General features: G+C 38.6%; 1 protein-coding gene across 1 annotated transcript; it reads right to left on the bottom strand.

The window, feature by feature from the left end:
* Positions 1-21,807: 21,807 nt before the first annotated feature.
* TBX22 (T-box 22) lies at positions 21,808-32,143 on the bottom strand. Its single transcript, XM_027534722.1, has 8 exons — positions 31,905-32,143; positions 31,110-31,269; positions 30,194-30,295; positions 28,114-28,288; positions 27,076-27,240; positions 26,622-26,686; positions 26,192-26,277; positions 21,808-23,010 (listed from the first exon to the last, which is right to left on the bottom strand). Exons 1-8 carry the CDS (start codon positions 32,080-32,082, stop codon positions 22,400-22,402), a joined length of 1,542 nt encoding a protein of 513 aa, XP_027390523.1. The 5' UTR covers positions 32,083-32,143; the 3' UTR covers positions 21,808-22,399.
* Positions 32,144-72,089: the final 39,946 nt, after the last annotated feature.

Here is a 72,089-nt window from a genome sequence, read left to right as displayed (position 1 = left end):
TGCCTGCAGTAATAGATATAATGGTCTTCTGAGTTAAATTTACCCGTTCCAGTCCATTTTAGTTCCCTGATTCCCAGAATGTCGACATTCACTCTTGCCATCTCTTGTTTGACCACTTCCAATTTGCCTTGATTTATGGACCTGATATTACAGGTTCCTATGCAATATTGCTCTTTACAGCATCAAACTTTGCTTCTCTCACGAGTTACATCCACAACTGGGTATAGTTTTGCTCTGGCTCCATCCCTTCATTCTTTCTGGAGTTATTTCTCCACTGATCTCCAGTAGCATATTTGGCACCTACTGACCTGGAGAGTTCCTCTTTCAGTATCCTATCATTTTGCCTTTCATACTGTTTATTGGGTTCTCAAGGCAAGAATACTGAAGTAGTTTACCATTCCTTTCTCCAGTGGACCACATTCTTTCAGACCTCTCCACCATTACCAGCCCGTCTTAGGTGACCCCACTGGCATGGCTTAGTTTTACTGAGTTAGACAAGGCTGTGGTCCTAGTGTGATTAGATTGACTAGTTTTCTGTGAGTATGGTTTCAGTGTGTCTGCCTTCTGATGCCACTTGAAACACCTACTGTCTTACTTGGGTTTCTCTTACCTTGGGCATGGGGTATCTCTTCACAGCTGCTCCAGCAAAGCGCAGCCACTGCTCCTTACCTTGGACGAGGGGTATCTCCTCACCGCTGCCCCTTCTGACCTTGAATGTGGAATAGCTCCTCTAGGCCCTCCTGTGCCCACGCAGCCACTGTTCCTTGGAGGTAGGGTTGTGCCTCCCGGCTGCCGCCCCTGGCCTTGGACGCAGGGTAGCTCCTCTCAGCTGCTGCCCTTGACCTCAGACGTGGGGTAACTCCTCTTGCCCGCCTCCCTTCGGGCATGGGGTCCTCCCGGCTTCTGCCCCTGACCTCGGACATGGGGCCACTCCTCTCGGCTGCAGTCACAGCCGCCCACACTAAATGTGCGGGTCACAGCTGCCTGGGCTATAAAACACTGATGAAAGAAATCAAAGATACACTCTCCAATTAGTTTTTACAATTAATCAAAAGAAAGTCTGGAGGTTGTAAAGACCTCACCAGATCTACTCCCATAATTTACATTTTAAGATAACAGGATTAGCTGGAAGATTTTTTCCAGAGACTGTCTTCAAGCAGGATACATTATTGTTATATAATCCTAAGGAATGTAGGGGGGGGGAGTTTGCCTTTTCTTCCTCCTTGAGAATTCCACACCCCTCTCTCCTTGGGGACCCCTGGACTGCTTATCAATCTGCCTAGGAATTGACTATCTCATTTGGATGAGGCATCATGAACTGGATGCTGCCAGTAGTTGTGTCTTAATAGAGGTGGATGCCTTTGTGGGAGTTCTCACCAATTGATACTCCTTAAAGTCAGGGATTTTCTAGCAGCCTAGGACCTTGGAGTCAACATTACCACTCCAAAGGCTCGGCCTGATCCCTGACCAGCAACCAAAGATTCCATAGGTGTTTTTTTATGGTGTTAAATGGGGTTAAAAAAAAAAAAAAAAGAAACAAAAGATGTACCCAAGACAAATTGCAAATACAAAATCAGACAAATAATAGCAAAAATAATGAAATATGCACACATACATATACACCCATAAACAAAACCAAAACAGTCAAAAATAAAATAAAATAAAATAGGTTGACGCAGCTGCAAAGGAAATCAAATTGATATCAACTGGTTAAAAACATAACTAAATAAAGCACAAACTGGAACATAAATCCAAAGCAAGGTGCCAATGGAGAATAAAGCAACAAATACAAAACAAGCTAATAAACAAGGTGAGAAAAAGAAAGAAAGGTAAGAAAAGAAAGAATTGAAAGGCAAAGTTAAATAGAGGGAGAAAAAGAAGATTTACATATACTAAACAATAACTACAATAGGAAAAGTACATTAGGAAAAGCAAATGAAAGGATAAGTGTAGAAAGATAACAATAAATTTTAAAAAATTTAAGAAAGGAAAACCCCCACAGAGCTGCAAAAGGCCAGTGTAGAGTCAGAAATATATAAAATAAATTAAAAGTGTGATTAAAAAAGATTCTTTAATGTTTAAATAGATTTAATAGTGCTAATAAAATCAACAACTACAACAACAAAGGGAAATAAATGAAAAAATTCAGAAACAACTACAGAACAAGTCAAAATATAAGAATAATGAATGTTTTTCTTGAATGTCAGCTGTCAGCATTGTTTCCCTTGCTGTGAGTCACAGTCTACTTCATCTCCCTAGGTTGCTCTCCAATACAGGTCTGGTCTCTGGACTTGCTGTGGGGGCAGCTCAGATGCTAATCTCATCCTACTCTTATGTGTTCTTGTCTCCAATGTCCACAGCTGTCAGAACTAGTGCATTTTCTTTTGTGGGAAGTCTTATTGTCCTTTTATGTATTCCACAGACACAGAAACTGCCTAGTTTATCATGTGGATTTAATCTGCAGCTTGTACAGTTTGTGGGGAAGTTTTGGGTCCTCTTCTTTAGCTGTACCACCTCTGGGTTTCAGTTGTGGTTTTATCTCCATCTCTGCATGTGACTCATCCACAGGGTTTTGCTCCTGGGGCTGCCCTGGAGGAATGTGGGTCTGACTCAGTGAGGACCAGTTGTGAAGGTGATGTAACTGACTGGGTCACGGGAACCCTGGCAGCACCAGGTACTCAGGGGAGCCACACACTAAGGCAGCAGGTAATGTGATGCTCTTAAGTTTTTTCTAGACTTTGGCAGTTCTGTCCCAGTGGGGGATGTGTCAAGGTGGTGTAGTTGTTTGGATTTTGGAGACCCGGGAAGTGCTGGCTACCCAGGGATGTTGGCAACTATTGTCGCAGGAGATACAGTGCTATTTAGGCCTTTTTCTAGCCTATGGCCGCTCTGCACCATTGAGGACTGAGCATGAAGGTGATGCAACTGCCTGGGTCATGGGGACCCTGGTAGCACCAAGTGTGCAGGGACACCGACTCTCTCAGCCACAGGAGCTATGGCCCTATCAGAGTATTTCTAGATTGTGGCAGCTGGCAATCAGAGGGCCTCTTTGGCTGGTCCTTTTTTGTTGCTCAGCCTATTCAAGCACTTAAATGGCCACCCTGTCTGGGGTCCTTCTCCATTGTCTGTGCAACAGGTGCTGAAAAGGCCAGCCTTTCTGGAATCTTTATTGTTCAGCTGCTGGTACTGGTGTGTGGGGAGAGAGAGGCTACAGTTATGTCACTATCCCCTATGCATGACTTAGCAGTATCACTTTGCTTTCATTAATCCAGGTTCCTCCAAAGGCATTTCCCACCACCATCTCTTCCCTCACAAGACCTTGCCCTGGGATTGTTCTCCAGTTCATATGCTCTAGCTCCCAGCAAGTGTGCTTTCCAGGAGACTTGCACCCCTGCCAGGGGTACGAATGGCAGCAGCAAGGATTGTCTGTGTGATTCTTATTCCATTTAGAGTATCACAGATCAGCTTCTTCACTCACAGACTCAAATGTTTCTCCTCTGTCCCAAACAACTGCTCCAATGTGGGGATCAGAGGCCTGCTTCAGTTCCGTCACCCACCAAAGGCAGGTGCAGTACTGCTGACTCTCCTCTTTTTCCCCTTACTCCCTCCATCCTACTGAATTTTGTGTGATTCTATATATATTTTTCCAGTTGTCAGGTACTCCTGCCTGGTCTCAGCTGGTGTTCTGCAAGATCCTCTGTGTCTGGAAGTACATTCCTCATGTATCTGTGGAGAGAGATGTACTCCACATCCACCTACTCCTCCACCATCATTTTCTCCTAAATCATAACAAGATTTTTTTTTTACCTACCTCCTAGAGTAATGAAAATAAAACAAAAGTATACATATGGGATCTAACTAAACTTAAAAGCTTTTGCAGAGCAAAGGAAACCATAAACAAAATGAAAAGACAACCCTTAGACTCAGAGAAAATATTTGCAAATGAAACAACCAACAAGCAATTAATCTTCAAAATATATAAAAACTCATCCTGCTCAATATCAAAATAATAAACAACCAAATAAAAAAATAAGCAAAATATTTAAATTGATATTTCTTTAAACAAGACATACACATGACTAAAAAGGACATGAAAAGATTCTCAACATCACTAATAATTAGAGAAATGCAAATCAAAACAGCAAATGAGGCACTACCTCACACAACTCAGAATGGCCATTGTAAAAAACAAAACAAAACAAAACAAAACAAAACAAAAAAAACAACTACAATAAATGCTGGAGGGTGTGTAGAAAAGGTAACCCTCCTACATGGTTGGGAATTTAGAATGGTACAGCCCCTGTGGAGAACAGTATGGAAATTTCTTCAAAAACTAAAAATAGAGATACTATTTGATCCAGCAATCCCACTCCTGGGCATATGTCTGGAGAAACCATAATTCAAAAAGATACACATTCCTGAATGTTCATTGTAATGTTGTTTACAATAGCCAGGACAAGGAGGCAATGTTAATGCTCATCAACAGAGGAACAGCTAAAAGAAGATGTGGAACATGCATACAAAATTTTACTCAGTCATAAAAAATGAATGAAACTATTCCATTTGAAGCAACATAGGTGGACCTAGTGATTGCCCTACTGAGTGAAGTAAGTCAGAGAAAGACAAATTTCATATGATTTGGCCTATATGTGGCATCTAAAAGAACAAAGAGTACAAATGAACATCTAGAAAACAAATAGAGTTACAGATCTGGAAAATAAACTTATGGTTACCACAGGGTAAGGAAGAGAGAGAGATAAATTGAAAGATTGTGATTGACATATATACACTACCGTATATAAAACAGATAACTAGTTAGGACCTACTGTATAGCAAACAGAGCTCTACTCAATACTATTTAATGGTCTATATGGGAAAAGAATCTAAAAAAGTGGATATATGAATTGGTGTGTGTATATATATATATATATATATATATATATATATATATATTATTCACTTTGCTATACAGCTCAAACTGACACAGAATTGTAAATCTAATATACTTCAATATTAAAAAAATCAAAATGGACTAAAGACTTTAATATAAGTCTGGATACTATGAAACTCTTGAGGTATTGGTTTTGCCATACATCAGGTGGATTCATATTGATGTATGGCAAAACCAATATAATATTGAAAAGTAATTAGCCTCCAATTAAAATAAATACATTTATATTAAAAAAAAAAAAACTCGAAGTAAACATTGGCAGGACGCTCTTTGACATAAAGTACAACATTTCTTCAATCTGTCCCCTAGAGTAAGGGAAATAAAAACAAAAATTAAAAAATGACATCTAATTAAAACCAAAGCTTCTGCATAAGCAAAGGAAATTATAATGCAAAACAAAAAAATAACCCGTAGAATGGAAGAATATATTTGTGAAAAAGGAGACCAACAAGATTTTAATCTCCAAAATTTACATACAGATCATGCCCATCAACATAAAAAATATATATAAATAAACAACTCAATGAAAACACAGGCCAAAAAAAAAAAAGGCAGAAGACCTAAATAGATATTATTCTAAAGAAGACATACAGATGGCTGAGGCAGATGAGAAAAGTGTTCAACATTGCTAATTATTAGAGAAATGCATAATAGCTTAATCTTTTAATAGCCAAAAAATGAATTCTTCTAATTTATCCATCCATAGGTCAATAGTTAAATGAACTGTGGTATGTCCACCTCATGGAATACAATTCAATGAAAGCATACCCTCCCACCAATGTTTTAGTTGTCTTAATCTGATAATGACTTATCTTAGAATCATTATGATTATTGTACTTTATTATACTACATCTCACTTTAATTTAATGTTAAGGAAATGCAGTCTTTAAATTGTAACTCCCCCAACATCTTTATCCAGATGCCTATAACACTTCTGTCTTTTTGTAAAATTTTTATTTATTTAATCAGAGGCTAATTACTTTACAATATTGCAGTGGTTTTGCCATACATTGACATGAATCAGCCAAGGGTGTACATGTGTTCCCCATCCTAAACCCCCCTCCCACCTCCCTCCCCATACCATACTTCTGGGTCATCCGAGTGCACGAGCCCTGAGCACCCTGTCTCATGCATCAAACCTAGACTGGTGATCTGTTTCACATATGATAATATACATGTTTCAATGCTATTCTCTCAAATCATCCCACCCTAGCCTTCTCCCACAGAGTCCAAAAGTCTTTTCTATACATCTGTGTCTCCTTTGCTGTCTCACATACAGGGTTATCATTACCATCTTTCTAAATTCCATATATATGTGTTAGTATACTGTGTTGGTGTTTTGCTTTCTGGCTTACTTCACTCTGTATAATAGGCTCCAGTTTCATCCACCTCGTTAGAACTGATTCAAATGTATTCTTTTTAATGGCTGAGTAATATACAATTGTGTATATGTCCCACAGCTTTCTTATCTATTTATCTGTTGATGGACATCTAGGTTGCTTCCATGTCTTGGCTATTATAAACATTGGGGTACAGGTGTCTCTTTCAATTCTGGTTTCCTCCGTGTGTATGCCCAGCAGTGGGATTGCTGGGTCATATGGCAGTTCTATTTCCAGTTTTGTTTTTGTTTTTTTTTTTAAAGAATCTCCACACTGTTCTCCATAGTGGCTGTACTAGATTGCATTCCCACCAACAGTGTAAGAGGGTTCCGATTTTTTCCAACCTTCTCCAGCATTTATTGTTTGTAGACTTTTGGATAGCAGCCATTCTGATTGGCGTGAAATGGTACCTCATTGTGGTTTTGATTTGCATTTCTCTGATAATGAGTGATGTTGAACATATTTTCATGTGTTTGTTAGCCATCTGTATGTCTTCTTTGGACAAATGTCTGTTTAGTTCTTTGGCCCATTTTTTGATTGGGTCATTTATTTTTCTGGAATTGAGCTGCAGGAGTTGCTTATATATTTTTGAGATTAATTCTTTGTCAGTTGCTTCTTTTGCTATAATTTTCTTCCATTCTGAAGGCTGTCTTTTCACCTTGCTTATAGATTCCTTCGTGGTGCAAAAACTTTAAAGTTTAACTAGGTCCTTTTTGTTTATTTTTGCTCTTATTTCCATTACTCTGGGAGGTGGGTCATAGAGGATACTGCTGTGATTTATGTCGGAGAGTGTTTTGCCTATGTTTTCCATTAGGACTTTTATATTTTCTGGTCTTACATTTAGATCTTTAATGCATTTTCAGTTTATTTTTGTGTATGGTGTAAGAAAGTGTTCCAGTTTCATCCTTTTACAAGCGGTTGACAACTTTTCCCAGTACCACTTGTTAAAGAGATTGTCTTTTCTCCATTGTATACTTTTGCCTACTTTGTCAAAAATAAGGTGTCCATAGGTGTGTGTATTTATCTCTGGGCTTGCTATTTTGCTCCATTGATCGATATTTCTGTCTTTGGGCCAGTACCATACAGTCTTGATGACTGTAGCTTTGTGTTATAGCCTGAAGTCAGTCAGGTGGATTACTCCAGTTCCATTCTCCTTTCTCAAGACTGCTTTGGCTATTCTAGGATTTTTGTATTTCCATACAAATTGTGAAATTATTTTTTGTAGTTCTGTGAAAAATATCATTGGTAGCTTGATAGGGATTGCATTGAATCTATAGATTGCTTTGGGTAGTATACTCATTTTCACTATATTGCTTCTTCCAATCCATGAACATGGTATATTTCTCCATCTATTTGTATCCTCTTTGATTTCTTTCATCAGTGCTTCATAGTTTTTTATATAATGGTCTTTAGTTTCTTTAGGTAGATATATTTCTAAGTATTTTATTCTTTTCATTGCAATGGTGAATGGAATTGTTTCTTTAATTTGTCTTTCTGTTTTCTCATTATTAGTGTATAGGAATGCAAGGGGTTTCTGTGGGTTAATTTTAAATCCTGCAACTTTACTATATTCATTGTTTAGCTCTAAAATTTTCTAGTGGTGTTTTTAGGGTTTTCTTTGTAGAGGATCATGTCATCTGCAAACAGTGAGACTTTTACTTCTTTTCCAATCTGGATTCCTTTTATTTCTTTTTCTGCTCTGATTTCTGTGGCCAAAACTTACAAAACTATATTGAATAGTAGTGGCGAGCTTGGGCGCCCTTGTCTTGTTTCTGACTTTAGGGGAAATGCTTTCAATTTTTCACCATTGAAGATAATGTTTGCTGTGGGTTTGTCATATATAGCTTTTTATTATGTTGAGGTACGTTCCCTCTGTGGCAGCTTTCTGAAGTTTTTTTTTTTTTTTTATCATAAATGGATGTTGAATTTTGTCAAAGTCTTTCTCTGCATCAATTGAGATAATCATACGGTTTTTATCTTTCAATTTGTTAATGTGGTGTATCGCATTGACTGATTTGAAAATATTGAAGAATCCTTGCACCCCTGGGATAAAGCCGACTTGTTCATGATGTATGATCTTTTTAATGTGTTGTTGGATTCTGGTTGTTAGAATTTTGTTAAGGATTTTTGCATCTATGTTCATCAGTGATATTGGCCTGTAGTTTTCTTTTTGTGTGGCATCTTTGTCAGGTTTTGGTATTAGGGTGATGGTGGCCTCATAGAATGAGTTTGGAAGTTTATCTTCCTCTGCAATTTTCTGGAAGAGTTTGAGTAGAATAGATGTTAGCTCTTCTCTAAATTCTTGATAGAATTCAGCTGTGAAGCCGTCTTTTGTTGCTGGAAGATTTCTAATTACAGTTTCAATTTCCATGCTTGTGATGGGTCTGTTAAGATTTTCTATTTCTTCCTGGTTCAGTTTTGGAAAGTTATATTTTTCTAAGAATGTATCCATTTCTGCTAAGTTGTCCATTTTATTGACATATAGTTGCTGATAGTAGTCTCTTACGATCCTTTATATTTCTGTGTTGTCTGTTGTGATCTCTCCATTTTTATTTCTAATTTTGTTGATTTTATTTTTCTCCCTTGTTTCTTGATGAGTCTGACTAATGGTTTGTCAATATTATTTATCTTTGGAAAGAACCAGCTTTTAGCTTTGTTGATTTTTGCTATGGTCTCTTTTGTTTCTTTTGCATTTATTTCTTCCCTAATTTTTAAGATTTCTTTCCTTCTACTAACCCAGGGGTTCCTCATTTCTTCCTTTTCTAGTTGCTTTAGGTGTAGAGTTAGGTTACGTATTTGAGTTTTTTCTTCTTTCTTGAGATAAACCGGTATTGCTATGGACCTTCCCCTTAGCACTGCTTTTACAGTGTCCCATAGGTTTTTATTTTTTTTGTTGTGTTTTCATTTTCATTCGTTTCTATGCATATTTTGATTTCTTTTTTGATTTCTTCTGTGATTTGTTGGTTATTCAGCAGCGTGTTGTTCAGCCTCCATAGATTGGAAGTTTTAATAGTTTTTCTCCCGTAATTGACATCTAAACTTACTGCATTGTGGTCAGAAAAGATGCTTGGAATTATTTCAATTTTTTTTTTTTTTTTTGAATTTACCAAGGCTAGATTTATGGCCCAGGATGTGATCTATCCTGGAGAAGGTTCCGTGTGCACTTGAGAAAAAGGTGAAATTCCTTGTTTTGTGGTGACATGTCCTATAGATATCAATTAGGTCTAACTTGTCTATTGTATCATTTAAAGTTTGTGTTTCCTTGTTGATTTTCTGTTTAGTTGATCTATCCATAGATGTGAGTGGGGTATTAAAGTCTCCCACTATTATTGTGTTATTGTTAATGTCCTCTTTCATACTTGTTATCATTTGCCTTACATATTGCAGTGTTCCTATGTTGGGTGCATATATTTATAATTGTTATATCTTCTTCTTGGATTGATCTTTTGATCATTATGTAGTGTCCTTCTTTGTCTCTTTTCACAGCCTTTATTTCAAAGTCTATTTTATCTGATATGAGTATTGCTACTCCTGCTTTGTTTTGGTCTCCATTTGTATGAAATAACTTTTTCCAACCCTTCTCTTTCAGTCCATATGTGTCCCTTCTTTTGAGGTGGGTCTGTTGCAGACAGCATATATAGGGGTCTGGTTTTTGTATCCATTCAGCCAGTCTTTGTCTTTTGGTTGGGGCATTCAACTCATTTACGTTTAATGTAAGTATTGATAAGTATGATCCCATTGCCATTTACTTTGTTGTTTTGGGTTCAAGTTTATACACCGTTTTTGTGTTTCCTGTCTAGAGAAGATCCTTTAGCATTTGTTGGAGAGCTGGTTTGGTGGTGCTGAATTCTCTCAGCTTTTGCTTGTCTGTAAAGCTTTTGATTTCTCCTTCATATCTGAATGAGATCCTTTCTGGGTACAGTAATCTGAGTTGTAGGTTTTTCTCTTTCTTCCCTTTATGTATGTTCTGCAATTTCCTTCTGGCCTGAAGAGTTTCTATTAAAGGATCAGCTGTTATCCTTATGGGAATCCCCTTGTGTGTTATTTGTTGTTTTCCCCTTGCTGCTTTTAATATTTGTTCTTTGTGTTTGATCTTTGTTAATTTGATTAATATGTGTCTTGGGGTGTTTTGCCTTGGGCTTATCCTGTTTGGGAATCTCTGAGTTTCTTGGACTTGGGTGACTATTTCCTTCCCCATTTTAGGGAAGTTTTCAACTATTATCTCCTCAAGTATTTTCTCATGGTCTTTCTGTTTGCTTTCTTCTTCTGGGACTCCTATGATTCGAATGTTGGAACGTTTAACATTGTCCCCGAAGTCTCTGAGGTGTCCTCATTTCTTTTAATTCTTTTTTTCTTCTTTTTTTCCTCTCTGCTTCATTTATTTCTACCATTCTATCTTCTACCTCTCTTATCTTATCTTCTGCCTCTGTTATTCTACTCTTGGTTACCTCCAGAGTGTTTTTGATCTCATTTATTGCATTATTCATTATATATTGACTATTTTTTATTTCTTCTAGGTCCTTGTTAAACATTTATTGCATCTTCTCAATCCTTATCTCCAGGCTGTTTATCTGTAACTCTATTTTGTTTTCAAAATTTAGGAATATTTTTACAATCATTGTTCTGAATTCTTTTTCAGATAGATTCCCTATCTCCTCCTCTTTTGTTTGGTTTGGTGGGCATTTTCATTTTCCTTTACCTGCTGAGTACTTCTCTGCCTTTTCATCTTGTTTAGATTGCTGTGTTTGGGGTGGCCTTTCTTTATTCTGGCAGTTTGTGGTTCCTCTTTGTTTTGGAGCTTCCTCCCTGTGGACAGGGTTGAATGTGTGGCTTGTCAAGGTTTCCTAGTTAGCAAAGCTTGTGTCAGTGTCCTGGTGTGTGGAGCTGGATTTCTTCTATCTGGAGTGCAATGAAGTGTCCAGTAGTGAGTTTTGAGATGTCTGTGGGTTTGGGGTCACTTTGGGCAGCCTGTATATTGAAGCTCAGGGCTGTGTTCCTGTGTTGCTGGACATTTTGTGTGGTATGTCGTGCTCTGGAAATTGTTGGCTCTTGGATGGTGCTTGGTTTCAGTGTAGGCATGGAGACTTGGATGAGCTCTTATCAATTAATGTTTCCTGGATCAGGAGTTATCTGGTGTTCTCAGGTTTTGTACTTAAACCTCCTGCCTCTGGTTTTCAGTTTTATTCTTACAGTAGCCTCAAGACTTTTCCATCTATATAGCACCATTGATAAAACATCTAGGTTAAAGATGAAAAATTTATCCACAGTGAGGGACACCTAGAGATGTTCACAGAATTACATGGAGAAGAGAAGAGGGATAAGGGAGATAGAGGTTACCAGGAGGAGAAGAGGGAGAATCAAAAGGGGATAGAGCAAGCTAGCCAGTAAACAATCCTCTATGTGCTCTCCACTGTCTGGACCCATCAGAGATGTTCACAGAGTTACACAGAGAAGAGAAGAGGGAGGATGGAGACAGAGGTGACCAGGTGCAAAAAATGGCAGAATCAAAAGGAGAGAGATGGGTCTAGGCAGTAATCAGTTCCCTATGTGTTCTCCACAGCCTGGAACACACAAAGAGATTCACAGAGTTGGGTAGAGAAGAGAAGGGGGAGGGAGGAGATAGAGGCAACCTGGTGGAGGAAAAGGAGGGTCAAAAGTGGTAGAGAGCAATGAAGCCAGTAATCACACTCTCAAGTAAAAAGAGTACTGAAGATTGGATTCTTAAAGGTACAAAATTGATAACAAATACCAACAAGCAAAGATTAAAAGTCTAAAGTAGAGGTTAAACTCTCAAAATTAAAATATTAAAAAAAAAACAAAGAAAAATTATAAAATATGTATATGAAGTTTGGTTTAAAAATAGAGTCTTCTTTTTTTTTTTTTTTTTGCAAGGTTATAGTAGGTTACAAAAATGAAAATTAAAGGAATAATAAAGGACTTAATTTTTTTAAAGTTTTAAAAAATGATAATAGTAAAAATATATCTAGGAATTTCTCTGGAGCTGTTGTGGACAGTTTTGGGCCAGTTCAGTTTCAGATAGTTCCTTGATCCGGCTTATACTTCTCAATATCTATAGGCCCCTTCCAATGTAGTCAGTGCTAACTACAGGGTTTTAATCTGTTGCATCTACTTCCAAAGTGGTTCCCTCTGTTTATTTTAGATTCTGTTTGCTGGTCTCTTCAGTGTCTAATTTCTACCGTGACACAAAGGAGCAAAGGTAGTCACTTATTTAAAACCACTTGTTCAGTCGTGCTTTGGGGAGGGAGGAACACTGCAAACAAATATCACTGGCGTGTGTGGGGAGTGCTCACAAGTGTCTCGGCTGCACCGGGTTTGCCCCAGCTCACAACATGTGTGCTTTCATGGTCTACACTTCTTAGGCTCTAGGATGCTCTGCTGGGGAACTGTCTGAGGTGGGTCCTGGGTTGAGTGCACTTCCCCAGTCTAAGCTGCTCAGGTTCAGGTTCTCAGGTCCTCCATAAAGGCAGAGACTCGGTTGGGCCTGCATTTTGTGCCCTTCCCAGGTCCAAGTGAGAGAGTCATTTCCTAGGCAGGTTGATAGGAAATCTAGGGGTCTCCAAATGGAGGAAATAGCCTGCAAGTGTCAGACATTTTTTATCTCTCTTAAGCGGCAGGAGGAAACAAACTAACAATATTTTTTCCTTCACTATACAGATTTAAAGGGAGGTTTCTCTTAAAATACTGTGTTGCCATAATGACACCTGGTTTCGCCTGAAGTTAGCTATTCTTGAGCCTAGAGATAACCAATGCCTTTTTCTTATGGAAATGTTTGTCTTAAGCTATGCTAATGTACTATGCCTTTACCCCAAACTCTGTCTCCAAGTCGGTTCCGCCTCTTGGCCCAGAACCTACTTGACAAACCAGTAAGTTATACTCAGATATTGTTCCCCTAATCTATGTCAATGAAACTATTTGTATGGTGATCTGCCCTTCTTCAAGATTCAAGTTAATCATTTTATGGCCCAGGATAAGCCATTTGGTGCCAAGATTATCCCAAAATGCATCTTATGGGTGAGGGGCCTGGTGCCATTCTGAATTTTAAGACATTCCTTTCTTTCATTAACAGACTGCTAGTGACTCTATAACATCCAGCTGAAGACTAGCAGGGGGGTACTCTTTCTGCCCCCTTCTGATGCCTATGTCAGAAGCTTTCTCTATCTCCTTTATACTTTAATAAAACTTTATTACACAAAAGCTCTGAGCGATCAAGCCTCATCTCTGGCCCCGGATTGAATTCTTCTCCTCCGGGGGCCAAGAATCCCGGTGCATTCGCATGATTCAACAACAACCTTTCACAAGCAGCTCAGGCGACCAGGTGCTTGGCGAGCACAGCCTCCCCAGGTGGGGAGTGAGTCTTATCAACTCCCCAGTCCCAGCCCCTAAGTGTCCTGGGTGCGCAGCAGGTGCATCTTCTCAGGTGCTGTGTGTCTCTTCTGGGAAGCTGATCTCTGGCTGTGACCCTCCCAGCAGATGTCAACTGTTCAGAATAAGAAGTCTTGGTTAGCAACGGAGCCTGCTTGCAGTTTGGTAGACGATGCCTCTGGGTTGGGGGGCGGGGAGCGAGATTGCCCCTTTCTGGCTCTGGCTGCTCCCTGCCTGCCTGTCTCTGGTGGAGGATGGGCTGGTGTGCAGCCGGCTAGCTCTCCTCTGGTATTCCCTCAGTCCTTTGTTCTGTAGCAGGCCTGGCAGTGCATTAGGTTAGGGCTTTTCTTGGGATAGTTCTCTCTCTGTCTCTGTCTCTGTCTCTCTCTCTCTCTCTCTTTTTTTTTCTCCTCTCTCTCTCTCTGGCTATCTCACGTTAGTTCCCTCAGATTGTCCTCAGGGCATTCAGGCCTGGTCCTTACCCTAAGCAATGCAGCCCGAGCCTTCCTGTTCAGCCCTGCTTGCTGCTGGTGGATCTGAGCACTGGGAGTTGCTGTTAGACACATAATCTGTGGGGTTTATTTATTTATTTCTAATTTTTCCTCCCAGTTATGTTGTCCTCTGAGATTCCAAAACTCCCCACAGACCCGCCAATGAGAGTGTTTCTTGGTGTTTGGAAACTTCTTCTCTTTTAAGACTCCCTTTTTGGGATGGATCTCCATCCCTACCTCTTTTGTCTCTCTTTTTATCTTTTATATTTTGTCCTACCTCCTTTCAAAGACAATGGGCTGCCTTTCTGGGTACCTGATGTCTTCTGCCAGCATTCAGAAGTTGTTTTGTGGAATTTGTTCAGTGTTCAAATGTTCTTTTGATGAATTTGTGGGGGGAGAAAGTGGTCTTCCCATCCTATTCATCTGCGATTTTAGGACCTTCCCCACTTCTGTCTTTTTAAAATAATTGGTCCTGTGTAAATCAGGATTACGTTTCTTATCATTTTAATTTGGCTTAATATATTCTTAGTCATCAAAATACTTATGGCTTTGGACCCTTAATTGGTAAATATTCATGGTATATGAATAAGCATTATCAATATTGTATGACCATAGCCATACAAAAATATTGTATGCTCAGTTGTGTGTAGACATACATGACTAGAACTCAAACTATACACTACTTGCAATTATGAAAATTTTTGCATTTTCTTGTGCTTTTTATATTTTTAATTTTTATTTATTTGGTTTTGCTGGGTCTTTGTTGGTGCATGTGGACTTTAGTTGTGAGTGAGGGTTACTCTTTGTTGTAGTGCACAGGCTTTTCATTGCAGTGGTTTCTCTTGTTGCAGAGCACAGGCTCTAGGCACATGGGCTTCAGTAGTTGCAACATGAAGGCTTAGTAGCTGTGGCATGTGGGCTCTAGAGTGTGTGGGCTTTGTTAACTGTGGCTTACAGTCTCTAGAGCACAAGTCAGTAGTTGCAGTAGTTGTAGCGATCAGGTTTAGTTGCTCCATGGCATGTGGAATCTTCCCAGACCCAGAATCAAACCTGTGTTCCCTGATTTAGTGGGCAGATTCTTATCTACTGTACCATCATGGAAGTCCTCTTGTGCTTTTTAATTTGCAATAATATACATATAAACTTTTAAAAGTTAGAAATATTATTTTAAAAGTACCATTCCTCCCCTCAAGTGTTTCCCAGGCTTCCTAGGTGCTTCCCAGGTTTCCCAGGTGCTTCTCAGGCTTCCCACGTGGCACTAGTGGTAAAGAACTCACCTGCCAATGCAGGAGACTTAAGAGATGCAGGTTCTATTCCTGGGTTGAGCTGATACCCTAGAGGAGAGCATGGCAGCCCACTCCAGTATTCATGCCTGGAGAATCCCATGGACAGAGGAGACTGGTGGGCTATAGTCCATAGGGTCACAAAAAGTCAGACATAACAGAAGCAACTTAGGACACACACATGCTTTCCTCCCTCCACTTAAGTCAAGTAGGAGAAATATGCATGTGAACAACTAAAGTAAAATATAGTATAATATGTGTGTGTAAGTTTCACATCTTTGTTATTATCAGCTATAGAGCTCTCACGCACTAGACAGCTCTGAATCTTAACTAGCCAAGAGCTCATGTCAACTGCCCTAATTCAACTCACCCAAGGGACTGCTGAAATTGGCAACAACAATTGAGAGTAAATGTTGCGTCAGTTTATCTTAATCCCTTATGTGTGGTACTATGGCTTGCAGAGCCTTTATGAAATGGAATACCCTATCTCCATCCCAGCTTCATGAATGTTATAACTACAGAAAAGAATCATGTTGATAGTTAGCAAAGTCATGGTATATTTGCTAAATAGTTCTTTCTTCTTGGCATCATAGTTTGATGATGATCCAATCTGAGTTTTGAAAACAGAATTATTAATATAGTATTTAAACATCAAGTATTTGACCTGTACATGAATTCCTGTAAAGAATGCCAGATAAATATCTGTGCAAGTACAGTAGTGAGTAATTTTGCCAGTTTAACTGGAGTCTTAACTAAGAAAATATGCCTCTTTCAAGGGGTAATATTTGTTGGTGCTTCTATGAAAAAGTTTTTCCTAAAATTTACAAATTTCAATAAAGCAAAAATCCAGCATGATTATACATTAGAATAATAGATAAGAGGTCACAAGATCTTCAGGTCATAAAAGAAATATGAAAGCTCAATTTTAGGCAAAATTAAATAAAGGCAAAATACTAAACCATCGACATGTTCCAAAAATTAACATAAAAATGGGAAACTGAATTATGTGTTTAACAAAAATATCTTTACATTAATATTATCTAATAGAAACATGTGACTTTATTCCCTTCATATTCTAGTAAAATTCTGAATTAACTTTTATATCTACAATGTTACATTATAATTTGTCATGTGTGTATGTGATCTTCAATTCAAAATAATAAATCTTTCATCTTTAACAATAACAAATTAATTATCATTTGATAAAAGAGTTTAATGATGCATCTTGTACTGTAACTTAAAGGTTTTCCATTATGTTTAATTTCAAATTTTATAACTCTTTTAGGTACTTTGAAAAAATAAATCCAGTATATATGTGTACATTTCAACTAAGTAGAAATATCGTATCACTATTCTTTGAACATCTGCTCACTATAATGCATGTTTACATATTAATTTGCAGTACAAATTTGTAAACATGAACATATGAAACTTTGAAAGGAAACGACATTAGTCTTTTTCCTCTCAATATTTTATTGAAACAGCATGTCAAAAGTTGGGCAGCATCACACATGTAAATAGTTTTAATACTGGATATGTTTCAAGCATTCTGTATATTTATTTACTCTATGTTGACATTCAAATCATGTTTATTTGCACAATTTTAATACAAATTATCATTTAATTGCAGACCAAACCTAAGAAGATTAAATGCATATTAAAGCACCTATATCAAAGCAACAGTCACTGATGCCTAAGCTATGCATTTGGTTGTTTTAAATTGTTCCAATAAACATGTTAAATTCCAGTGAAATTGACTAGTAAACTGCTGCTATATGCCAAGATACTATTGTTATTTTGGCTAAATAAAGATTTTTCAGCACAAAGGCAACATATCTCTAAATTGGAGTAAAAACATTGTACTTCCATAAAATATTTTTACTGCAATTCAATTCACCCTGTCAATTCACAAAATGCAGTACATGCAATTAGACATTTCTAAGTATATTTAAATGTCTTTCCATATAAGAATACATCATTAATAGTATAAGAATGCAATGATTAGATGTCTTGTAGCATCCTTTCTTTGAGAAGAGGAGGGAGAAAAAGCAACATAGTATAAAGTATTCTAAAACAAAATGAAACTAAAACCCCACTGGTTATATGAATTACAGGGTGACATCTAGAACTTAGCAAATTGCATCTTCAAATAAGGAAAAGATTTGTTACTGAGATTTAAAACAGTGATAACTGTATATTACCCTACTGTAAACATGGACATATAATACTATTGTTTCAAAGCATCTAGATTTGTCATCACAATGTTTGTAGATTTTTGTAAAATATATTTTAAATATTTGTACAAAGTTATTTCAATCATATTCTGGCTTACTATTGCATCAGTAACAGTTAAAAGATATATATTATCAGCTTTATGTGCACCGTGATTTTCTTTAAGGTGCATACTATAAATGATTAGGATAATGAAAGGGAACTCTTCCATAATATCCAATAAAGATGCTTGTCTTTATTCATTGTTGGTTGGCACTTTTTCAAGTTGTCAGCACTTAGAACTGTGATCATCCAAAGACAGATTCACTGATTCATCACTTGCTGATTCTAATTTTTCAGTTTTTGTGTGCCATAGACTCACTTCAACCTCACAAAGAAGAAGTCGTGTCTACTACTAGACTGCCTAATAGCAGTGAAATATCATGAACATCTAAATTCATAGCTTGAAGAAAATACAACTATGTTTATAATATAGCAAATAGGAGTAATGATATTAATGTTTGAAAACTCTAATATTATATAATCTAATATTATGTATTAAAGTTTAAAATACAATGTCCAGAGGGCAAACTTGCTCTATTTAATGAAAAAAAAGTTTTGATGCTAAGTTTGTTACCTAAAAATATACTCTGGTGATTAAAATGTAATGAATATAGGATTTATCCACTTAGACATGTGTTCTGCAAAGAGGCTCAAATTTGAACTCAAGCCCTTGATTTCAATTTGACTGACTGTTCCACAAAATAGAAATACTTCCTGACACCGGGTCTTAGCTTGACTAAGCTAAGTTGCAAAGATAAAGTGACATTCACTTATTTCCTGATTCAATGTACAAATCTTATAGAGTAGATGAAAGTTTATTTTCTCTAGATTTATTTGGGTCATATGATCAGATTTTTATCTAGATAACATAATTAAACTGCTTCTGACAACTAAATTAAAATGCTTTTTCTTTAATGGGATGAAGTAGATGTATGCATGCATGCTAAGTCACTTCAGTAGTGTCTGATTCCTTGCAACCCTATGGACCGTAGCACTCCAGGCTACTCTGCCCATAGGATTCTCCAGGCAAGAATCCTGGAGTTGACTGCCATGCCCTCCTCCATGGGATCTTTCCAACCCAGGGGTCTAACTTGTATTTCCTGTGGTTTCTGCATTGCAGGTGAATTCTTTACCACTGAGCCACGAGGGAAGCCTAGATGTATATATATGGTCAAACAAAATGGAAATAGCAGTTTTAATTATTAGACTTGGGAGTCTATTATGTATCATTTGGTCACTTTCATTTGATACTTCATACTTTGTCTAATTTGAGTGATTTTTGATTTTTGTAGGTTTTAAAAGCAAACCTAATATTCAGTTGACACAGCTGAAATTAATATAATTTCATAGCATTCTGTTTTTCACTCCATAACCATTAGCCTCAACTTACCAAGTTACTCAAGTTTTGCAACATCTTATTTGGTAATAAGAATTTATTTAATATAACATAGTAAGGGTACTAAATATGAATTGTACATGAATTAGAAATGATAGCAATTTCCCACAGATGAGAAAATTGTTCAGAAAATAGAGGACTGCTTACTGAACTTCTTAAGGTCTCTTCCAAGTCTAATTTTCTATAAAGGTTTTCCCTTGGTTTCTTATTCAATTAAAAGTATTGAAGGACAATTTGTGAATATTATATAAAAACAGCTTAAAATAGATGCCTGGGTTCTAGCCTTTAAATGTTTTCCCCTTAATATAAATCACCTTTCCCAATATAGTTTATATTTGCAATTGTATATGGATTATACACAGAAAAATTATCTGAAATATAAAGTATGGTGTATATGTACTTGAGCAGCTACAAAATCAATGCCTTTTCTTAAATAACCATTAAAAAGTAACCCAGAATTGAGCTGCAGGAGTTGCTTGTATATTTTTGAGATTAGTTGTTTGTCAGTTGCTTCATTTGATATTATTTTCTCCCATTCTGAAGGCTGTCTTTTCACCTTGCTAATAGTTTCCTTTGATGTGCAGAAGCTTTTAATTTTAATTAGATCCCATTTGTTTATTTTTGCTTTTATTTCCAATATTCTGGGAGGTGGGTCATAGAGGATCCTGCTATGATGTATGTCAGAGAGTGTTTTGCCTATGTTCTCCTCTAAGAGTTTTAGAGTTTCTGGTCTTATGTTTAGATCTTTAATCCATTTTGAGTTTATTTTTGTGTATGGTGTTAGAAAGTGTTCTAGTTTCATTCTTTTACAAGTGGTTGACCAGAGGTGGATGAAACTGGAGCCTATTATACAGAGTGAAGTAAGCCAGAAAGAAAAACACCAATACAGTATACTAACACATATATATGGAATTTAGAAAGATGGTAATGACAACCCTGTATGCGAGACAGCAAAAGAGACACAGGTGTATAGAACAGTCTTTTGGGCTCTGTGGGAGAGGAAGGGGGGGATGATTTGGGAGAATGGCATTAAAATATGTATAATATAATATAAGAAATGAATCACCAGTCCACCTTCGATGTAGGATACAGGAAGCTTGGGTCTGGTGCACTGGGATGACCCAGAGGGATGGTATGGGGAGGGAGGTGGGAGGGGGGTTCAGGATGGGGAACACATGTACACCCATGGCGGATGCATGTTGATGTATGGCAAAACCAATATAATATTGTAAAGTTAAAAAATAAATAAATAAATAATAAAAAAATTAAAGTAACCCAGAAATTTTCTAGATTTTTCAGCCAAATACTTTATGGTTTTAGTTGCTAAGTATCTGCCATGTAAGTCATCAGAATAAGTTTTATTATAATCTGACTTGGGAGTTTCTGCTTTAAAAAAAATCATTCTTTTGGCAGTAAAAATTAGCCTACAGCTTTGCTGTTTAATAGTAGACAGGAATAGTGTGCTTGCTACTTTAAACCTTGATTTGATAAACTTGAGTAGTACAGGTTTTCTGCCTCAAAGACTTTTATAACAGGTACCTAATTAACTTGGACAATAAATAATTTTTCATCTTGACTAGAATACTCAGTTTGAATGTAACTATGTGCTGTTCTATCCCTATGCCCAGAAGTGAAGGGACATATAATTTTAATGCATGTATAAGAAGGTATATTTATAAGGTACATTTGAGAAGAAAAACTATTTTGAGCAAAATAAATAATGTTGACTCGTGTGTGTGTGCTTTGTTGTGTCTGATTCTTTGCAACTCCATGGACTGCAGTTCACCAGGATCCTTGTCCACGGAATTTTCCAGGCAAGAATACTGGAGTGGTTTGTCATTTGCTCCATCAGCTTATCTTCCTCAGTTAAGGATCAAATTCACATCTCTTGCATCTCCTGCATTGGAAGGCAGATTCTTTACCACAGTGCCACCTGTAAAGTCCAATAATGATATGCCTTCCCTAATATGGGACTTCCCAAGTGGCGCAGTGGTAACTAATCTGCCTGTCAATGCAGAAGCCACAGGAGACTTGGGTTTGATTCCTGAGCTGGAAAGATCCCCTGGAGAAGGAAATGGCAACCTACAATAGTATTCTTGCCTGAAAAATTCCATAGACAGAAGAGCCCAGAGGGCTTTAGTCCATGGGTCACGAAGAGTCAGACATGACTGAGTGACTGACTATGCTCCCTAATATGTGCTGGAAAAGTTTTTATAAAGCAGTTTTTCAGTGCAGTTAGTTTTTCAAGTCATACCATTGTGATGTGAAGGGCCTTGGCTTAATAAATTGTAAAGCTAGCAGCATCAAATTAAAATTAAAATCCAAGTCATCTTAAGGATATAGAGGTTATACTTAACAAATCTCTCCAGAAAATGTAGGACCAGGTGAAAGGAAACTTTTCAACTTCATAAACTAAAATTAAGTCTCATTTATGCTAATGTTGTATAGTTTACCATGATTGATGCAGAAGAGTGAAATTAAATTGTACCATTGTAATGCTAGTTTCATATTTATGGATTCAAATATATACTCACAATTCAAATCATAACTTTTAGTCTTTTTGAAGGACTACAAAAATTTGTAAACTTTGTACATAAAATGCCAGGTTTGCTAAAGTACTAAGTAAACAAACACCACCTGAGAATGATCTAAAAAATAAAAGAGCATAAAAGATCAAATTTATTTAAAATATTTTGTTGTTGATTTAATCTTCATGTTCCTTCAGGATTAAATGGTCCATAGGCTGCAAATATTAGTATTAGAATGTTAATGTCCCAACAGCAGAGTATAAAAGTATAAGGCAAATTAACAATGAAATGTTCTACAGTTATGAGATAGATAATTAAAACGATACCAATATTCATAGGTAAAGTTGAAATTGTTTCACTGCTTTCACAGGAATTAAATCTATCTTCTTTTGGTCATTGCCAATATTTAAGAGGCAGTTGTTGTAAACAGGCTTCACTATAATTAGGGACTTTGTTACCTGAAGTCATTTTTCACTGGTAATCTTACCTCATCAAACAATATTTATTGAGTATCTTATTTTGAGACTTAAGGCTACTGCAATCAGAGATTGCTATAGTTCATATCTGATTTATGGCATGTCATAAAGCACTTTAACAAAGGAATATCCTTCTGATAATGAAGCTTTTTAAGCCCTTTAGTTTTTGACCATTTTTGGTGACACATAAAGAAAATATATGCTTATTTGCAATCATTTTAGGAACATGACTATTTCATTAAAGGCAATGGCTAATTTTTGGATACCAATGAGAGTGATTGTATTTGCCTTCTATGAAAGAAACTTGACTGTTGTCATTCACTTTAAGACGGTTGGCAGCATTTACCAGTCTAGGTGGTGTGGAGAAGTTGTATCTATAAAAGCCATAGGAAGGATGGAAAGAGCAAGCAATTGCTTCCTGAGCAATGGGGTTTGGTGATAAAATATTTTCAAGTGCCTGTAATTCATACATTTGATTGGAAGATTTAGGTGCTTGTAGACACTGTCCATTTAAGTCTCCAGATGAACCATTTTTTGAATTGGTGACTCCCAAAGAAGATAACATGGGAACTTCCATCATGAGTGGGGCTGAAGACTGAGAACTGTTGTTGCTTGCTAGACTTTCAAGAGCAGACAAGACAAGAGGCTGTTGTTGCCAAAAATTATTTGGGCAAATCTTGTAGCAAAGGGGCAGGTTGATACTGTGTAGGTACACCTCTGGACGGGGCATTCCAAGGGAGCTTGTAGGTATGTGAAATGTAGGAGGTGAGCAAAGTGGAGAAAGCAAAGAGTTCAAAGGAGAAGGAGCCCCTCCACTAGAGGTCACTGGGGATGAGCTGCTGCTTCCACCTGTGAATGACAAGTCAATCAATGAACAATGAACTATATGTTCCTACTGAATCAGTAATCATGTCCATAACTATCCCTGCTTCATTCTTAGATTAGCTTTCTTTGCAAGTTCAGAGTTATTTAGCTGTTGCTGTTTAGTCACTAAGTTATGTCCAAGTCTTTTGAGAACCCATGCACTGTAGCCCTCAAGGCTCTTCTGCCCATGAGATTTCCCAGCAAGAATACTGGCGTGGTTTTCCATTTCCCTCTCCAGGGTATCTTCCCAATCCAGGCAACGAACCTATGTCTCCTGCTTGTCAGACAGATTCTTTACCACTGAGCCACCATGGAAGCCACAGTTATTTTGACTCCTTTGGAAAAGACCATTCCTCTGATCAAAGTTGAATATGGTATCTCTATTGCTACCACTACTACTTTTAGCATTACTAGTATGTATCATACATTGAGCATTCTTTATGCTCTAGAACTATACCAGGTACTTGAGCAACATTCATTCAATGAATTAAAAAAAGAAGCCTAATTAAATATGATCCAGAACCAATTATATCTTACAAATAAAAGTTTTTATCTTTAACTTAAAAAAAAAATTACTAAAATAAGTTCTAGATTAAATTTAACAAGTTGGTTGAGATTCTATAGAAAGCTTTAGTTGATTAAAAAAAATCACTGCATATGAAAGTAATCTTATAAATTAAAAAAAAGAACATTTAATATATTAGGTTTTCTCTTATGTGAAAATCACAGATGGGGAAAGGTCTATGATGCACTATATCAAGAATTAAAGACAGTTTTACAGGTTAAAAATACCAAGATGAAAATGAAACTGTTCATACCAATGTTGTTAGGTGATCCTTTATGGTTGCCTAGCATCTACTAAAATCAGGGATAAATATAATGCCCAGGAAAATCTAGATTCTACACCTTATATTTGTAATTATTTAATTTTTAAAAAAAATTGGTTATTGACTGAACTTGATCAAGTTTTTGTGGAGTTTTTTAGGGGCTACTATTTTTCTTAGTGTTTCCCTGGTAGCTCAGCTGGTAAAGAATCTGCCTGCAATTTTTCTTAACTATTTTAAAATACTTTTTGTTGTTCAGTTGCTAAGTCATGTCTGACTCTTTTCAACCCAATGGACTGTAACCCACCAGTCCCCTCTGTCCATGAGATAGTTCAGGCAAGAATACTGGAATGGATTGCCATTTTCTTTTCTAGGGGATCTTCCCAACCCAGGGATTGAACCCATGTCTCCTGCATTGCAGGGGGACTCTTTATTGCTGAGCCACCACAGAAGCCCATTTTTATATGTAAACATAGCTTAATCCTATATCAACAGGGTGGAAAATATCTTTTATAATTAAACATCCAAATATCATTTAAACAAAAATGGTACCCCTTTTCTTTGTAATTTGAGAACATTCTGGACATCTTAAATAATTGAGAAAAATATATATTTTAAATTATTAATGATCATCTTTAGCTTTTTACAAATTAATGTGTTTTGTGTTGACTTGGATAATTTAAAATCATCCTGCCTAGATGGTATTAAAGTGATACTATCAAATAAGTGTTCATATTTTTCTAGGCAACTTGAACCAAATTAATACAGTCAATTCAGTGAAATATTTCACTAAATAATTAGACTTGATTTCTTTACATTTCAATTAGTTGTTATGATATTTTTATGTAAAATTCAACCTAACTATAATGTAACTAACTTTCAATTAATGTTTAAAGACAAACAACTTTAATGAAGTAAAGACAAAAAGGGTAAAATAATTCCATATTGCTCATGAATAAAGACTTTTCTATTTATAATTGAATATCATAGTAAATGAAGGTATGCATTCTTCTACCAGAAAGCCTGCATTGTCAAGTTATTATTTAGTCAGGTGATGTACTACCTGACAACAAATGCTCTGCAGCTATTTTAAGTGCTTATGGCAATTAAGCAAATTGGAATAGCTTAGTATTGTTTTTGACATTTATTTTTCCTACTAACAATGAAAGGAAAATTGAAGCCAAGTAATGATGAAATTTAATGGAAGTCATTTTTATCATGCACTGAAAGTATCTCATAAAATACAAAATATTTATTTTAATATCTAACATATTTGAAAATAAGGCCACTAGTGCATGCCAGGGCTTTCCTAATAGTTCAGTTTGTAAAGAATCTGCCTGCAATGCAGGAGATCCAGGTTTGATTCCTGGGTCAGGAAGATCCACTGAGAAGGGATTGGCTACCCACTCCTATATACTTGGGCTGTGGTAAAGAACCTGCCTGCAATGACAGTATACTAATGCATATATATGGAATTTAGAAAGATGGTAATGATAACCCTGTATGCGAGGCAGCAAAAGAGACACAGATGTATAGAACACTATTTTGGACTCTGTAGGAGAGGGAGAGGGTGGGATGATTTGAGAGAATGGCATTGAAACATGTATAATATCATATATGAAACAAATCACCAGCCCGAGTTCGATGCATGATACTGGTTGCTTGGGGCTGGTGCCCTGGGACGACCCAGAGGGATGGAGGAAGGAGGAGGGAGTGGGGTTCGGGATGGGGAACACGTGTATACCTGTGACGGATTCATGTTGGTGCATGGCAAAACCAATACAATATTGTAAATTAATTAACTTCCTAAAATAAATAAATTTAGATTAAAAAAAAATCTGCCTGCAATGCGGGAGACTTGGGTTTGATCCCTGGGTTGGGAAGATTCCCTGGAGAAGGTAAAGGATATCCACTCCAGTATTTTGGCCTGGAGAATTCCACGGACTGTATAGTCCATGGGGTCACAAAGAGTCAGACATGACTGAGAAACTTTCACTTCACTTCACTTCAATTCAGTGTATCACAGGCAGATTCTAAAGAATATGAGATAGTGAGCTGCTGAAAGACCCAGGTGATTTCTACAGCTCTCAGGATGAATGATAACTCAAGAAGTTACAAGTCAGTAAATCCACCATTAATTATCATGTTTACACTCTTTTCCATTTTGCCTGTTTCTCTCCCTTTTTGCTTCTTATCTCCTCATCAAGATAAATATACACTCACTTGATTGTAAGCACACATTTTCTAGCATGTACTTATATTCTTGTGTAGTATTTGTACAGAGCTTCTGATGGTCATTATTTTATTAACATTTAAAAATAAAAATTAATGAAACATCTTACTTTGTGTGTCTGCACTAAAAGTTTTAAAATCCAAAGTGAGAGAAGGCCTCCATGGATATGTCTCTAAAAGTCCATCCAGTACACCCCTGAAAAAGATGTACAACCTTTAGCAAGTTGAGAATGCAATTCTTGAAAATAATAATTTATGTAAACTTTTGAGTTATTTTGTTATAGTTTTTAAGAGTGAATAAAATTCCCAGTGTTTATCCCTAAATAAAAGCCCAAGAATCTAGAATAAATAATATCTTAAAAGTGGGTTGGGGGGGTTGGGAGGAGGCAAGATTTTAGAGATAAAGTATCTAGGTTTCTTTCTTACTACCTACTAGTTACAAAATGCAGGGACTCTGGGCTTCTGAGCCACAGTTTCTTTAGCTGTAGTACTTGTGAAAAGGGCTATATAAATATTAGATGTGACTGTTATATTGCTTACCTGTTTCTTCCAGGATCTCTAAATCCTTTAGCAAAAGGATTCCTGTCTATTTTCAGTTTGGTTATCTAAGGATTCAGAAGAAAAAGAAAGATAAAGTCAGTGACCTCAGTAGAAAACACTGCCATTGTTGTTGTTGCTTTTAATGGTTACAACAACAGCAAAACCTTCCAAAGTGTAATATAGCGTGTTAAATAAACATTAAGCATATTGCTAAGTCAAATTTGGAATGTTTATCACCTTTCTCTCCTGGCATTCTTTGTCCTGCTCTTCTTTAACACAAGATCCACAAAACTCATAATCAAACTTGCCTTGATTACTAGCAATAAGACTATGGATTCTTTTTAATGGATTTCTTTTTAATTGTGGAAAATTGAATCCATATAGTACAACTTCACTCTGTCCCTAAAGCTTCTCCAGAGCCATTCCTGCTTGCCTGGGACCTAGTTGGCTTTACCTGCTGATTTTGGTAAGCTGTCACCGTGGTGAATTCAGTTTCTTTAAAGGAGAATGTTTTAACCCCTTCAGCAGGCAGAGACTGAATCCGGGACATGTCAACCCTGCTGTCTTGTTTCATCACGTGCACACGGGGCTTGTACTTGTGCATGGACTGCAGAATGATCTGGAGGAGAAATAATCAAATTCTGCCTAGTAATTGGCTTCCCCTCCCCTACACTGGTCCCCTCTCATCAGCACCCTGAAACTTCCCACACAAAAGTGAAGCTAAACCAGAAAGCCTAGGCTAACCCCACTTTTCTGTGCCATTTGGCACTAGACAGAGGTTCTCAGGTATAAGGGATTTCAGGAAATGGACACCACAGTGGCACCAGTAAGCAGTGGTTCCATTTCAAGTTGAGGTCTTTTCCTGCTTCCAAATGTGGGTGAGCATGTAATGTTCCCAAGTGTCATTGAGATCCAACTGCCTGCCATAAGTTCCCTGGGCTTATTTAACTGATGGGAAACTATTTGACCCTCCCTACCTCCTAAACCAAGAAGAATCCTTCTTCCTTTTGTGGCTAGCACAGTGTCAGGTCAGGCAGGCCAGAGGTGATGTGCACCTGGGAAGAAGGTTCAAGGTCTATGTGACCTGAAAGGCCTTCCATGCAGGTGGGTTGTGGAGAAGACTTCCACCATACCATGAAACATAGAAGGTGCACCTCAGGGGAAGAGCCCACAGTGATTGCCAGGAAAGCTAAAGTGCCAGATTGCTCAGGTAAGAGTTCCCTTTCACTCTCACAACCAGACATCCTGGTTTAAACAAGTCACATTCAGCCCTCAAACTTCTCTTATTCACCATCTCCAACCCCCAGCATTCTCAGATGCCAAACAAAAGTCACAAGAGCTACTTTGGTCACTGGCCCAGAACTTGGACAGTTCCTGAAAACCACAACTAGCACACCTGGGGGACACCTTCTTGGCCTTTCCAAGGTGAACCTCCAGCTGACGCCTTGGCATCTTCCTCTTCTCCTTGGGACAAAGGATTGTGCACACTTACATGACCTTTGTCGTCCATCTCATTGTTAGTGAGTTTCACACGATCAAAGCTGATGATCTGGCGCATCCATGTCTCTCCTGAACAAGGTGAGTCTGGGTGAATATAGACCCTGGGAGTGATGCATGAGTGGTCTGTATTCCCAGCTATCATCCACTGGGAGCTGTGATAGATGTACCTGAAAATGAGTGGAGTGTGACTTTAGGCACCGGCCAAAGCCAGGAGTAGGGGCTGCTGTGAACTGGTTCTAAAGAACTTGGTCAAGTTTTGCCTGCTAATCTCAAAGTGAGTGGGAGTGTTCAGTAGCTCAGCTGTGTACCACTCTTTGTGATCCCATGGACTGTAGCCCACCAAACTTCTTTGTCTGTGGAATTTTCCAGGCAAGAATATTGGAGTGGGTTGTCATTTCCTTCTTCAGGGTCTCTTCCCAACCCAGGGATGGAACCCACATCTCCATGTCTCCTGAATTGCAGAGGGTTTCTTTACCACTGGGCTGCTGGATTTAACATGATTTCCAGACAGCATCCAGGGATAGAAAACAAACTGTATATAAGCATATGTCATTAAAATGCTGCAAAGTGCCAGGGCAAGTATAATGTCATGGGATTTCATAGTCTGGTTTGTATCTCCTTACAGAAACTGCAACAAAAATTGATCTAACTTGTTTCACCATGCAGAGACACCCAAAAAATCCTCCTGTCCCACAAGTGTTAGGGAAGAAGCAGAGGAGTGAGGAAAGTATCGGTGTGGCCCACTGCCACTAGCAGTTGTGGAAACCCCTTTTGCCACAATGCTTTATATCAGAATACCCTCAAGGAACTCTGCCCACTGTGGTCTTGATTTTCCCATTGTCTCCAATCTTTTTTTTCCCACTTAATGTTTTTAATTGAAGCATAATTGCTTTACAGAATTTTGTGGTTTTTCTGTCATATATCAATAAGAATCAGCCACAAGTACACCCATGTCCCCTCCCTCTCAAACCTCCCTTCCATCACCCTCCCTATCCCACCCTTCTAGATGTCACAGAGCCCCTGTTTGAGTTCCCTGAGTCATACAGCAAATTCCCATTGGCTATCTATTTTACATATGGTATTGTAAGTTTCCATGTTACTCTCTCCATACACCTCACCCTCTCCATCCTCCCCTCCCCCATGTCCATAGGTCTATTCTCTATGTCTGTTTGTCCATTGTCTCCAATCTTAATGGCTTAGTTATGTGCCAAATTCCCAAACCAGTTCAAGCATGAAAAGCAGCTTGTTCTGCTATTTTGGGGTTACGGTCCTAACAGGTTCTCCAGCCCAGCCTAATTCTTGCCTCTCACACCCAGCACTGGGCGCTATGCAGGCTGTTTCCTAGAAAGGCTAGACATCCATTTCGGTTGAATGCTCATTTGGCTGAGTGAGGGCAGGGGCTGCCACCCAACCCCCAAACCCTTGAGTTAAAGCATGCAAAGACCCCAGCTTCTGGGCTGCTAGCTAAGAAGAGCCTCTTAACTTTAGATCAGTGTGGCCACTTTTAGCCTGCTTTAAGTAGAGAGCTTACATTAAGAGAAATGTTACTTGAATTCTCTGGGACCTGGCCTCTGCTTCAGGTAAGAGGCTAAGGAAGGAAGAAAAAACATGGACCTAGGTAAGATAACTGCTTGACTAGCTTTGGGTGGCAAATTAGAATATTGTTCAAGGACCCAGCCCTAAAGTAGCACAGTCCAGAGCCCGGTAGAGCCCCAGAAGCCCCAGCATTTCTCCCCAAATTCCTTTAAACAGCTTCCCTCCTAGTTGTTGAGCCCATACCCTCTGCAGTTTGTGGAGTCAAGGCTAGGATAGACGGTCAGTGAGAGGTTTGGGGTACATTGAAGTGCCAGTTGAAATCTGTGTGCCAGGAATGAGAGAAAAGAAAAACAAGTCTTCTTTTCTCTCAGTCTGAACTCCCTGAACTCCAGTCTAAGGGAGAAAACTCAACTCTCAAAGCCCACAGAAGAATAAATTCCCCCTTCAATGGTAGAGTTTTCAAAACAGTGCTGTCAGGTTCCATAGATCTGAATACCCATTCCAGGCCTGTAGTACCCTCCTTTGGTCCCAGTTACCTATAGCGTTTGGAATCTACTGGCACCACATCAATGGCCACATAGTACTGTTTCCCTGGGTCCAGTCCTTTCACTTTGACCCGAACAGAGGGGAACATCCGCCTGTGGGAGAAAAAACAGCGACTGACCTGGGCACGATTAGAAATGTTTGGAGCAGGGGCAAGGTTGGGGACAAATGAAAATCAAAGGCATTCACAATACTCTTCTCATTCTAGACAGGTTCAGGAATGACATTTGGTTCATGAAGAAAGATTTCTGGTTATATATTTGATTGAACAAACTCAAGATTTCTGAGTGGAGCAGAATATTCTTACCATGAGGCTTTCGTCTGCCCCACTTCCCACCACCACCACCACATAGAAGAAAAATAGGAGAGAAAAAGCTGTTCCCCTCCCATCAGTGGTGCTTTCTGTGAGGCAGATTTGGAGAAGACTGAAATTAAGAAGATTCACATACACAAAAATTACCCAGGTGATGTGAGGAAACTGTCCCACAGGAAGAGGGAAAGACCAACCTCAAATTGACTTGGGCTCAGTTTAGTCAGCCTGCTTGATGGGATATTGTTCACTAATAACTGTGAGGCTTTAACAGAAGGGCCTGACTGTAGCTTAAGACGTGGGGGTGGCATCTGGCACCTGCCTTGGCAGGTTTAATTTTTATCATTTACTTCACAGGCAGAAGCTGAGAGAATGAATTCTTAGAACAGGGTGTACAGGAAAGAAAGGATGAGCCACTAACAATGGCCAGGCAAGGCCTACTCTGGTCAACTGAGAGACAGTGGTTCCTAATACTTTTCTGGGGTGTGGATATGGGGAGAGGGGTACAGGAGCATAAAACTGGAGGAGCTCATTTTATGTGATAAGAACATTAAGTGCCTACTGTGTGAAGCCCTTGAACAACTTGGGCAAAGCCAAACCTGCCAGCCTTTGTAATGATCATCTCAGTCCCAATGTCATGGAATCTCTTCCACAGCTCAGATCCTTGAAGTTCCACTTGAATAATATCTTTCTCTTCCAGACTTCCAAAGCTGTTAAAGCCGAAAGTAGTTGCTAAAGGATCTGTTTTGGTTCGCTTTTCTGTGGGAAATAGAGACACCCAGAGTTTGAGAGAGCTTCGCAGCCGTGCACCCCCTTCTCACTGACGCCTGTCTCAGAACAGACCAGCCTTGTCTCTTTCCTGGGAACCTTGGCGACTAATTTCCAAGTTCTTCAAAATACCCGCTATGTCCCCCTTGATGGAGAAAAGGGGACCCAGGTCGTGCCCTGTGAAATGCATGACACTTCTTCAAATTTTCCCACTCTCATCTCTTTTGGAGAATTTTGGTCCCTGATGCTGAATCACCTGGGGATCTGGGTCCTTGCCTGCTTCTTACTCTGAGCAACAGCCATCCTCTGGCTCTCAGGGTTTCCAGGAGGTTGGAGAGACTCACTTCACAAACCTGTGGGGATTTCCCCTTCACCGCAAATGAACGGCAATACTATAGGCTGAACTTGGAGGCTCTGAAACTTCCCCCTACAGCCAGATGGCTGAGATATCCCCGCAGCCCGGAACGCGGCCAACAGCTGGGCCAAGGCATCCTTTGATAGGGCTAAGACATCCTTTGATTGGGCCAGCAGCCCTCAAGCAGCCTTGAGAGGCCCGCCTGAGACTTTCGGACCCAGCAAACTAGGGTAGCTGGCGCAGGGATTTGGGCTGCGGTAGAGGTACTTACCAGGCGGCTCACTCTTCGTCCCTGCAGCGGCGCTGCTCCTTCTGTCCTCCTCCTCTCCACCCTCTTTCTCAAGCAGCTCAGGTTGAGTCTCTTCTCTAGGGTCTTGTAGTTTTCTTTTGATGGGTCTCCCCACCAAGGCTTCCACCGAGAAGGCATGCGCCCGAGAGCTCAGAGCCATCCCTGGAGAGGCTGAAGAAAACTGTACTCTGCAAAGATTGAACCTGAGCTGGGTTAGGGAGGGAGAGGGTGGGAGGGCGCCGAGGATAGGCAAAGGAGGGAAAGCGGGAAAATCAGAAAAACTGAGAACTCAGAAAAAATTTTCTAAATCTATATGCAGGAGGAAAAAATGTATTTTTATATATACATATAAATGTTCTTTGAATAGACAGGATGCAAGAAGATTAAACTGGAGTTAGAGTCCTCTGGAGTCTAGTCCCCTTTGTGGTCTCCTCCCTCCCAGTGGACATGTGCGGGCCATCAGTCCTCAGATCCCTGATTCCGTGACTTGTCAGAGCTCAGAGATTGGCAAGCACAGCGCTTTTAGGGAGCAGACCTGCCGCCAATGGCGGCTCAGGCCGCTCGGATTGGGAGATACTGTTGCATCCGACTCAGTGAATACCCAGCTGGTCGGCTGCTCCTAGCCTCCACTGTTTGTTTTGGAAACTGTTGGAAGTATAGAAAAAAAAGAAAAAGAAAAAAAAAAAAAAACACCGTGAGTGACACTTCAGTCTGACAGGGAAGGGGGAGGTGGGGGTGTAGGGATAAAAGTGGGTGGAGGTTGATTGGAAAGGAATTCGGGATAGTCTAATGAGGAGGAGGGGTATAAAAACTTACTGTTTTACATTAAATTGTGAAACTTGAAGACACGCAAAGTAATTGCCCACGGGAGACCACTTTTCCAACAAAAGTGAAACTGATTTAACCAGATCCAGAGAAGTATATAGGGGTTTTTGTTCTTAAGTGAGTACACCAGGGAAACAAAGAGCAGCACAAGCTTTCTGGGCCTGTTTGTTCTACAGTCTGGATCTCAAACTAGGTGGGCCCTGTGCTGGTCTGACCTCCTTATCTAGGTGGGGAGATAAGAGAGTGCAGGCAGGAAGCTCCCAGATGACCACTGTCAATGATGAAGAACAAACCTGGGCCTTCAGTCCCTGCTTCTACTGTGCCCAATATTCCCACATACAGCCTCTTACAGGGTTTAATTAACAAACACAGCCTAAGAATTCCAGGGCCACAAGTAGAGCACCAATCAGAATTGTGCTTCCAATGATGTGGCACCTCAAAATGTTGTGCTTAGTAACTGATTCCATTGTCTCCTGAAATATCCTCCTGGGCTAAATTTTCTTTTCCTAAAAATGGATAAAGTCACCTTTTTTGTGTCAGGAAGCAACTTGCCTACCACTTCCAAGGAATGTGTTTATGCATGCAGACCTGAGAGGCCTGCCTGTGTGCTTGGGATTTAATCATACACTTTTTATCAGGCATTCCTGGGCTCTCTTGCAAACTGCATCCTAACTCCTGACATTTTCAGCTTTTCAGAGAGCTGAACTCTCCCATGTGTACTGAACTAAGTTGTAGTTAAGTTATGTTAACTTGTTTCCTGAGAGTAAAGTTTTTGCAAGCCTCAGAACCAGCTCTCTGATTTGTTCAGCTGCCAAAGCACTAGGCTGTCAGCTACCTGAGGCATGAGGGACATGCATTTATGATAGAAGTTCTTTTTTCCACTGCTGAAAGTCTCCTTTGAATATTCTCTTTATTTCAACCAGAAACACTCATGAACCTTTATAAGAGATTCTTCAGCCCACATGGAACATGCAGAGACAGAGAGAGAGAGAGAGAGGGGCTCTGGAACCCATAGATGTCCACATTAGAAAGAAAGTTTTTTGGTTGACAATTGGACAATCCTTACAGTAAAATGTTGATTTTGAATTGCCAAAAAATTGTTATAACTAGGAACACATACAGAATTTATCTCTTGAAGAAAAATTAAATTTGTATTTAATACAAATCAAATAGTCTCAAAGTCTAAGGAGATACAGAGGATATAGATGTGCCTTCAGGTATATACGGTTTTGAAAGCTCTTACTGAACATGAAATCTGAACTTGCTTTAAGGAGAGATAAAGCAGTTTTTAATTCTCTAATAAAAATCTAATATTTTATTAATCACTATAAATAGGTATTATGGGGTCACAGAAGAGTCAAATACAACTGAGCAACTAAACAACAACAACAAATAAATATGTTATTTGACACATGCACAAAACAAGGTCAACCCTGAAAATATTGCTTCTGATGAACTGTATGTGTGTTAAAATAAATGTTCAGATGTAAGTTTGTTTCTGAAAATGTTACGTTTCTCGGATATTTATGAAATGAAAAGGGCAAAGACTCATGGCCTTTCTACTTTTCTATATAGGCAATATGGGTTATTTGGAAAAAAAAAAGTATGCATAAAAAAAACTAAATCTCACTGAAGGAAAAAAATCTCATATTCTGCAGTATTTACTAACCAAACAGATTATGTCAAACTCATGTGAAAGGATTCCAACTGCCACTTTTAATTTATAAAAGAAGGAATGAAACATACTTAATGAAATAAATTTTTCAAATATATACCTATATTGTTCATGCATGTGTGCTAAGTCCTCAGTTATGTCCGACTCTTTGTGACCCTTTGGACTGTATAGCCTGCCAGTTTCCGCTGTCCATGGGATTCCCCAGGCTAGAATACTGGAGCAGGTTGCCATGGCCTCCTCCAGGAGATCTCAAACCAGGGATTAAACCCATGTCTCTTTACGTCTACCTGCATTGGTAGGTGGGTTCTTTACCACTAGTGCTGCCTGGGAAGCCCTTCAGTTCAGTTCAGTTGCTCAGTCATGTCCGACTCTTTGCGACCCCATGAATCGCAGCACGCCAGGCCTCCCTGTCCATCACCAACTCCCGAAGTTCACTGAGACTCACGTCCATCGAGTCAGTGATGCCATCCAGCCATCTCATCCTCTGTCATCCCCTTCTCCTCCTGCCCCCAATCCCTCCCAGCATCAGAGTCTTTTCCAATGAATCAATTCTTCGCATGAGGTGGCCAAAGGACTGGAGTTTCAGCTTCAGCATCAGTCCTTCCAAAGAAATCCCAGGGCTGATATCCTTCAGAATGGACTGGTTGGATCTCCTTGCAGTCCAAGGGACTCTCAAGAGTCTGCTCCAACACCACAGTTCAAAAGCATCAATTCTTCAGCATTCAGCCTTCTTCACAGTCCAACTCTCACATCCATACATGACCACAGGAAAACCATAGCCTTGACTAGATGGACCTTTGTTGGCAAAGTAACGTCTCTGCTTTTGAATATGCTATCTAGGTTGGTCATAACTTTCCTTCCAGGAGTAAACGTCTTTTAATTTCATGGCTGCAGTCACCATCTGCAAGTATAAATAAAATAAAATACTTTGAGACTGGTCATACCTAGTGCCACACTAGTAAAACTACAAGCGACTTCATGATAGAGATTGTTTCCTCCAAGAGTTATTCTTCCTTCTCTCCCTTGATCCTCATTCCCCATGGTTAAGATATTTTGGCACATTACCAAGCTTGTAGAATGTGAGTCTGAAATAATTTGCTTATGGTCATTGTTGCCATTTCTTGGGAAAAGTCTGCCTACAAAAGTCAAGAAGTGCAGAGAATCAGTTTCCTCACAACATCATTTGAGTACCTGAATTTCACTTTGTCTGAACTAGCTAAATTGCTTACACAAATAAATCATCTTTGCCCAAGTGAGTTTCAGCTGTCTTTCTATCACTTGCAAGGAAAAGAATCCTGATAAATACATTCATCTTGATAAAAATTTGGAAAAATCAACATTTTCCCCCTGATTCTTCTTCCTTTCCTCTTCCTCCTTCTTCAATATCACTGGTTCTGTGAACTAGGAAATTACATGCTACACACTATCCTAGAATGTAAAAACCCGGAAGAAAATTTGACTTTCTACAAAAATTACTAGGACTATGATAATTAACAAAAAGGAATAAGGCTCAAGCAATAGAACACATAGGAAGACAGACTTTGGATTAATACAGAACTGATTCAAATTCTGACTTTGCTACTTTCTATCTGAGAGACCTTACAAAAGTTTTTTTTTAACATTTATTCTCTTTCTTCTAATATTTCAGTTTTTACTTTTAATACCTTCATAGAGTATGTTTCTGTAAGAGTATGTATCTGAGGGTTAGTAAAATGATATACATAAACCACTCAGCATAATGCCTGGAACACAGTAAGTACTCACAGCTGTTTTCAACATTAAAGAAATGATAGAGGTTAATTTCAAGAATGTATTAATATTTACATTAACTATATAGTTATAAATCATTTGTACCCAGCCATTAGAAACTGAAGCACTTTACACTAATATTGGCACCATCAACTTTTGTTTAAATCATAAAGCAGATTCAAAAGTTCAGAAGTCTTTATAAAGTAATAAAGTTTCTTAATTTGAGAATCATTTTAATAAATTCAGCCAGTGAATTAAGCAAAAATATTGCATTTCAGTTTCTAAATACATGGGAAATACTTCTGTTAGAATACATATTCTATTCTGATTCCATTATCTTGAACTTGAAAAGATATTTTTGATATTTTACCAATTCATTGTGAGTGTATGTTTTTCTTCTTATGGTAAGTAGATAAAATTTATTAATTATAGGCCTCAAATATATAACTGTGTTCTCACTCCAGAAAATTAAGGAAGCAGGTCCAATTAATATTAAAAATAATTTTCACACTGAATCCTTGAACATTCAGTTCAGTTCAGTCACTCAGTCGTATCCGACTCTTTGCAACCCCATGAATCACAGCACGCTAGGCCTCCCTGTCCATCACCGACTCTCAGAGTTCACCCAAACTCATGTCCATCGAGTCGGTGATGCCATCCAATCATCTCATCCTCTGTCGTCCACTTCTCCTCCTGCCCCCAATGCCTCCCAGCATCAGGGTCTTTTCCAATGAGTCAACTGTTCACATGAGGTGGCCAAACTACTGGAGTTTCAGCTTCAGCATCAGTCCTTCCAAAGAACAAGCAGGACTGATCTCCTTCAGAATGGACCAGCTGGATCTCCTTGCAGTCCAAGGGACTCTCAAGAGTCTTCTCTAACACCACAGTTCAAAAGCATCAGTTCTTCAGCGTTCAGCCTTCTTCACAGTCCAACTCTCACATCCATTCATGACCACTGGAAAAACCATAGCCTTGACTAGACAGACCATTGTTGGCAAAGTAATGTCTCTGCTTTTCAATATACTATCTAGGTTGGTCATAACTTTCCTTCCAAGGAGTAAGCGTCTTTTAATTTCATGGCTGCAATCACCATCTGCAGTGATTTTGGAGCCCAGAAAAATAAAGTCTGACACTGCTTCCACTGTTTCCCCATCTATTTCCCATTAAGTGACGGGACCAGATGCCATGATCTTCATTTTCTGAATGTTGAACTTTAAGCCAACTTTTTCACTCTCCTCTTTCACCTTCATCAAGAGGATTTTTTAGTTCCTCTTCACTTTCTGCCATAAGGGTGGTGTCATCTGCATATCTGAGGTTATTGATATTTCTCCCAGCAATCTTGATTCCAGCTTGTGCTTCTTCCAGTCCAGCGTTTCTCATGATGTACTCTGCATATAAGTTAAATAAACAGGGTGACAATATACAGCCTTGACAGACTCCTTTTCCTATTTGGAACCAGTCTTTTGTTCCATGTCCAGTTCTAACTGTTGCTTTCTGACCGGCATATAGGTTTCTCAAGAGGCAGGTCAGGTGGTCTGGTATTCCGATCTCTTTCAGAATTTTCCACAGTTTATTGTGATCTACACAGTCAAAGGCTTTGGCATAGTCAATAAAGTAGAAATAGATGTTTCTCTGGAACTCTCTTGCTTTTTCCATGATCCAGCGGATGTTGGCAATTTGATCTCTTGTTCCTCTGCCTTTTCTAAAACCAGCTTCAACATCAGGAAGTTCATGGTTCACATATTGCTGAAGCCTGGCTTGGAGAATTTTGAGCAATTACTTTACTAGCGTGTGAGATGAGGGCAATTGTGCGGTAGTTTGAGCATTCTTTGGCATTGCCTTTCTTTGGGATTGGAATGAAAACTGTCTTTTCCAGTCCTGTGACCACTGCTGAGTTTTCCAAATTTGCTGGCATACTGAGTGCAGCACTTTCACAGCATCATCTTTCAGGATTTGGAATAGCTCAACTGGTGTGTGTGTGTGTGTGTGTGTGTGTATATATATATATATACACACACACCATGAACATACAATGAATTATATATAATCCATTGTATGTTCATTGCTAAAAGACAGCTTGGAAACAGAAAAATTAAGAGTTCTTTTCTTAAATTTTGAGTGTTAATCACAATGTATCACTTGTAGCAGTGTCTCCTAATATAAGCATTTTCTTGTTTTTGAACCCTGGCTTAGTTTATTGTTCAAAAGCAGGAAATTAATTGCCTTGTGTATCAGGGAGCTTTGCCTGGTAGTTTTTGTTTTTCAAGTACCAGATTTCTGTAATAATAAGGCAAACATTTTTGTTGCAATGTCTGTCCTAGTATTTTAGACTCTCTACTATATGACAATTTAAAAAATTAGTATCTAACATTTACAGAAGTACTAATGGGAAATATTTGGTAGTGGGCTGAGGGATTGTCCCTAAGTCCATCAGCATGAAAAGTAGGCAAACACCTACCTTGTCTATGCTTAAAGCCAAACTATGTTACTTTCACCAATTATCTGCCATCCCAGGGTTTCTATGTTAATATTACTAGACAAAAAACTGCTTCTGCATGAAATAAATGTTTCTAGAGTTAGGACACCCTGATCAATACTTGCAAGGGGCAAAAGTGCTGGCCTTAATACCCAAGGACATATACAAAAGAGGCAGTACTGCAAACAACAAGGATCTGACTACCCAAATCCATCATGTTTTAATTACTGGGGAAGAAAGAGCATGAAGGAAAGGCAAAGTCAATGGGTTTGTCTATTATCAAATGAATGCCAGCCTTTAATAAACTAGGTCCACAGAACCATGATGTGCACCCTGGCTAAAACTCACTCTGGTCACTGCTCAGTTAGGGGACTGACTAAATTATCTCAGTGAGTGGTTTAGTCACTAAGTCGTGTCTGACTCTTGGCGACCCCATGGACTCTGGCCCGCCAGGCTCCTCTGTCCATGGGATTTTCCAGGCAAGAATACAGGAATGGATTGCCATTTCCTTCTCCAGGGGATCTTCCCAACCCAGGAATCGAACCCAGGTCTCCTGCATTGCAGGCAGATTCTTTACTGACTGAGCTATGAGAGAAGGCACTCTTAAGCCTTGGAATTTGTACCTCCAGCTTAAAACTTGACTCACCTGACAGCACCAAAAAAAAAAAAAAAGTAGATAGAAAGTTGTAAAACACATTTATTTTTGTGTTTTGTGATGGTGAATCCTGAGTCGTTTAAATCGTGTGTGTGCAGGTTTCTCATGGAAAGTGATTGTTGAACTTTTTCAAGGCAATGGCCAGTAACTCTTTGGAAAACAATTGGATTATGAGGTTTAGTATGCTAGCATTTTAATAAATACCAAATCACTTGGTATCACTTCACAACTGATTTCTATTCACAGATTATGGTCCTGTTCTGATTTATTTTATTACAAGGAAATGACTTTTGGGAACTCTAGCTTAAACATAAATGTAGTCATTACTTTCCATTTTGGCAAGCTTAAAACTACAGTCATTTTCACAGACACACACATACATTCTCTTCTCTTTTTCCTTGTCTAAGGACTAGCTGCTGCTGCTGCTAAATCACTTCAGTCATATCCGACTCTGTGCGACCCCACAGATGGCAGCCCACCAGGTTCCCCCATCCCTGGGATTCTCCAGGCAAGAACACTGGAGTGGGTTGACATTTCCTTCTCCAATTCATAAAAGTGAAAAGTGAAAGTGAAGTCACTCAGTCGTGTCCGACCCTCAATGACCCCATGGACTGCAGCCTTCCAGGCTCCTCTGTCCATGGGATTTTCCAGGCAAGAGTACTGGTGTGGGTTGCCATTGCCTTCTCCAAGGACTAGCTAGAATGTCTCAATGATTTAATAAGCTTTTATGGCTGGAAGAAATTTTTTACAAAAAGCATTTGTTTGTATGTATGTGTTTTTTTGTGTATTTGAATTTTTAAGTAAGAATGCTTAAGGACACATGTAGAGAGCAGTATGAAGTATTTTCCTTGAGTGATTTCTTTAAAAAATAAAAGCAAACAGATGTTCTACCCTCCATTCCCCATAATTTTATTTTGTCATTGAAAAAATTAAAAAGTCAGTTTTGAATGTTCTTTTTTGGTGACAGTGAGTTTAAACATGGATTCACCATTTATTTTTCCTCTAGATGATGTCCTGATAAACTGGAGCCACCACAGAATGTTTGAGCTCCCCAAGATACTAGAGATGGCTTGAGTTGAGGATTATGGTTGGAAAGAGAGCTCAGTGCATTTTATCAAGTTCTCTTGAAACAATAAGCCAGACTAAATCAAGCTGTCATGGAGGCATCTGATAGAAGACTCAGTGGGTCTCTACTCCTGCCACCATCCCAGTTTCCTTGTGTATCTTTATGCCTCTCTCTGTGTCTCTTTTTTGTACCAGTTGCATTTTTCTCCCTGTGTGTTTCTGTCTCTCTCAGTCTCTGTGAATTAATTTGTGCCTTTATTGCTCCTTTTCTCTTCCTAATTTTCTCTCTCCTTCTTCTGTTTAGCCCTCTTTTCCCTCTCCCTGTCTCTGCCCCTTATATTCTCCTCCTATCAATAACCCAAGAAGGCCTGTATTACTAGGAGAGTACTGTACAGAAGCAACTGTACCACCTTACAGCAACTTTTTGACATCTTTTTCACTCAGATGCCCTCTGTAGTCACATGTTTTTAGCTTGAAGGCAGGTATGTGGCATGTGTTTATGTGTGTAGTTTCACAACGCAGTGTCTTAACTAAAGCTCTGGTGAGAAAAAGCAGGAACGAGTTAAAAAAGGTATCTTTTGGCACACCCTGCTTCTCCTTCTTCCCTCCTCTAAAGATGGTGAATGCCACACATTTTGAGGTGTCAGGCCTCCTCCATAGTGTTAGGGACTAAAGTCAAGATGAACTCAGAAAAATTCTTCTGGCTTAATGATTTGGAGCTCCTTGGAGAAAGGCCTGGGGAGAAAATATCACAGCTCAAAGCCCTCTTGACCCCTCTTAGTACTAGACATTTACCACTCAACTCAGTATACTTCTCTCAGATCTGACCTCATCACAGGTCAATCCTCATCTTCCAGCAAGGCATGCAAGCTTCTTCCTTTTGCTCTTTAAATCTGCCCTACATGAAGTTTCGTGGGTCCCCAGGAGCCTTCCCACAGCAACCTTGCCCAGGAAAAGGACTATTATTGGGTCATTTCTGTGTCACTGAATACCCTCAAAAGACAGGACAAGTCTAACCTTTATTCATTTTAAAAGATTAACATTCCACTTCATGTCTCCTGAGAAGTAGAGGTTTCAGGATTCCTGTTACATAGCCCCCAGTTGAAGAAGATGAAACCAACAATTATGACTTCAGCTGGACTTCTTTAACTTTATGGATTTGCCAAGTAATAGTTAATAGCAAAGGCAGATACTGAGAAGAATCCTTTCAGCTAAGGTCCCCAAAGAAAACCCACAGCGTGATCAGTAAGGGAGAAATTTTTACCTGGGTGGCAAGAAATGGTTGGCCACTGCATCACGATGCCAGGCAGGACCCTGGTTTAAAAGTCAAGTCTAAGGCTGGGCTCATTAACTCCACAGATGCCAGTACCAACTGTCTCCAGAGTCCAGAGGGGAGTGGCTCAGAGCCAGAGTAATGAGAACCCTATGTTCTGGCCCCCCAGCTACTGCATTTGGTACTTCCTGAATTGGACTGGTCCTGCACCTTCTTCCATGCATCTGAGCTGCAGGCAAATGCTTCTTAGGAACATGTCTCCTAACCAGAAGTAGACTGACCATACAAGTTGAATCGCCCCATCCCCATCCCTAGCAGCTGGAAAACCCTTTTCAAATCCCAATCAACAGCAGTTCAGTAGCTTTGCCTGTGGGGTCCAGCAATATGCTCTGTTTCCAGGTGGTCCACCTATGATGGACCCATTCAGTCTCAGCAATTTCATACAGGCAGCCCACACAGGCAGCCAATGATATGTCCCTTAGACAGCTCAGAAACTCTCAGGGGCCGTGGTCCCTCATCACCAAACCCTGCACTTCCCAAAGGAAAGAGTCAGGGCTTTCCTAAGAGGAGATATATACACTATCATACACTGGAGCTTCCCTGGTGGTTCAGTGGTAAAGAATTCCTGGGTCGGAAAGATCCCCTGGAGGAGAGCATGCAACCTACTCTAGTATGCCTAGAGAATCCCACAGACAGAGGAGCCTGGCTGGCTACGTTGGGTCGCACAGAGTCACACAGGACTGAAGTGACTAAGCAGCAGCAGTAGCAGCATCATACATATATATATATATATATATATATATATATATATATATACACATACATACATACACTAATCTCTAGGGAATCTCACAAATGAGTTGGTCGGTATATTTTCCTGAGGCAGACTAAAATGTTTGATTTTTACTTGATTTAGTTCTTGAGAGTAGCTCAGAGAGAATTGAAAAGGGCTAATGCTCTAAGCTGGAAGGCTTTACTAGTGCCAAGGAATCTATGGGGACTAAAAAATTAATGCTTATTTTATCCTCTAGTGGAGTGTTTCCCTGAGAAGACAGATTTCAAATCAGTGCAGTTTAATTGAATGAACGCTAGACAGGATTCTTTTCCACTGCTGGGAGCAGGAGAGCTTAACTTTTAGAGGACTGAGGGAAACCCCAGCAAGCCCACATTTGGCTACACTACTGTGAGGTCTTTTTTGTGTTATCTGGGGGCTTCCCTGGTAGCTCAGATGGTAAAGCGTCTGCCTGCAATGCGGGAACCTAGGTTCGATCTCTGAGTTGGGAAGATCCCCTGCAGAAGGAAATGGCAACCCACTCCAGTACTCTTGCCTGGAAAATTCCATGGATGGAGGAACCTGGTAGGCTATAGTTCATGGGATCGCAAAGAGTCAGACACGACTGAGCAACTTCACTGGTTCACTAGAAGAACCAGAGGCCTCCGGATTGAAACCAGTGAGCCAGGTAAAGTGAGGTCTTCCCTGGGAAACCAGCGGCCAAGGAGTGCTACACTTTATATATCAAAATCTGATACTAAATTATGAGAGTGCAGTGTGTTCTCGAGTTGCTTATGTTTCCAACTCATAGTCAACCACTCATAAATGCAGTTGCTTTAGATGATTTCCTGTGCAAGTTATAATTGTTTAAAGAAAATTGTTCTAAACTATTTTTTTCTGTTGAATATTTCCCCTTTCTCTCAAGGAAAGTGAAAAGAATTTTATTTTTCATTTATGAGTTAATTGTTCATTTTATTTCGAGTTTTAAGCCCTAAAATCAATGTAAGAAACAGGTTCCAGCCATTTTTGAAGAGAACTCAGAAACAAGAATTTCCAATGGGGTCATTTCACATCCCTTAAAGAGGAATTTTGAAACACTCTCAAATCTGTCTCTGGTCCTGGTTTCATGTTGGAAAATGTGTTTCCTATTCTAATTGGGGCTATTCACTTTTGGTGATATTTAAAATGAGCCCCACTCAGTTGATGTTTAGCTAACTATGAAGAAAATGGCTCTTGATCAGGCAGGCAATTACCAAACCAAAGCTGATCACTTCCCAAGCAAAACAAAGAAATGTGTAACTATTTTTCTTCTGCAGCAACAAACATGGAAGGCAATTATTTATAAGTGAAATAGAGTTTTCTTCACTGGTGAGCACCATCAGGGCTAGGACCCACACAGCAAACTGTCTTTACTGGAACCTAGACGAGTCATCTTTTTTTTTTTTGGGGGGGGGGGGTCCATGTTGGGAAGGAGCTGAGTGAACACAAGTAAAGAGAAGATCCTGCAGTTGCAGGTCACAGCCATCTAGAGCAGAAGAGACTTGTGGCTGTCTTGTCAACAATCCCGCCCAGGCAACTAAAGAGACCTGAGTCCTCTTCCTTCCCATCAGTCTCTGCTGTGAGTCCATGGTGCTTGGCTTTGATCTATACCTCCAGTACTAATCAGCTGATACTTCACTTTTAGCCTTTGGAAAGAGAAATTCTGGAAGATCAGGCTTGACAATCCACAGAATCACATAGGTAGCCAGAGGACAAGTGTTTGCCAGAAACCCACCTCAATGTGCCTAGGACAGAGGAAGTTCTAGATGTACTCTGCCTGCACAGATGCTGCAGTGATCTTAAACTTGGGACAAATTTTGACATTCCAAAGGAACTACCGTTTCCCCTCATGACTTCAGCTGCTGCTGCTGCTGCTGCTGCTGCTAAGCCTCTTCAGTCATGTCTGACTCTGCGCATCCCCACAGACGGCAGCCCACCAGATTCCTCCATCCCTGGGATTCTCCAGGCAAGAACACTGGAGTGGGTTTCCATTTCCTTCTCCAATGCGTGAAAGTGAAAATGAAGTCACTCAGTTGTGTCTGACTTTTAGCGGCCCCATGGACTGCAGCCCACCAGGCTCCTCCATCCATGGGATTTTCCAGGCAAGAGTATTGGAGTGGGGTGCCATTGCCTTCTTTGCATGACTTCAGCAGGTGCCCTCAATTCCTGGTTGCTCCTAACAATCCATACTTGTGATTAGAAAAAAACAGAGGCTTGACTTTTCACAGTTCAGGGGATCTTAATAGAATTCTGTCCTAACACTGCACCCAGGAGTGGAGTCTCTAAAAATAATCACTGACATTTTTTTTAAGATTACTAGAAGTTATTGCTTTATATAATCTTAACAGCAACAATAAGAAATGAAGTAGGTAATTTCATTTCCCCATTGCCCAGATAAAGCAGTAGAGGCCTAGAAAAATTATATTAGTGGTAGAGCCAGTTTGCCAATCTCCAGCTCTTCAGTGAGCTTCCAAGAGCACTGCTCATGAGAGAGTCAATTCCTAAGCAGGTTGATAAGAAGTCTGCAGTTCCTGAGGAGGAGAAAGGGGTCTGGACCCCTTGAGGAAGAGATAGAGGTCTGGAGTTCTCAAGGAGGAGAAAAGAAAAAATAAATTTTTTTTTCTTTAAGCCCAGAGCTGATGATTGTGCAACAAACTAACTAATCTTGCTCAATTATATATTTTCCATTAAGCTCTTTATGCATGATTATATAACAACAAAAAATATATGCAAAAAAGCAAAATGGCTGTCTGGGGAGGCCTTACAAATAGCTGTGAAAAGACAATAAGTGAAAAGCAAAGGAGAGAAGGAAAAACATAAGCATCTGAATGCAGAGTTCCAAAGAATAGCAAGAAGACATAAGAAAGCCTTCCTCGGTGATCAATGCAAAGAAACAGAGGAAAACAACAGAATGGGAAAGACTAGAGATCTCTTCAAGAAAATTAGAGATACCAAGTGAACATTTCATGCAAAGATGGGCCCGATAAAGGACAGAAATGGTATGGACCTAACAGAAGCAGAAGATATCAAGAAGAGGTGGCAAGAATACACAGAAGAACTGTACAAAAAAGACCTTCACGACCCAGATAATCACGATGGTGTGATCACTCACCTAGAGCCAGACATCCTGGAATGTGAAGTCAAGTGGGCCTTAGAAAGTATCACTACAAACAAAGCTAGTGGAGCTGATGGAATTCCAGTGGAGCTACTAAAAATCCTGAAAGATGATGCTGTGAAAGTGCTGCACTCAATATGCCAGCAAATTTGGAAAACTCAGCAGTGGCCACAGGACTGGAAAAGGTCAGGTTGCATTCCAATCCCTAAGAAAGGAAATGCCAAAGAATGCTCAAACTACCACACAATTGCCCTCATCTCACACGCTAGTAAAGTAATGCTCAAAATTCTCCAAGCCAGGCTTCAGCAATACATGAACTGTGAACTTCCAGATGTTCAAGATGGCTTTAGAAAAGGCAGAGGAAACAGATCAAATTGCCATTTGCTGGATCATCAAAAAAGCAAGAGAGTTCCAGAAAAACATCTATTTCTACTTCATTGACTATGCCAAAGCCTTTGACTGTGTGGATCACAATACACTGTGGAAAATTCTGAAAGAGATGGGAATACCAGACCACTTGACCTGTCTCTTGAGAAACCTATATGCAGGTCAGGAAGCAACAGTTAGAACTGGACATGGAACAACAGACTAGTTCCAAATAGGAAAAGGAGTACAACAAGACTGTATATTGTCACCCTGCTTATTTAACTTATATGCAGAGTACATCATGAGAAATGCTGGGCTGGAAGAAGCACAAGCTGGAATCAAGATTGCTGGGAGAAATATCAATAACCTCAGATATGCAGATGACACCACCCTTCTGGCAGAAAGTGAAGAGGAACTAAAAAACCTCTTGATGAAAGTGAAAGAGGAGAGTGAAAAAGTTGGCTTAAAGCTCAACCTTCGCCAGTCCAGGTTCGATGCACGGTACTGGATGCTTGGGGCTGGTGCACTGGGACGACCCAGAGGAGGGTAGGGGAGGGAGGAGGGAGGAGGGTTCAGGATGGGGAACGCGGGTATACCTGTGGTGGATTCATTTCGATATTTGGCAAAACTAATACAATATTGTAAAGTTTAAAAATAAAATAAAATTTAAAAAAATTTTTTTAATGAATCAAAAAAAAAAAAAAAAAAACAAAACTCAACCTTCAGAAAACGAAGATCATGGCATCTGGCCCTATCACTTAATGGGAAATAGATGGGGAAAAAACAGTGTCAGACTTTATTTTTTGGGCTCCAAAATCACTGCAGATGGTGATTGCAGCCATGAAATTAAAAGACGCTTACTCATTGAAAGGAAAGTTATGACCAACCTAGATAGCATATTGAAAAGCAGAGACATTACTTTTCCAACAAAGGTCCTTCTAGTCAAGACTGTGGTTTTTCCAGTGGTCATGTATGCATGTGAGAGTTGGGCTGTGAAGAAGGCTGAGCGCTGAAAAATTGATGCTTTTGAACTGGGGTTTTGGAGAAGACTCTTGAGAGTCTCTTGGACTGCAAGGAGATGCAACCAGTCCATTCTAAAGGAGATCAGTCCTGGGTGTTCTTTGGAAGGAATGATGCTAAAGCTGAAAATCCAGTACTTTGGCCACCTCATGGGAAGAATTGACTCATTGAAAAAGACTCTGATGCTGGGAGGGACTGGGGGCAGGAGGAGAAGGGGATGACAGAGGATGAGATGGCTGGATGGTATCACCAAGCCGATGGACGTGAGTTTGAGTGAACTCCGGGAGATGTTGATGGACAGGGAGGTCTTGCAGGTTGCGATTCGTGGGTTTGAAAGGAGTCGGACATAACTGAGGGACTGAACTGAACTGATAGGTTTTGCATTGTGTTTTCACTTTCATTTATTTCTATGCATATTCTGATTACCTTTTTGATTTCTTCTGTAATTTGTTGGTTATTGAGCAGAGTACTTTTCATCCACCATATGTTGGAATTTTTAATAATTTTTCTCCTGTAATTGATACCTAATCTTACTTCATTGTGGTCAGAAAGGATGCTTGGAATGATTTCAATTATTTTTGAATTTATCAAGGCTAGATTTATCACAAAGGATGTGATCTATCCTGGAGAAGGTTCTAAGTGCACTTGAGAAAAAGATGAAATTCATTGTTTTGTGGTAAAACGTCCTATAAATATCAATTAGCTCTAACTGGTATATTATCATTTAAAGTTTTTGTTTCCTTGTTAATTTTATGTTTAGTTGATCTATCCATTAGTGTGAGTGGGGTATTAAAGTATCCCACTCTTATTGTGTTATTGTTAATGTCCGCTTTCATACTTGTTATCATTTGCCTTTCATATTGTGGTTCTCCTATGTTGGGTGCATATATATTTATAATTGCTATTTCTTCTTCTTGGATTGATATTTTGATCATTATGTAGTATCCTTCTTTGTGTCTTTTCACAGCCTTTATTTCAAAGTCTATTTTATCTGATATGAGTATTGCTACTCCTGCTTTCTTTTGGTCTCCACTTGTGTGAAATAACTTTTTCCAGCCCTTCACCCTCAGTCTGTATGTGTCCTTTGTTTTGAGGTGGATCTTTTGTAGACAGTATATATAGGGGTTTTGTTTTTGTATCCATTCAGTCAATCTTTGTCTTTTGGTTGGGGCATTCAACCCGTTCACATTTAAAGTAATTATTGACAAGTATGATCCTGTTGCCATTTACTTTGTTGTTCTTGGTTCGATTTTTTTTCTTTTTTAATTTTATTTTATTTTTAAACTTTACATAATTGTATTAGTTTTGCCAAATATCAAAATGAATCCGCCACAGGTATACATGTGTTCCCCATCCTAAACCCTCCTCCCTCCTCCCTCCCCATACCATCCCTCTGGGTCATCCCAGTGCACTAGTCCCAAGCATCCAGTATCGTGCATTGAACCTGGACTGGCAACTCGTTTCTTACATGATATTTTACATGTTTCAATGTCATTCTCCAAAATCTTCCCACCCTCTCCCTCTTCCACAGAGTCCATAAGACTGTTCTATACATCAGTGTCTCTTTTGCTGTCTCGTACACCAGGTTATTGTTACCATCTTTCCAAATTCCATATACATGCGTTAGTATACTGTATTTATGTTTTTCCTTCTGGCTTACTTCACTCTGTATAATAGGCTCCAGTTTCATCCATCTCATTAAAACTGATTCAAATGTTTTCTTTTTAATGACTGAGTAATACTCCATTGTGTGTATGTACCATAGCTTTCTTATCCATTCATCTGCTGATGGACAACTAGGTTGCTTCCATGTCCTGGCTATTATAAACAGTGCTGCAATGAACATTGGGGTACATGTGTCTCTTTCCCTTCTGGTTTCCTCAGTGTGTATGACCAGCAGTGGGATTGCTGGATCATAAGGCAGTTCTATTTCCAGTTTTTTAAGGAATCTCCACACTGTTCTCCATAGTGGCTGTACTAGTTTGCATTCCCACCAACAGTGTAAGAGGGTTCCCTTTTCTCCACACCCTCTCCAGCATTTATTATTTGTAGAGTTTTGGATCGCAGCCATTCTGACTGGTGTGAAATGGTACCTCATAGTGGTTTTGATTTGCATTTCTCTGATAATGAGTGATGTTGAGCATCTTTTCATGTGTTTGTTAGCCATCTGTATGTCTTCTTTGGAGAAATGTCTATTTAGTTCTTTGGCCCATTTTTTGATTGGGTCGTTTATTTTTCTGGAGTTGAGCTGTAGGTGTTGCTTGTATATTTTTGAGATTAGTTGTTTGTCGGTTGCTTCATTTGCTATTATTTTCTCCCATTCTGAAGGCTCTTGGTTCGATTTTATACAACCTTTCTATGTTTCCTATCTAGAGATGGTCCTTTAGCATTTGTTGGAGAGCTGGTTTGGTAGTGCTGAATTCTCTCAGCTTTTGCTTGTCTGTAAAGCTTTTGATTTCTCCTTCATATTTAAATGAGATCCTTGATGGGTACAGTTATCTGGGTTGTAGGTTTTTCTCTTTCATCCCTGTAAGTATGTCCTGCCATTCCCTTCTGGCCTGAAGAGTTTCTATTGAAAGATCAGCTGTTATCCTTCTGGGAATCCCCTTGTGTGTTATTTGTTTTTTATTCCTTGCTGCTTTTAATAATTGTTCTTTGTGTTTGATCTTTGTTAATTTGATTAATATGTGTCTTGGGGGTGTTTCACCTTGGGTTTGTCCTGTTTGAGACTCTCTGGGTTTCTTGGACTTTGGTGACTATTTCCTTCCTCATTTTAGGGAAGTTTTCAACTATTATCTCCTCAAGTATTTTCTCATGGTCTTCCTTTTTGTCTTCTTCTTCTGGGACTACTATGATTCGAATGTTGGGGCATTTAACATTGCCCCAGAAGTCTCTGAGGTTGTCCTCATTTCTTTTAATTCTTTTTTCCTCTCTGCTTCATTTATTCCTGCCATTCTATCTTCTACCTGTCTTATCCTATATTCTGCCTCCGTTATTCTACTGTTGGATCCCTCCAGAGTGTTTTTGATCTCATTTATTGCATTGTTCATTACTGATTGACTCTTTTTTATTTCTTCTAGGTCCTTGTTAAACATTTCTTGCATCTTCTCAATCCTTATATCCAGGCTATTTATCTGTAACTCCATTTTGTTTTCAAGATTTTGGATCATTTTCACTACCATTATTCTGAATTCTTTATCAGGTAGATTCCTTATCTCTTCCTCTTTTGTTTGGTTTGGTGAGCATTTATTCTGTTCTTTTACCTGCTGGGCATTCCTCTGTCTCTTCCCCTTGTTTATATTGCTGTATTTGGGGTGCCCTTTCTGTTTTCTGGAAGTTTGTAGTTCCTCTTTATTGTGGAGGTTTGTCGCTGTGGGTGGGGTTGGACGGTGGCTTGTTAAGGTTTACTGGTTAGGGAAGCTTGTGTAGGTGTTCTGGTGGGTGGAGCTGGATTTCTTCTCTCCGGAGTGCAATGAAATGTCCAGTAGTAACTTTTGAGATGTCAATGTCTTTGGTGTGAGTTTGGGCAGCCTGTATATTGAAGCTCAGGGCTATGTTCCTGTGTTGCTAGAGAATTTGCGTGATATATCTTGCTCTTGAACTTGTTTTCTCTTGGGTGAAGCTTGGTTTCAGTGTAGGTATGGAGAATTTTGATGAGTTCTTATCTATTAATGTTCCCTGGAGTCAGGAGTTCTCTGATGTTATCAGGTTTGGGACTTAAGCCTCCTGCCTCTGGCTTTAAGTCTTATTCTTACAGTAGCCTCAAGACTTCTCCATCTATACAGTACCAATAACAAAATGTCTAGGTTAATGATGAAAAGTTTCTTAACAGTGAGGGACACCCAGAGAGGTTCACATAGTTACATGGAGAAAAGAAGAGGGAGGAGGGAGATAGAGGTGACCAGGAGGAGAAGAGGGAGAATAAAAAGGGGCAAAAGCAAGCTAACCAGTAATCACTTCCATATATGCTCTCCACAATCTGGATCCCTCAGAGATGTTCATGGAGTTACACAGAGAAGTGGGAGGAAGGAGACAGAGGTGGCCAGGAGGAGAAAAGGGGAAATCAAAAGAAGAGAGACAGATCCAGCCAGTAGTCAGTTCCCTAAGTGTTCTCCACAGCCCGGAACACACAAAGGGATTCACAGAGTTGGATGGAGAAGAGAAGGGGGAGGGAGGAGATAGAGGCCACCTGGTGGAGAAAAAGGAGGGTTAAAAGGGGGAGAGAGCAATCAAGCCAGTAATCTCACTCCCAAGTAAAAATGGGTACTGAAGATTGGGTTCTTAAAGGTACAAAATTGATAACAAATACCAAAAAGCAAAGATTAAAAATCTAGAATAGAGTTTAGATTATCAAAAATACAATATTAAAAAAAACAAATTGAAATTATAAAAACTATAAAATATATTTATATTTATATGAAGTTTGCTTTAAAAATAGGGTCTTATCTTTGCAAGGTAATAGTAGGTTATAAAAATGAAAATTAAAGGAGTAATAGAGGGCTTAAAATTTTTTAAAAAATTAAAAAAAATTATAATAATAAAAATGTATCTAGGAATTTCTCTGGAGCTGTTGTGGACAGTGTAGGGTCAGTTCAGATCACATAGTTCCTTGATCTGGCTTATACTTTTCAAGATCTATAGGCCCCTTCCTATGTAATCAGTGCTAATTACAGGTTTTTAATCTGTTGCACCTGTCACTTCCAAAGTGGTTCCCTCTGTTTATTTTAGCTTCTTCTGTTTGCTGGTCTCTTCAGTGTCTAATTTCCACCCTGACACAAGGGAATGATGGTGGTCTCTTTTTTAGGCTCACTTGTTCAATCGTGGTGTCAAGAGGGAGGAACACTGCAAACAAATATCATTGGCACATATGTGGAGTCCTTGCAGTGTTTCAGCCACATTGGTTTTGCTCCCGCTCAGGGCTTGTGTGCTTTCATGGTCTTCCCTTCCCAGGGTCTGTGTTGCTCTGCAGGGAACTGTCTGAGGAGGGCCCTGTGTTGTGTACACTTCCCAGGCCACTCAGGTTCAGGTTCTTGGGTACTCCACAAAGGAGGAGACTTGGTTGGGCCTGTGCTTTGTGCCCTTCCCAGGTTCGAGCAGCTCAGGTGACCAGGTACTTGGCGCACGCACTCACCCCGAGGTGGGCGGTGTGTCTTATCGCCTCCCCCATCCCAGCGGCTCAGTTTGCTGGGTGTACAAGGGTGCACCTTCTCAGGTGTGCTGTGTGTCTCTTTTGTGGAGCTGGAGCTGGTCTCTGGCTGCACCCCTCCTGGCTGGTGTCAACCGTCCAGAATCCCAAGAAGTCTTGGTTAGCAAAGAAGCCTGCTTGCAGTTTGGTAGAGAATATATCTCTAGGGCCACAATTGCCTGCCCTCACCTGCCTGTCTCCAGCAGGGGATGGGCCAGTCCGCAGCAGGCTAGCTCTGCTCATTCCTTTGTTCTGTGAGCAGGCCTGGCAGTGTCTTAGGTTAGGGCTTTTCATGGAATAGTTTTCTCTCACTCTCTCTCTTTTTATTTATTTATTTATTTTTTGTTTTCCTCTCTCTCTCTGGCTATCTCACAGTCTGGACTGCTATCTCATGATAGTTCCCTCAGATTGCCCTCAGGGTATTCAGGCCCGGCCCTTACCCTAAGCAATGCAGCCCGAGCCTCCCTGTCCAGTCCCCGCTTGCTAGTTTGGATGCAAGAGTCTGCTCTGCTTCTCCACTGGGAGTTGCCATAAGGCATGTAATCTGTGGGTTTTAATTATTATTACTATTATTTTTATTTTTCCTCCTGGTTATGTTGCCCTCTGAGATTCAGAGACTTGCCACAGACCTGCCGGTGAGAGTGTTTGCTGGTGTTTGGAAACTTCTCTTTGTTTAAGACTCCCTTCCTGGGACGGATCTCCATCCCTACCTCTTTTGTCTCTCGTTTTATCTTTTATATTTTGTCCTACCTCTTTTGAAGACAATGGGCTGTCTTTCTGGGTGCCTGATGTCCTCTGCCAAAGTTGTTTTGTGGAATTTGTTCAGTGTACAAACATTCAAATGACTTTGTGGGGGAGAAAGTGGTCTCCCTGTCCTATTCCTCCAACATTTTAGGACCGCTGTTAATTATTTTCTATTTTGCTTATTGTGTCCCTCTCTTCCACTTTGCTGTTTTCCTTTGTTCTTTGATAATTTTATTTAGTGATTGGGTTTAATTCTTTTCTCTATATCTTCCTGGTATCTACTGTAGGTTTTTTCCCTCCTTTGGAGTAATCTCAAGGATTGTGTAAATTATCTTATAGTTGTAACATTCTATTTTAGGTTGATAATAGTTTAACTTCAATGCCATACTAAAATACTACAGTTTTATTCCACCCCAGACACATTGTATTATTATGGTCAAAGTTTTCTTCCTTGTATCCAATAACAATTTTTTTTTTTTACTTTAATATTCAGTTTAAAAGTAATTTGCACACCATAATTGCAATCTTAATTTAATTTGTATATGTCTTGGCTGCGCGGGCGCAGGAGGGCCTAGAGGAGCTATCCCACGTTGAAGGTCAGGAAGGGCGGTGGTGAGGAGATACCCATCGTCCAAGGTAAGGAGCAATGGCTGCGCTTTGCTGGAGCAGCCGTGAAGAGATTCCCCATGCACAAGTTAAGAGAAACCCAAGTAAGATGGTAGGTGTTGCAAGAGGGCATCAGAGGGCAGACACACTGAAACCATATTCACAGAAAACTAGTCAATCTAATCAAACTAGGACCACAGCCTTGTCTAACTCAATGAAACTAAGCCATGCCCGTGGGGCAACCCAAGATGGGGGGGGGGCATGGTGGAGAGATTTGATAGAATGTGGTCCACTGGAGAAGGGAATGGCAAACCACTTCAGTATTCTTGCCTTGAGAACCCCATGAACAGTATGAAAAGGCAAAATGATACGATACTGAAAGAGAAAGTCCCCAGGTCAATAGGTGCCCAGTATGCTACTGGAGATCAGTGGAGAAATAATTCCAGAAAGAATGAAGGGATGGAGCCAAAGCAAAAAGAATACCCAGCTGTGGCTGTGACTGGTGATAGAAGCAAGGTCTGATGCTGTAAAGAGCAATATTGCATAGGAACCTGGAATGTCAGGTCCATGAATCAAGGTAAATTGGAAGTGGTGAAACAAGTGTGAATGTCGACATTCTAGGAATCAGCAAACTGAAATGGACTGGAATGGGTGATTTTAACTCAGATGACCATTGTATCTACTACTGCAGGCAGGAATCCCTTAGAAGAAATGGAGTGGCCATCATGGTCAACAAAAGAGTCTGAAATGCACTACTTGGATGCAATCTCAAAAATGACAGAATGATCTTTATTTGTTTCCAAGGCAAACCATTCAATATCACAGTAATCCAAGTCTATGCCCCAACCAGTAACCCTGAAGAAGCTGAAGTTGAACGGTTCTATGAAGACCTATAAGACCTTTTAGAACTAACACCCAAAAAAGATGTCCTTTTCATTATAGGGGACTGCAAGGCAAAAGTAGGAAGTCAAGAAACACCTGGAGTAACAGGCAAATTTGGCCTTGGAATACGGAATGAAGCAGGGCAAAGACTAATAGAGTTTTGCACTGGTCATAACAAACACCCACTTCCAACAACACAAGAGAAGACTCGATATATGGACATCACCAGACGGTCAACACCGAAATTAGATTGATTATACTCTTTGCAGCCAAAGATGGAGAAGCTCTATACTGTAAACAAAAACAAGACCAGGAGCTGACTGTGGCTCAGATCATGAACTCCTTATTGCCAAATTCAGACTTAAATTGAAGAAAGTAGGGAAAACCCCTAGACCATTCAGGTATGACCTAAATCAAATCCCTTATGATTATACAGTGGAAGTGAGAAATAGATTTAAGAGCCTAGATCTGATAGATAGAGTGCCTGATGAAGTATTGAATGAGGTTTGTGACATTGTACAGGAGACAGGGATCAAGACCATTCCCATAGAAAATAAATGCAAAAAAGCAAAATGGCTGTCTGGGGAGGCCTTACAAATAGCTGTGAAAAGAAGGGAAGTGAAAAGCAAAGGAGAAAAGGAAAGATATAAACATCTGAATGCAGAGTTCCAAAGAATAGCAAGAAGAGATAAGAAAGCCTTCTTCAGCAATCAATGCAAAGAAATAGAGGAAAACAACAGAATGGGAAAGACTAGGGATCTCTTCAAGAAAATCAGAGATACCAAAGGAACATTTCATGCAAAGATGTGCTCAATAAAGGACGGAAATGGTACAGACCTAACAGAAGCAGAAGATATTAAGAAGAGATGGCAGGAATACACAGAAGAATTGTACAAAAAAGATCTTCACGACCCAGATAATTACGATGGTGTGATCACTGACTTAGAGCCAGATATCCTGGAATGTGAAGTCAAGTGGGCCTTAGAAAGCATCACTACGAACAAAGCTAGTGGAGGTGATGGAATTCCAGTTGAGCTATTCCAAAACCTGAAAGATGATGCTGTGAAAGTGCTGCACTCAATATGCCAGCAAATTTGGAAAACTCAGCAGTGGCCATAGGACTGGAAAAGGTCAGGTTGCATTCCAATCCCAAAGAAAGCCAATGCCAAAGAATGTTCAACCTACTGCACAATTGCACTCATCTCACAAGCTAGTAAAATAATGCTCAAAATTTTTCAATCCAGGCTTCAGCAATATGTGAACCGTGAACTTCCTGATGTTCAAGTTGGTTTTAGAAATGGCAGCGGAACCAGAGATCAAACCGCCAACATCCGCTGGATCATGGAAAAAGCAAGAGAGTTCCAGAAAAACATCCATGTCTGCTTTATTGACTATGCCAAAGCCTTTGACTGTGTGGATCACAATACACTGTGGAAAATTCTTCAAGAGATGGGAATACCAGACTACCTCATCTGCCTCTTGAGAAATTTGTATTCAGGTCAAGAAGCAACAGTTAGCACTGGACATGGAACAACAGACTGTTTCCAAATAGGAAAAGGAGTTCGTCAAGGCTGTATATTGTCACCCTGTTTATTTAACTTCTATGCAGAGTACATCATGAGAAATGCTGGACTGGAAGAAACACAAGCTGGAATCAAGATTGCCGGGAGAAATATCAATAACCTCAGATATGCAGATGACACCACCCTTAGGGCAGAAAATGAAGAGGAACTCAAAAGCCTCTTGATGAAAGTGAAAGTGGAGAGTGAAAAAGTTGGCTTAAAGCTCAACATTCAGAAAACGAAGATCATGGCATCTGCTCCCACCACTTCATGAGAAATAGATGGGGAAACAGTGGAAATAGTGTCAGACTTTATTTTTCTGGGCTCCAAAATCACTGCAGATGGTGACTGCAGCCATGAAATTAAAAGACGCTTACTCCTTGGAAGGAAAGTTATGACCAACCTATATAGTATATTCAAAAGCAGAGACATTACTTTGCCAACAAAGGTTCGTCTAGTCATGGCTATGGTTTTTCCTGTGGTCATGTATGAATGTGAGAGTTGGATTGTGAAGAAGGCTGAATGCCGAAGAATTGATGCTTTTGAACTGTGGTGTTAGAGAAGACTCTTGAGAGTCCCTTGGACTGCAAGGAGATGCAACCAGTCCATTCTGAAGGAGATCAGCCTTGGGATTTCTTTGGAAGGAATGATGCTAAACCTGAAACTCCAGTACTTTGGCCACCTCATACAAAGAGTTGACTCACTGGAAAAGACTCTGATGCTGGGAGGGATTAGGGGCAGGAGGAGAAGTGTACGACGGAGGATGAGATGGCTGGGTGGCATCACTGACTCGATGGACGTGAGTCTCAGTGAACTTCGGGAGTTGGTGATGGACAGGGAGGCCTGGCGTGCTGCGATTCATGGGGTTGCAAAGCGTCAGACACGACTGATCGACTGATCTAATACATTTAACTTCACCAATGAGATTCAGTTTCAAATGCTTTCATGTTGCTGCTTAGCATGTTTTTCTTTCCATTTGTGGGACTCTCTTAAGCATTACTTGCAAGGTATGTCTGTGTGCACTCAGATGCTCAGTTGTGTCTGGCTCTTTGCAAACCCATGGACTGTTGCCTGCTAGGCTCCATTCTCCATGGGATTCTCTTGGAAATAATATTTGAGTGGGGAGCCATTTCCTCCTCCAAGGGATCTTCCTGATCCAGGGATCAAAACAGGAAGCTTGGGGCTGGTGCACTGGGATGACCCAGAGGGATGGTATGGAGAGGGAGGTGGGAGAGGAGTTCAAGATGGGGAACATGTGTACACCCGTGGCGGATACATGTTGATGTATGGCAAAACCAATACAATATTGTAAAGTAAAAACAAACAAACAAAAATAATAAAAAACCATGTCTCCTACATCTCCTGCCCTTGGCAGGTGGATTCTTTACCACTGATGCCACCTGGGAAGCCCATAAATTTCGTCTAGTGGTTTGAAATCCAGTCAGTTTTATTTTTTTGTCTAGGAATGATTTTTATCCTCCTACAGTTTTAACAGATAATATTGCCAAGTATAATATTTTTGGTTGGTGGTATTTTTCTTCAGTAATTTGAGTACACCGTCTCATCATCTCATGGCCTTCAAATTTTCTACTGTGAGATCTACTGATTGCCTTATGAGGGTTCCCTTATATGTGATGAGTTGATTTTCTCTCATTGCTTTCAAAATTATCTCTTTGTCCTTGACTTGTGGCAACTAGGTTATAATACATCTCACTGTAACCTTTTAGTTAATTCAGTCTGGGGACATTTAGCTTCATGAATGTGAATGTTCCTTTTCTACCTCAAACTATGAAAGACTTTGTGAATTTGTGTGGCATATTTGTGCAGGGATTATGTTAACCTATTTTAGGCAGTTCCAAGTTCAACACTGAATATACATATACTGTTAAAATTAGAATATATTTTACTGGTATTATTTATATATTCTTCCATTTTTTCTTTATGTAAATATAAATAAAATTCAATGTTCTTCTTTTCCTCCTCCTTTTCACAGAAAAGATAGCATTATGTATAATGTTCTATAGTTTGCCTTTTTTACACTTGATTTATCCTGGAGATCTTTGTTGTGATATTGATAATTATATTCCTTATCAGCCATTAACAGCTTTACTATATTTCATTCTGTGAATGAAACATGGCTAGTTTCACTAGTCCACAATAGTTGTCCACTGAGTTGTTTTCAGAGTTTGGATATTACAATCTTGCGATCAAAAGCTTTGCATACATTGTTTGATATGTGCTTGTGTGTGTGTGTGTGTGTGTGTGTTGTGGAGGATTTCTTCCAGAAGTGATAATGTGGAGTCAAAGGACATATGCATTTTAAATTTTATTTTTTCCATGTAATAGTTCTTCACCCATATAGTGGAAAGAGTGCTGTAATCTAAAAGGAAGTGGTATTTCAGTGTACTTTTTAATTTTTATTATTTTTTAATTTAATTTTATTTTTTAACTTTACAATATTGTATTGGTTTTGCCATATATTGAAATGAATCTGCCACAGGTATACATGTATACCTGTGGCGGATTCAGTGTACTTTTTAGCTTGCTGTTTTCTTTTTATTTTTGAGATTGAGCATCTTTTAATGTTTTGACAATTTATTTATTTTATTTTTTAACTTTACAATATTGTATTGGTTTCGCCATATATCCACATGAATCCGCCACAGGTATACACGTGTTTCCCCATCCTGAACCCTCCTCCCTCCTCCCTCCCCATACCATCCCAACCCTGTATATGAGACAGCAAAAGAGACAATTTATATTTCTTATTTTTTAGATCATCTGTCAATTTTTCCCCCAATTCCATAAATTAAGCTATTTATCTTTTTTCCTGACTTCTATGAGAATGTTTTATGTTGGAAATATTGTATCCTTTTCTGTCACATGAATTGTGCACTTTCAATTTCTCATTTGTCCTTGACCTTATATAGGATATTTTTAAAGAAGATTTAAATTATTTTCATACAGTTTTATAAATTTTTTTAACATGTAATATCATATGGTCTGAGGTAGGGATATAGCTTTTTTTGTTTTGTTTTGTTTTCCAGATCACTACTAGTTGCCCCCAAACCATGTGTTACACCCAAACTAATATTACAAAATTTCTTTTTATTCACATTTTTCCATATATAACCTTATATCTAGAATACATGTTTTGTTCAAATGATTAGTTGGCTTTTTTGGTATCACACTGGTTCAATTATCCAATATTAATATTATGTTTTGTAATCTGGTTGGGCTGAATTTTGTATTGTTTTATGAAATAAGCATTCATGAGAGTCCACAAGAAAAAAACAGAGGAGGGACCCAGGAAAAAATCATTTATTATACTAACAGATTATATAGAGAGAACACATGACATTACCACATGGGAAAAACACCAGGGTGTTCAGGATACAGAAGACAAGAGCAAAGGAAAAAATCATTTATTATACTAACAGATTATATAGAGAGAACACATGACATTACCACATGGGAAAAACACCAGGGTGTTCAGGATATAGAAGACAAGAGCAAAGGGAATGTTTATGCCACTGCCTTTATCGGGTTTTCTGCAGGAAAGGCAAGTCAGGGAAAGCTAAACAGGTTAGGATTCCTAGTTTGAGTAACTTCAATTGGTCTTTTTTTTTCTTTTCTTTTTAAAATTAATTAATTTCTTTTCATTGGAGGCTAATTACTTTACAAGGGAGAGTAGTATTATATCCTGGCATGTGTGGGCCAAATAGAGGAGGTGTGACTCTGAACTGGTTAGTATGTATATCAAACCAACTTCTAGATAAGCATTTTGCTGACTCAAAGAATTGGATCAACCTGGGAGTGGTAGTCTCTTCTAAGCCATAAAAGTCAAAACATCATAATGAGTATTTTTAAAAAGTAAAATACCGGCTGATACTCCTCATAGTTCTTCTTTTTCTTTTATTGTTGTTGTTGTTATCTTTTAAAAAGCAATTTACATGAAACAAAACAGATTTCAAAGTGTAGAATTCAGTGAGGTTTAAAACATAGCTATACATTCATAATAACCAACCTAATTAAGGTATAGAACGATTTTATCACCTCATTAACTTACCCATGGCTTTTTACAGTCAATCCCCAGACCCTGACAGGCAATCATCATTTCATTCTTTTCACCATAGACTAGTTTTGCTTGCTCTAGGACTTCTTATATAGTATGCTATTTTTTGTATTTGGCTTTTTCCCTCGTGGATCAGACAGTAAAGAGTCTGCCTGCCAATGCAGGAGATGAAGGTTCAATCCCTGGGTTGGGAAGATTCCCCTGGAGAAGGGAACCCAGTCCAATAGTCTTGCCTAGAGAATCCCAAGAACAGAGGAGCATGGTAGACTACAGTCCATGGGGTCACAAAGAGTCAGACACATCTGAGCAACTAATACATTTTTTGATTTAAAAATATTTTTTGAGATTCTTATTTTTCTTATTGTGTGTGTTGGTAGTGCATAGTTTTGTTTTGTTTGGTTTTTTTGACTGCTGAGTGGTACTCCATTTCATGGCCATATCAGAATTTATCTATTTACCTTAGTTGTTTACAGCTTTTAGGTACTGTGAATAAAACATTTAACATTATTATAAAACTATTTTTGTGGGCTTCTATTTTTATTTATCTATGATAAATTGCTGGAATATATATATACAGTTTTTTAGTCACTAAGCTATGTCTGATTCTTTTGGGACCCCATGGACTGTAGCCTGCCAGGTTCCTTTGTCCATGGGATTTCCCAGGCAAGAATACTGGAGTGGGTTGTCATTTCCTTCTCCAGGGGATCTTCCTGACCTAAGAATCAAAGACAAGGATTTCCTGCACTGGCAAGTAGAATCTTTACCACTGAGCCACAGGGAAGCCATACACACACACACACAAATATATATATATATATATATATATATATATATATATATATATATATAATCAGTCATGTATCAGTCTTTTTACCTCTAGTCATTCAAGCTGTTGTGTAAAGTGATATTCTTTTTTTTTTCTCTTTCCTGATGAGTAGATTTTGAGCATTTTCTCACTTGCTAACTAGTCATTCATATATTTCCTTGATGAAGTGGTGAAGTGTCTATTAAAATCTTTGTAATTGATCTGCCTTAAAAAATCATCAAATTATAGAAGTTCTTTATATATTCTGGTTAAGATTCCTTTGTTGGACATGTTCATTGCATAACTGTCTCCCAATATAAGTTAATGTTTTCATTTAGGCAATGGCATCTCTTGATGAGCAGATATTTTAAATTTTTATTAAATGCCATTTACCACTTTTTACTTTATGCTTAGTGCTTTTGTTAAGTTGTCTAATTATATTTGTCTTAATTTTAAAAACGACTTATATGTCATCTCTAGAACATTGAAACTCAGGATTTATGTTTAGGTTGGTGATTCATCTGGAATCAACTTTTCTTTATGGTATAAGGTAGGAGCTGATGTAATATTTTATGTAAAAATATTCAGTTATTCCAACACCCTGAAGAGTCTCTTCTTTCTTGACTGAATTACCTTGGTGCTTGTGCTGAAAATCAATTAACTGATTATTTATAGGCCTAATTAGGGACTGTATTTTGTTCCATTGATTGATTTATTTATACTGATTCCAATCAATGCAGTCCTTTTTTTAATGAAGGCATAGTTAATTTACAATGTTATCTTAGTTTCAAGTTTACAACAAAGTGATTCAGTTTGTATTATATATACATATTCAGTTATATATATATGTATATACATATACATATATATATATATTATAGATTAATTTCAATTATAGGTTATGACATATACTGAGTATATCTCCCTGCACTTTATACTAGGTCCTTCTTATTTATTTTATATAAAGTAATGTGCATATGTTAATATCAAACTCCTAACTTCCCTTCCCTCTTCCCCTGTCCTGCTCACAGTCTCCTTTCATAACCATAAGTTTGTTTTCAGTGTCTTTGAGTCTATCTCTGCTTTGTAAATAAGTTCATTTGTGTCATCATTTTAGATTCCATATAAAAGTGATATCATATGACATTTGTCTTTATCTGACTTCACTTAATATGATAATCTTTAGACCCATGTTTCTGCAAATGGCATTATTCATTCTTTTTAATTGTTGACTAATAGTCCATTATATATACATGTGTATATATATATATGTATATACATATATATATGTATGTATATACACACAAACACACACACCCCACATGTTTATCCATTCACCTGTAGATGGACATTTAGATTAGAATTTTCTCTGGATACATACTCAGGGGTAGAACTGCAGAATAATAAGGTTAACTCTAAATTTTTAAAGCAGAACCTCCATATTTTCTACATTGTGTCTGCACCAATTTATATTCTCCTCAACAAAGAAGCAGGGCTTCATTTTCTCCACACCTATTGTACATATATATTTTTAAATGATGGACATTCTGACTGGCATGAGGTTTTGTCAAAACTCATTGAAGTTTTGATCTGCATTTCTCTCATAATTAGCAATACTGAGCATTTCTTCATTTGTTCTGTTGGTTATCTGTATGTCTTCTTTGGATAATATCTGCTTAGATTTTCTAAATGTGTGTGTGTTTTTTTTTTTTTTTTTGATACGCTACTGGTTCAGTCTTGGGTGACTGTACATTTCTGAGAATTTGTCCACTTATTCTAGCTTATTAATTTTCTGGGTGCACAGTTGCTTGTAATAGTCTCTTCTGATTCTTTGTATTTCTGTGATGTTGGTTGTAACTTCTCTCTTTTCACTTCTGAATTTACTGATTTGGGTCCTCCCCCTTTTGTTCTTGATGACTCTAGCCAAAATAAATTTTATCAATTTTATTTATCTTTTCAAAGAAGCAGCTTTTAATTTCATTGATCTTTTCTATTCTTTTAGCCTCTATTTCATTGATTTCTGCTATGATCTTTATGATTTCCTTCCTTTGGACTTTGCTTGTTCTTCTTTGTCTACTTGATTTAGATGCAAGTTTAAGTTGTTTATTTGAGATTTTTCTTCTTTTCTGAGGTAAGCTTGTATTGATATAAACTTCCCATTTAGAACTACTTTAGCTATGTCCCATAGGCTTTGGATCGTCATGATTTTGTTTTCATTTGTCTCTAGATAATTTTTGATTTCTGTTTTATTTTATTTTTTTGATGGTCTATGGGTTGTTCAGTAACATATTGATTAGCCCCCTTCTGTTTGTGTTTTTGAAATTTTTTTAAATGTCATAGTTGATTTCTAGCTTCAAAGTGTTGTGGTTAGAAAAGTTACTTGATAGGATTTCAGTTTTCATAAATTTACTGAGGTTTGCTTTGTGGCCCAGCATGGGATCAATCCTGAATAATATTCCATGTGCACTTGGAACAAATGTGCATTCTTTGGCTTTTGGATGGAATGGCCTATAAATATTAATTAAGTCCATCTGGTCTAATGTGTCATTTAAGGTTCATGTTCCTTATTGATTTTTTCTCAATATTCTATCCACTGATGTAAGTGGGGTGTTAAATACTATTACTTTGTTATGGTCAATTTCTCCTTTAAGTCTGTTAACATTTGCCTTATTTATTGAGTTGGTCCTATGCTGTGTGCAGATATATTTACAACTGTTATATCTTCTTGAATTGGTCCTTTGATCATTATGTGATACCTTTCTTTGTCTCTTGTGAGTCTTAAAGTCTATTTTGTCTAAATATTGCTATTCCAGCTTTCTTTTGATTTTCATTTGGATGGAATATTTTTCCATCTCCTCACCTTCAGTCTGTATTGTCTTTAGATCTGAAGTCAGTCTTTCAGAAGCAGCAAATATATGGGTCTTGTTGCTGTATCTACTCAGCTAGTCTGTGTCTTTTGGTTGTAGCATTTTATCTGTTAATATTTAAGGTAATTATTGATATGTATGATTTTATTGCCATTTTGTTCATTCTTTTTAATTTGTTTTTATAAGTCTATTGTTCCTTTCTCTTCTTTTGTTCTCTTGAGATTTGATTACTCTATTTAGCATTGTGTTTGGATTCTTTTTTCTTTTATGTGTTCAAATGTATTATAGACTTTTGTTTTGCAGTTATCATGAGCTTTTTGTATCGAGGTGTGTTTGTTTCAAGTTGATGATCTCTTAAATTTAAGCACATTTTTCAGTTCAGTTCAGTCGCTCAGTCGTGTCCAACTCTTTGCAATCCCATGAACTGCAGCACGCCAGGCTTCCCTGTCCATCACCAACTCTTGGAGTGCACCCAAACCCATGTCCATTGAGTTGGTGATGCCATCCAACCATCTCATCCTCTGTTGTCCCCATCTCCTGCTGCCCTCAATCTTTCCCAGCATCAGGGTCTTTTCAAATTAGTCAGCTCTTCACATCAGGTGACCAAAGTACTGGAGTTTCAGCCTCAACATCAATCCTTCCAATGAACGCCCAGGACTGATCTCCTTTAGGATGGACTGGTTGGATTTTCTTGCAGTCCAAGGAACTCTCAAGAGTCTTCTCCAACACCACAGTTCAAAAGCATCAATTCTTCAGCGCATTTTAGATCACTTCATTTGTTCTCCCCTCCCTTCATGATTATGCTTTTTGGTATTATAATTTACATCTAGTTATTCTGTGTATCTGTTAAATCTTTATTGTAAATACAAATATTTCATTACTTTTGACTTTTAACTGTTGTGAATAGATGGTTACCTACCTTTATTGTATTTTTACCTTTATTAGTGAACTTTTCCGTTTTATATTATTTATTTATTTTTTGTTTGTTTCTAGGTGTGGCCTTTTCTTTTGTCTCTAGAGAAGCTTGTTTAGCATTTGTCATAAAGTTGGTTTGATGGTGCTGAATTCTTTTTGCTTTTGCTTGTCTGTAAACATTTTTCTCTATCAAATGTGAATGAGTGCTTAGCTGGGTATTCTTGTTTGTAGATTTTCCTCTTTCATGACCTTAAGTATATCATGCCACTCCCTCTGGCATGCTGCTGCTGCTGCTGCTAAGTCACTTCAGTCATATTTGACTCTGTGCGACCCCACAGATAGCAACTTACCAGGCTTCTCTGTCCCTGGGATTCTCCAGGCAAGAATACTGGAGTGGGTTGCCATTTCCTTCTCCAAAGCATGTAAGCATGCTAAGTTGCTTCAGTCGTGTCTGACTTTGTTCGACCCTATGGACAGCAGCCCACCAGGCTCCTCTGTTCACAGGATTCTCTAGGCAAGAATACTGAAGTAGGTTGCCATTTCCTTCTCCAACCTATGCATAAAGACAAGCTAATAGCCTTATGAGAATGCCCTAGTACCTTATTTCTAACTTTTACCTTCTTGATTTTAATGTTCTCTCTTTATCTTTGATTATGTCATTTTGATTATAGCATGTTGTGGTTAATTCCTTTGTGGATGAATCCTGTATGGGACTCTGCACTTCCTGGAATTGGGTGAATATTTCCTTCCCCAGGGTACCTATTGTCTCTTCAGATATATTCTCAGGCCTCTTCTCTCTCTCTCTCTTCTCTTTCTGGAACCTGTATAATGCAAGTGTTAGCCTGTTTGATATTTTCCCAGAGGTCTGTTAAACAGCATTTGCTTATTTTCATTCTTTTTTGATTCTTCTGTTTTGTCACAGTGATTTCAGTGATGTGTAATTTCTGTTTTCCAGCTCACTGATCTCTTAATCTACTTCATTTAGTCTACTATTGATTTCTTCTAGTGTATTTTTCATTTAAGTTATTGCATTCTTTAATTCTGTTTGACTTTCTTTATATTTTCTAATTTTCTTGTTAAAGAAACCTTCTAATGTCTCATCTGTACATTCATTCTGTTCCCAAATTCTTTGATCATCTTTACAATCCTTACTCTGAATAGATTGGCTATATACACCTAACACATTGATAGTTCTGATTGGGTTTTATTTTGTTTATTTATCTGAAATACATTCTTTTGCTTAAATTCTGCTTTATTGACTACACCAAATCTTTTGACTGTGCCAATCAAAATAAGCTGTGGAAAATTCTTCAAGAGATGGGAATAGCAGACCGCCTTACCTGCCTCTTGGGAAATCTGTATGCAGGTCAAGAAGCAACAGTGAGAACTGGACATGGAACAACAGATTGGTTCCAAATCAGGAAAGGATAACATCAAGACTGTATATTGTCATCTAGCTTACTTAACTTATATGCAGAGTACATCATGTGAACTCCCAGGCTGGATGAAGCACAAGCTGGAATCAAGATTGTCGGGAGAAATATCAATAACCTCAGATACACAAATGACACCACCTTTATGGCAGAAAGCGAGGAAAAGTGAAAGTGAAAGAGGAGAATGAAGAAGTTGGCTTGAAACTCAATATTCAAAAAACGAAATCACGGCATCTGGTCCGATCACTTCATGGCAAATAGATGGGGAAACAATGCAAACAGTGAGAGACACTATATTTTTGGGCTCCAAAATCACTGCAGATGGTGACATTAAAAAAGCTTGCTCCTTGTAAGAAAAGCCATGATTAACCTAGACAGCATATTAAAAAGCAGAGACATTACTTTGTTAACAAAGGTCCATCTAGTCAAGGCTATGTTTTTTCCAGTGGTCATGTATGGATGTGAGAGTTGGAGTATAAAGAAAACTGAGCACTGAAGAATAGATGCTTTTGAACTGTGGTGTTGGAGAAGACTCTTGAGAGTCCTTGGACTGCAAGGAGATCCAACCAGTCCATTCTAAAGGAGATCAGTCCTGGGTGTTCATTGGAAGGACTGATGTTGACGCTGAAACTCCAATACTTTGGCCACCTGATGAGAAGAGCTGACTCATTTGAAAAGACCCTGATGCTGGGAGAGATTGAGGGTAGGAGGAGAAGGGGACAACAGAGGATGAGATGGGTGGTTGGCATCACCAACTCGATGAACATGAGTTTGGGTAGACTATGGGAGTTGGTGATGGACAGGGAGGCCTGGCATGCTGCAGTTCATAGGGTTGCAAAGATTTGGACATGACTGAGCGAATCACTGAACTGAATATTCCATCATGTATATGTACACCAGCTTCTTTATCCATTATCTACCGATGGGCATCAAGGTTTCTCCCATTTCCTTGATATTGAAAATAGTGCTGCAATGAACATTGAGGTACATGTGTCTCATTTAATTCTGGGTTCCTTGGAGTATAGGCCCAGCATTGGATTTGCTTTGTCATATGGCAGTTCTATTCCCATTTTTTAAAGAAATCTCCACACTGTTCTCCATAGTGGTTGTACTAGTTTGCATTCCCAACAGTGTAAGAGGATTCCCTTTTCTCCACACCCTCTCTAGCATTTATTGTTTGCAGACTTTTTGATGATGGCCATTCTGACCAGTGTGAGATGATACATCATTGTGGTTTTGATTTACATTTCTCTGATAATGAGTGATGTTGAGCATCTTTTCATGAGTTTATTAGCCATCTGAATGCCTTATTTTGGAGAAATGTCAATTTAGGTCTTTTGTCCACTTTTTAATTGGGTTGTTCATTTTTTATGGCATTGAGCTGCATGAGCAGCTTGTATATTTTGGAGATTACTTCTTTGTCATTTTTTCATTTGCTATTATTTTCTTTTCAGCTTGTTTATAGTTTCTTTCATCGTGCAAAAGCTTTTATGTTTAACTTAGTCACATTTGTTTATTTTTGTTTTTATTTCCCTTACTCCGGGAGGTAGGTCATAGTGGATCTTGCTGTGATTTATATTAGAGAAGGTTCTGCCTACATTTTTCTTTAGGCTTTTTACAGTTTCTTTTCTTACATTTAGGTCTTTAATCAATTTTGATTTTATTTTTGTGTATGGTGTTAAAAAGTGTTCTAGTTTCTTTTTTTTTCACAAGTAGTTGACCAGTTTCCCCAGCACCACTTGTTGTGGAGACTGTTTTTGCTCAATTGTATATTTGTGCCTCCTTTGTCAAAGATAAGGTATCCATATCTTAGGTGCATGGATTTATCTCTGGACTTTCTGTTTTGTTCCACTGACCTTTCTTTTTGTCTTTGTGCCAGTACCATACTGTCTTCATGACTGCAGCATTGTAGTACAGTCTGAAGTCAGGAAGTTTGAGTCTTCACTTTCCATTCTTCTTTCTCAAAATTGTTTTGGGTATTCAGGGTCTTTTGTATTTCCATACAAATTGTGAAATTATTTAGTGTAGTTCTGTGAAAAATACCATTGGTAGTTTAGTAAGGATTGCATTGAGTCTATAGATTGCTTTGGGTAACATACTCTTCACTACATTGATTCTTCCATTCCAAGAATATGGTATATTTCTCCATTTGTGTCATTTTTGATGTCTTTCATCAGTGTTTTTTAATTTTGTGTATGTAAATATTTTGTTTCGTTAGGTAAATTTATTCCTAATTATTTCATTATTTTTGTTGCAATGGTAAATATAATTGTTTCCTTAATTTTTTTTCTCATTTTTCATTGTTAGCATATAGGAATACAAGAGAATACTGTGTATTAATTTTATATCCTGTGGCTTGACTTTATGCATTGATTTGTTTCAGTAATTTTTTGGTGATATTTTTAGGGTTTTCTATGTAATGGATCAGGTCATCTGCAAGCAGTGAGAGTTTTACTTCTTCTTTTCCAATATGGATTACTTTTATTCCTTTTTCTTCTTTGTTTGCTGTTACTAGGACTTCCAAACTCTGTTAAATAGTACTGCTGAGTGTGGGCACTCTTGCCTTGTTTCTGATATTAAAGGAAATGATTTCAGTTTTTCACCATTGAGAATTATGTTTGCTGTTGATATGACATATATGGCTTTTATTATGCTGAGGTATGTTCCTTTTATGCCTATTTTCTGGAGGGTTTTTGTAATAAATGGGTGTTGAATTTTGTCAAAGGCTTTCTCTACATCTATTGAAATTATCATATGATTTTTATAATTCAATTTGTTAATATGCTGTATCACATTGAGTGATTTGTGAATATTGAAGAATCACTGAATCACTGTAATAAAGCCCACTTGATCATAAAGTCTGATCTTTTACATATATTGTTGGATTCTCTTTGCTAGAATTTTTTTCAGGATTTTTGCATCTATGTTCGTCAGTGATATTGACCTGTAGTTTTCTTTTTATTGTGGCATAATTTTCTGGTTTGGGGATCAGGGTGATGGTGGCCTCATAGAATGAGTTTGACAGTTTAACTTCCTCTGCAATTTTCTGGAAGACTTTGAGTAGGATAGGTGTTAGCGCTTCTGTAAATTGTTGGTAGAATTCTCCTTTGAAGCCATCTGGTCCTGGGCTTTTGTTTGTTGGAAGATTTTTTTATTAGTTTCAATTTCCCACTTTGTGGTTGACTTGTTCAAATTTTCTATTTCTTTCTGGTTCAGTTTTGGAAGGTTATGCTTTTCTAAGAATATGTCCATTTCTTCCACATTGTCTGTGTTATTGGCATATAGTTTTTTTTAGTATTCTGTTATAATTGCTTGCATTTCCATGTTATCTGTTGTAATTTCTCCATTTTCATTTATAATTTTATTGATTTGAGTCTTCTCCCTTTTTTCTTGATAATTCTGGCTAAGAGTTTGTCTATTTTGTTCATCTTCTCAAAGAACCAGCTTTTAGTTTTGTTGATCTTTGCTGTACTCTCCTTCATTTGTTTTTAATTTATTTTTGCTCTGACTTTTATGATTTCTTTCCTTCTACTAACTTTGGGGTTTTTGTTTGTTTGTTTGTTCTTTTTCTAGTTGCTTTAGGTTTAAAATTAATTTGTTTATTTGGTGTTCCTCATTTTTTTGAGGTAGGTTTGTATTGCTATTAATTCCCCTCTTAGAACTATTTCACAAATCACATAGGTTGTGGTTTGTCATGTTTTAATTATCATTTGTTTCTATCCATATTTTGATTTCTTTTTGATTTCTTCAGTGATCCATTTGCTATTCAGAACAGTGTTTTTTGGCCTCCATATGTTTGTGCTTTTATAGTTTTTCCCCTCCGGTTGCTGTCTAATCTTACAGCATTTTGATCAGTAAAGATGCTTGAAGTGATTTCAATTTTTAAAAAATTTACCAATTTGTGGCCCAGGATATGATGATGTGATCTATCCTGGAGAATGTTCAATGTGTACTTGAAAAAAGCCAAAATCCATTGCTTTGGGGTGAAATGCCCTGCAGATATCTATTAGGCATAACTGGTCCCAAGTATTATTTAAAGCTTGTGTTTCCTTGTTAATTTTCTGTCTGGATGATCTGTCCATTGGTATGAGTAGGATATCAAAGCCCCCAATTATTATTGTGTCACTATTAATTTCCCATTTAATAATTGTTAAAATTTGCCTTATGTATTGAAGTGCTCCTATGTTCGGTGCATATATATTTATAATTGTGATATCTTCTTCTTGGATTGATCCCTTGATCATCATGTAGTGTCCTTCTTTGTCTCTTAAAACAGTCTATATTTTAAAGTCTATTTTATCTGATATGAGTATTGCTACTGCCAATTTATTTTGGTCTCTGCATGAAATGCCTTTTTTCTATCCCTCACTTTCAGTCTGTATGTGTCCCTAGGATTGAGGTGAGTCTTTTGTAGACAGCATATATAGGAGTTTTGTTTTTGCATCCATTCAGCCAGTCTTGGTCTTTTGATTGGAGCATTTAACCCATTTGTGTTTAAGGTAATTATTGATAAGTATGATCCACTTATCACTTACTTTATTATTTTAGGTTAATTTTTATAAATCTTTTCTTTGTTTTCTGACTAGATAGATCATTGAACATTTGTTGAAGAGCTGATTTGGTGACGCTGAATTCTCTTAGGTTTTGCTCGTCTGCAGAGCTTTTTATTTCTCCTTTGAATGAGATCCTTGCTGGGTAATCTTGGTTGTAGTTTTTCCCTTTCATCACTTTATGTAAATCCTGCCATTCCCTTCTGGCATGCAGAGTTTCGGCTGAAGATCAGCTGTCATTCTTAGAGAGATCTCCTTGTATATTATTTGTTGATTTTCCTTTGCTGCTTTTAATATTTGTTCTTTGTGTTTAATTTTTGTTAGTTTGACTAACATGTGTCTTTGCATGTTTCTCCTTGGGTTTATCCTGTATGGGACTCTCTGGACTTCTTTGACTTAGGTGGCTATTTCCTTCCTTATTTTAGGGAAGTTTTCAACTATTATCTTCTTAAATATTTTCTCATGTCTTTTCTTTTTGTCTTATTCTTCTGGGATGTTTATGGTTTGAATGTTGGGTTGCTTAACATTGTCCCAGAGGTCTCTGAGACTGTCCTCACTTCTTTTTATTCTTTTTTCCATGCTGCTTCATTTATTTCCACCATTCTATCTTCCAACTAACTTATCCTTTCTTCTGCCTCATTTACTATACTGTTGGTTCCATTCAGAGTGTTTTAATCTCAATGATTGCACTGTTCATTACTGATTTAATATTTTTTTTTATTTCTTCTCTCTCTTTGTCAAATATTTCTTGCCTTTTCTCAATCTGTGTTTCTAGTTTATTTATCTGTATCTCCATTTTGTTTTCCAGATTTTTGATCATTTTTGCTATCATTATTCTTAATTCTCTTTCTGGTAGACTCCCTATCTCCTCCTCTTTTGTTTGGTTTGGTGGGTTTTTGTCATGTTCTTTCATCTGATGGATATTTCTCTGCCTTTTCATTTTGTTTACTTTGCTTTGTTTGGGGTCTCCTTTTGCAGGCTGGAGGGTCATAGTTTCACTTAATTGTGGAGTCTCCTCCCTGTGGGTGGGGTTGGACCAGTGACTTGTGAAGATTTCCTGGTTGGAGAAACTTATGTCTGTGTTCTGATGGATGGAGCTGGATCTCATCTCTCTGGAGGATAGTACAGTGTCCAATAGTGAGTTTTGGTGTGTCTATGGATTTGCTATGGCTTTTGGAAGTGTGTCTTTTTAATTTTCAAGGTTTTCTTCCTGTTTTGTTTGAGGATTAGTTTGGGGTGTCTTGCACTGGAGTTTGCTGGGTCTTGAGTGGAGCCTGGTCTCAGTCTCAGTCTCAGAGCCTGGGTGGGCTCTCATCTATTAAAGTTCCCTGTGGTCAGGAGTTCTGTGATGGTCAAAAGTTATGGAGTTGAGCCTCCTGTCTCTGGATTTTGGTCCTGACCTCTTACGATAGTATCAAGAGTTCTCTGCTGACACAGCATAGAAGACAAAACCCTTTGGTTAGTGGTGAAATATTTCTCCACATCAAGGAACAACCAAAGAGATTCACAGAGT

Source organism: Bos indicus x Bos taurus, chromosome X, assembly GCF_003369695.1.
Source record: "Bos indicus x Bos taurus breed Angus x Brahman F1 hybrid chromosome X, Bos_hybrid_MaternalHap_v2.0, whole genome shotgun sequence".
In the NCBI taxonomy this organism is placed as follows: domain Eukaryota; kingdom Metazoa; phylum Chordata; class Mammalia; order Artiodactyla; family Bovidae; genus Bos; species Bos indicus x Bos taurus.
Note: the sequence above shows the minus strand (reverse complement) of the source record. Positions and strands in the feature narration are given on the sequence as shown.

Excerpts from the sequence above, each read along its gene's own strand:
- TBX22 (XM_027534722.1), bottom strand. The coding sequence starts at position 32,082 with ATGGCTCTGAGCTCTCGGGCGCATGCCTTCTCGGTGGAAGCCTTGGTG. Across the intron at positions 27,241-28,113 it reads AGATGGACGACAAAGGTCAT|ATCATTCTGCAGTCCATGCA; the intron begins GTAAGTGTGCAC and ends TTTCTCCTCCAG. Across the intron at positions 23,011-26,191 it reads TTTTAGTGCAGACACACAAA|GTGGAAGCAGCAGCTCATCC; the intron begins GTAAGATGTTTC and ends TGTCATTCACAG.